Raw genomic sequence first — 72,089 nt, forward strand, 5'->3', positions numbered from 1 at the left:
TCATTCCACCATGGCTCTGACTGAAAGATCTGTAATGGATAGCTCAGCAGCGCTCTGGAATTTGCGGCTTTGTTGCATGAGGGCATTTTTTCTCTGCTTCCGAGTATTGGAGCTTTACCCTTTTCCTTAATCGCTTCCTGCACATTGCTTCATGTTGTTTCTGTTTTTCATTCCTGCAGTTCACACATGAGGAGAGCGTAATGATAATAAAAATCGACAAGAAAGCTCTGAACTCTACAAATGTACAAAAACATGCCACTTGACGTGAACTAACTCTTCGAAAAACACAAAAATGTCTTTCATTAACACTTGGCGTATCATTCATTAATTTCCATTAAAGTGTGTATCCAATTTTCTTGAATGTTGAGCCGGGAAAATCTGCGACGGACAATTTCTCCGGCTTTCATCGCAGATCGCATATCGCAGTATCGCGTGATCGCAAATCGCAGATCGCATATCGCAGTATCGCGTGATCGCAAATCGCAGATCGCAGTATCGCGCTATCGTTTTATCGCAGATTACAAATTGTTATAATCATTAAGTTTTTATGCGATATCGCATATCGGCCATCGGTGATTTTTTAAGGTTATTTCAATATGAGTGTTTCTTAATGTTGGCATTATGATACATATGTTGTACTTGATGGCAACCCACTGATCTCAGATGATAAATTATAGTGTAGAAAAGTTCACACACTTTCAGGAAGATAAAAGTTTCTTTCATGAAAAAAAAAAAGTTTCCTTCATGTAGAGAAAAGTTCACGCACTTATATGCAGAGAAAAGTTTATTTCATGTAGAGAAAAGTTCACGCACTTTTATGCAGAGAAAAGTTTATGTAGAGAAAAGTTCACGCACTTTTATACAGAGAAAAGTTCACGCACTTTTATGCAGAGAAAAGTTTATTTCATGTAGAGAAAAGTTCACGCACTTTTATGCAGAGAAAAGTTTATTTCATGTAGAGAAAAATTTCACGCACTTTCATGCAGAGAAAAGTTCCTTTCATGAAGAGAAAATTTCATGCACTTTCATGGTTGGCTCATGGTATTAGTCCGACAGTTTTTGATCCTATGGTTTTGGTCCATGTTATTGCATCCAAAAGTGTTGATCTCACGCACTTTCATGGTTGGTTCATGGTATTAGTCCTATAGTTTTTGATCCTATGGTTTTGGCTCGTGGTATTGCATCCAAAAGTGTTGATCTCACGCACTTTCATGGTTGGTTCATGGTATTAGTCCAATAGTTTTTTGATCCTATGGTTTTGGACCGTGGTATTGTGGAAGGCCTAAGACTATAAAAGAGGAAGGAGATCATTTGGCAAAGTATAATCGAATGAATTGAATATCTAATAAGTGCTAGATCTGAAACATTTGTGATTGGGTTATGGTGCAGATCTGGATCTGAATGAAGGAGGAACCTTAGCGCATAAAGAAGGATAAGTTCTTTTGATGGGTCATAATCTGTATGCTTGAATAATAGCATCTTTGCATGATTTTGATCTATTATATGAGGCGCATGCTTGATCTATAAATCTGACAATCTGGGTTAATTATTATCTGAATATTTGAAAGAAGGAATTATCCTTTATAGATTTGCACGCAGGTTTCAGGTTGTTGAAGTAGCGTATATCTTTAAATTATGATCTAGCTGCCTCTATCTATTGCTGCAATATTCTAGGTTCAGAATTTGGTGTGTGGTTACTGTTACTGTGTTCTGGGTACAACTGTCAGAGAAGTGTTTACTTGATTCAGTGCTAATTGGGAAAGAATATTGTTTGATGCAGATATACTTGATGATTGATTGATGTTCATGGATCCAGTTTGAAAATTTATGAAACGTGGTCCCTAGAAGAAAGAGAAGGTTGTAGCCTTCAGTAGGCCAGCACCTACGTACTAGTATCTTGGCTAGTACAAGAGCTAAGGGGGTTGTATCTCCCTTCCAGGAGAAGCTAGAGAACGAGAGAGGGTTGTAGCTCTCTGCAGGTTGTAGCTTGCGTACTGGTAAAGGACTGCATAATTACAAAATCATTGTAAAAGGAATTTCTAATTGAAAGAAGATAGAGACATATTGCAGCAGGTGGTTTTCACCCACATTAGGTTTCCACCTTATATCTGGTGTTCTTTTGTGTGACTATTTGCTTTACTTGTTCCTGCTCATTATTTTATGATACTGACATACAAAGTAATGATCAATATTTGAAGAATTATTCAAAGTATAAATAAGGAAGATAGATTGATAAGAACAAAGGAACAAGCCTCAAGCACCAGAACATGGAGAATAAAGGAACCACAAACAGAAAGATGTGGGATAGCATTTTATGCAGAAGCACAAGAAAATCTATGGTACATTGACAGTGGATGTTCGAAACATATGACAGGTGATAAAGAAAAACTTGAGTCATATTCTGCTTTAGAAAAGGGAAAGAAAGTCTCTTTTGGAAATGATACTCCTGCAGCTATAAAAGGAAAAGGCACTGCTCAGTTAAAAGAAAAGGTCAAAGATGGAAATGTTTTGTATGTTGATCGATTGAAGCATAACCTTCTAAGTGTCAGCCAGATGTGTGATCAAGGAATCGAAGTGATATTTAGATCAAACGGATGTCGTGTTCGTGATCTTGATACAGGTGAAATAGTGATCAAAGGTAGAAGAACTCCAAATAATCTATACATATTTGAAGAAGGACAACAACAATGGTATTTGAGCAAGGATGATGAACACTGGTTATGGCACTGGAGGTTGGGGCATCTAAGTTTTTCACAAATAAGGAAAGCATGCAAATATCAGGCAGTTCATGGTCTTCCAGATATCAAAATTCCAGACAACACCATATGCAAATCATGTCAGTTTGGAAAGCAAACCAGAACTAACTTTCCAGAGAAGGAAGGATCAGCTAGCATGCCTCTTGAGCTAGTCCATACAGATGTATGTGGTCCATTTAGGAAAAGGACACCTCGAGGAGAAGAATACTTGATATTATTCATTGACGATTTCTCCAGGTTTGTTTGGTTAGGACTTATGAAGCACAAAGACGAAGCATTCGAGAAATTCAAATCCTTCAAAGCCTTGGTTGAAAATGAATCAGGTTACAAAATTAAGTGCCTCGGGTCTGACAGAGGTGGGGAGTTTACCTCAAATGAATTTTTTTTATTTCTGTGAAGAACATGGGATAAGAAGAGAATTCTCTACAGCTAGAACTCCTCAACAAAATGGAGTGGTGGAAAGGATGAATAGAACAGTCCAATAAATGGCTCGTGCTATGCTGGATGAGTCTGGAACTCCCGCAACTTTCTGGGGTGAAGCCGCATATGCTGCGGTTTTTATTCTCAACAAAACAAATGTCCGAGTGAACATCACTCAAACTCCTCATGAGCTCTGGTATGGTGAGACTCCTTTGGTAAAGCACTTCAAAATCTTTGGGAGCAAATGCTATATTAAGAATACTGATGAGCAACTTGGCAAACTTGAACCTAGAGCAGATGAAGGTATTCTTCTTGGTTATTCTCCACACAGCAAAGCATATAAGTGCTACAATAAAAGACTTGGAAGAATTGTTGACAACATTGATGTAGTGGTTGATGAAAAGGGATACATTCCTAGGCAAGTAAATCATGAAAATATCGAAGAAGATGAAGACTACCCTCAAAGACAGAATGATGAAGAAGAAGAACCTCAAGAAGCACCAGAGGAACAGATAAGGATAGAAGAGAAGACTCCATCCTGGTACGTTCAGAAGAATCATCCAGAATCTCATATTTTGGGGCAGAAAGAAGCAGGTGTACAAATAAGAAGAACAATTGTAGAAGCTTCAAGCTATTTGGCATTACTCTCCTCCACTGAACCATAAAATGTAAAAGAGGCATGCAAAGATGAATGTTGGGTCAAATCAATGGATGAAGAACTTGAGCAGATCGAAAAAAACAACACTTGGGAGTTGGTTCCTAGACCAAAGGATAAGAATGTTATAGGGACAAAATGGGTCTTCAAAAATAAGTTGAATGAAAATGGGGAAGTAATTAGAAACAAGGCAAGACTTGTTTGTAAAGGGTATGTGCAGCAAGAAGGAATAGATTTTGAGGAAAATTTTGCTCCTGTTGTAAGATTTGAGGCCATCCGAATGTTCCTTGCTCTCTCAAGCTTTCAAAAGTTCAAAGTCTTTCAAATGGACGTGAAATCAGCCTTTCTGAATGGAGATTTAGAAGAAGAAGTATACATTGAGCAGCCAGATGGTTTCATTCTTGGAAATGATCCAAATCTTGTATGCAGACTGAAAAAGGCTCTCTATGGTCTTAAACAAGCTCCAAGGGCTTGGTACTATCGTTTGGACAAATATCTTCATCGACAAGGTTTTTCAAAAGGATCAGCAGATAGCAATCTTGATATAAAAATTGAAAATGACAAATTGCTAATACTTGTTGTGTATGTAGATGACATTATCTTTGGCAGCAATGAAGAATCTATGAGTCAAAGCTTTGCCTTGGTGATGCAGAAATAATTCGAAATGTCCTTGCTTGGAGAATTGACATATTTTCTTGGCCTGCAAATCCAACAAAAGGAAGGAGGGATCTTCTTGTCTCAAACCAAGTATCTCAAGCAGATTTTGAAGAAATATGGCATGGAAGATGAAAAACCAGTATGTACACCCATGGTCATAGGATGTAGCCTCAGTGCAAATGATGAATCAGTAGCAGTACATCAACCAACCTACAGATCTATGATTGGAAGTCTACTTTATTTGACAGGTACCCAACCAGACATCATGCATGCAGTGGGAATAGTTGGAAGATTACAGGCAAATCCAAAGGAAACTCATCTTTAGGCAGTAAAGAGAATCTTCAAATATCTTCAAGGGACTCAAACTTATGGCTTATGGTATCCTAGAGATACAGATCTCACACTTCATGCTTATACTGATGCAGATTGGGCCGGAAGCGTGGATGACAGGAAGAGCACAAGTGGTGGTGCATTCTTTATGGGTTCCAGATTAGTATCTTGGTTCAGCAAGAAACAGAGTTCGATTGCCTTGTCTACAGCTGAAGCAGAATATGTTGCTGCTGCATCTTGCTACACTCAACTCCTTTGGATGATGCAGACCTTGCAGGATTTTCAAATCACTTGTACACCACCCATCTCTATCTTATGTGATAATACAAGTGCAATCGGCATTTCAAAGAACCCAGTCATGCATTCAAAAACCAAGCACATACCAATCAAGTATCACTTTCTCTGGGAGCAAGTGCTTGAACAAAAGGTCAAGTTGGAGTATGTTCCTTCTAAGGAATAGTTTGCTGATATACTCACTAAACCATTGCCTAGGGAGACCTTTGAATACCTCAGGCAAAAGCTGGGGGTTGTTGATGCATCATCTTGTTGTTGAATCTCTTCTGATTGTTGGTTGTATGCAAGGTTCATCTGAGGTATATGCGTACATGTGCTGGGTTTCGGATTGGTCAAAGATCGAATGGCACAGGTTCAGGGGGAGCATATCATGCATTGTTGGCATTATGGAGGAAGTACAGAAGGAGATCATGGATGTTGGTCTAAATATTGCTGCAATACGTCTCTATCTCTTTCATGGTCATTTATGGTGTTTGATGGATTATGGTTCTTCTTTGCAGATTTGGTTTATAGTCAGGGGGAGCATGTTCTTAGGGGGAGCATAACCCTTTGCCCTTGATGTCAAAGGAGGAGAATGATTGGTTGTTGTTGCCATCAAGTCCAAAGGGGGAGATTGTTGGCATTATGATACATATGTTGTACTTGATGGCAACCCACTCATCTCAGATGATAAATTATAGTGCAGCAAAGTTCACGCACTTTCAGGAAGATAAAAGTTTCTTTCATGAAAAAAAAAAAAAGTTTCCTTCATGTAGAGAAAAGTTCACGCACTTATATGCAGAGAAACGTTTATTTCATGTAGAGAAAAGTTCATGCACTTTTATGCAGAGAAAAGTTTATGTAGAGAAAAGTTCACGCACTTTTATGCAGAGAAATGTTTATTTCATGTAGAGAAAAGTTCACGCACCTTTATGCAGAGAAAATTTTATTTCATGTAGAGAAAAGTTCACGCACTTTATGCAGAGAAAAGTTTATTTCATGTAGAGAAAAAGTTCACGCACTTTCATGCAGAGAAAAGTTCCTTTCATGAAGAGAAAATTTCATGCACTTTCATGGTTGGCTCATGGTATTAGTCCGACAATTTTTGATCCTATGGTTTTGGTCCGTGGTATTGCATCCAAAAGTGTTGATCTCACGCACTTTCATGGTTGGTTCATGGTATTAGTCCTATAGTTTTTGATCCTATGGTTTTGGCTCGTGGTATTGCATCCAAAAGTGTTGATCTCACACACTTTCATGGTTGGTTCATGGTATTAGTCCAACAGTCTTTTGATCCTATGGTTTTGGACCGTGGTATTGTGGAAGGCCTAAGACTATAAAAGAGGAAGGAGATCATTTGGAAAAGTATCATCGAATGAATTGAATATCTAATAAGTGCTAGATCTGAAATATTTGTGATTGGGTTATGGTGCAGATCTGGATCTGAATGAAGGAGGAACCTTAGTGCATAAAGAAGGATAAGTTCTTTTGATGGGTCATAATATTTATGCTTGAATAATAGTATCTTTGCATGATTTTGATCTGTTATATGAGGCGCATGCTTGATCTATAAATCTGACAATCTGGGTTAATTAGTGTCTGAATATTTGAAAGAAGGAATTATCCTTTATAGATCTGCACGCAAGTTTCAGGTTGTTGAAGTAGCGTATATCTTTAAATTATGATCTAGCTGCCTCTGTCTATTTCTGCAGTATTCTAGGTTCAGAATTTGGTGTGTGGTTACTGTTACTGTGTTCTGGGTACAGCTGTCAGAGAAGTGTTTACTTGATTCAGTGCTAATTGGGAAAGGAGATTGTTTGATGTAGATATACTTGATGATTGATTGATGTTCATGGATCCAGTCTAAAAATTTATGAAACGTGGTCCCTGGAAGAAAGAGAAGGTTGTAGCCTTCAGTAGGCCAACACCTACGTACTAGTATCTTGGCTAGTACAAGAGCTAAGGGGGTTGTAGCTCCCTTCCAGGAGAAGCTGGAGAACGAGAGAGGGTTGTAGCTCTCTGCAGGTTGTAGCCTGCGTACTGGTAAAGGACTGCACCAGTACAAAATCATTGTAAAAGGAATTTCTAATTGAAAGAATATAGAGACATATTGCAGCAGGTGGTTTTCACCCACATTGGGTTTCCACCTTATATCTGGTGTTCCTTTGTGTGACTATTTGCTTTTCTTGTTCCTGCTCATTATTTTATGATACTGACATACAAAGTAATGATCAATATTTGAAGAATTATACAAAGTATAAATAATGAAGATAGATTGATAAGAATTTGATAATACTGATTCACCCCCCCTCTCAGTATTATTTCCAACAATTGGTATCAGAGCAGGTCCTTTTGAAGAAGCTTGATTGCTTTAAGGAAGATCTAACATCATGAGCAACTACGAGACGGAAGCATCAATCAGGCCACTGATTTTTTATGGAACAAACTTCGTATATTGGAAGGTAAGAGTTACTGCCTATCTTCAATCTTTGGGTACAGAAGTATGGGACATTATAGAAACAGGGTATACTTTTCCATCAGCTACTCCTACAGATTCAGCTGAGAAGAAGAAATATGAAACAAATGCAAAGGCGGTTAATACTCTTCTAGGATGTCTATCTCAATCTGAATTCATGAAGGTTATGCAATATAAATCCGCAAAAGAAATATGGGACAAGATTGTTTTGAGCTACGAAGGAGATGAACAGGTAAAACGTGCAAAACTTCAAACCCTCAGGATTCAGTATGAGAATCTCAGAATGTATAATGATGAAAGTGTGGCTAACTATTTCCTTTGGGTAGATGAGATTGTTAATTATATGAAAAACTTGGGTGAAGAAATAAAAGAGGTTGTTGTGGTTGAAAAAGTCCTAAGATCATTGTCCCCTAAGTTTGAATCTAAAGTGTTTGCAATAGAAGAAAAGGAAAATCTACGAACTCTTACTATGTCTCAGCTAAACGGAATTCTAACTACTTATCAAATGAGAAAAGGAGGTCCATCAGACAGGAGAGAAGTTATTTTTAAGGCTTCAGGCAAAGGAGACTACTATGAATCAAGTCACGTGCCAGAAGAAGAAGAGGAATCAAATTTTGTCAGAAATCTTCAACGGGGTACTGTAAGGTTCAGAGGTAAGCTACCTTTTAAATGTTTTTCTTGTGGAAGAGTAGGTCATTATGCTGCCAAATGTCCTCATAAGGATAAGATTGACAAAGGAAAGGAACCTGCCAGATGGAACAAGAAACAGAATGCAAATAAGAAAAGCTACTACACTCATGAAGACAGTGATGGTCTATCAAATAGTGATGAAGATGAACGAGGTAATGACTATAAACTTTTAATGGCATTTGAAGATGATGACTACATGGATGCTATAGATGTGGATAGTTTTTATGAAGAGATTTCTAGACTTAAGACATGTATAGAAGAAAAGAATATGATCATTGATACTCTACAATTTCAAATTGATGAAAAAGAAAAATATCTTGAAAAGTTAGAAGGTGAAATTGTTGGCATTAGAAAAGAAATTGAGAAAACAAAGGCTATTAATCTTAAGTTTGTCAAAGGATCTGAAACTCTGGATGAGATCATCAATGTACAACGTTCTCTGCTAAACAAGACAGGTCTGGGGTATAATGGAGAAACATCTCAAGCATCCACCTCAAAGAGTTATCTTGATGCAGCAAGAAGGAATGAGAAAAAGCACAATGGAGATCACCAGGTAAAGCAGGGATGAATTACATCAAGAACGAACAAAGACTATCAGGTAAACCAGGGGCAATCTGTCTTAAGGATGAACAAAAGCTACAACCAGCCACAGGTAAAATCTTCTCAATTTGCTTCAAGAATGGATGACAATAGAAATTACAATCATTTGGCCGGTAGATTTGATAATCGCAGAGGTTTCTTCAATGGGCAATGTTTCTCTTTCCATAACTTTGGTCACAAAGCAGCTCAATGTGTTGGATATAAAACAATCATGACTAGAGAAGCTCAAAAACAAAGAAGTATGATCGGGGTTACAAAAAGGACATATAACAACTTTTCAGCTCTTGAAAATGAAGTTGAATGTTCTATTTGCAATAACTTTGGTCATGAAGATTCTGAATGCAGGAGCAAGTTTCAGAAGACAAAGGAACAAGCCTCAAGCACCAGAACATGGAGAATAAAGGAACCACAAACAGAAAGATGTGGGATAGCATTTTATGCAGAAGGACAAGAAAATATATGGTACATTGACAGTGGATGTTCGAAACATATGACAGGTGATAAAGAAAAACTTGAATCATATTCTGCTTTAGAAAAGGGAAAGAAAGTCTCTTTTGGAAATGATACTCCTGCAGCTATAAAAGGAAAAGGCACTGCTCAGTTAAAAGAAAAGGTCAAAGCTGGAAATGTTTTGTATGTTGATGGATTGAAGCATAATCTTCTAAGTGTCAGCCAGATATGTGATCAAGGAACCGAAGTGATATTTAGATCAAACGAATGTCGTGTTCGTGATCTTGATACAGGTGAAATAGTGATCAAAGGTAGAAGAACTCCAAATAATCTATACATATTTGAAGAAGGACAACAACAATGGTATTTGAGCAAGGATGATGAACACTGGTTATGGCACTGGAGGTTGGGGCATCTAAGTTTTTCACAAATAAGGAAAGCATGCAGATATCAGGCATTTCGTGGTCTTCCAGATATCAAAATTCCAGACAACACCATATGCAAATCATGTGAGTTTGGAAAGCAAACCAGAACTAACTTTCCAGAGAAGGAAGGATCAGCTAGCATGCCTCTTGAGCTAGTCCATACAGATGAATGTGGTCCATTTAGGAAAAGTACACCTCGAGGAGAAGAATACTTGATATTATTAATTGACGATTTCTCCATGTTTGTTTAGTTAGGACTTATGAAGCACAAAGACGAAGCATTCGAGAAATTCAAATCCTTTAAAGCCTTGGTTGAAAATGAATCAGGTTACAAAATTAAGTGCCGCAGGTCTGACAGAGGTGGGGAGTTTACCTCAAATGAATTTTTCGATTTCTGTGAAGAACATGGGATAAGAGGAGAATTCTAAAAAACCTAGTGGACCAAGATGAGGTGGCATTTTCTAAAAAGGTAAAGGATCTTGAAACGACCTTGGCACAAATGGTCGAAGGAATGGAAGGCCATGAAAGGAGATTAAGGAAATCCAAGTAGAGATTCACGAACTTAAGGAGACCATTGAGTCAGGGTTTTACTCCATTGAATTTGGAGTTGAGACTAGCCCAAGATCAAGAAGATTGAATGGAGGACTTGGAATACCAGGTGAAGTCACTTGTGGCACTCCCAAGAGACTAGGCTGATACAATTACAGTATTGTAGTACGTCGTAGGGAAGAGTTCAAGAAGTTCATATATGAAGGTGAAGCTGAATAACTAGAAATATATGATGGGAAAATAATTGCTAAGATACTTGGAAGCTTCTTTTGGGATGTGGAACAAATGTTAGAGAAAATGAAAGGTTGTTCTAAAGATGCAAAGTTCAATGCAACAACCATGTATCTCATAAGAACAACGAAACTTTGGTGGAGGACCGGAGTTGAGGACTTAGTAGCAAGTCACATCACAGACATAATTGAGACATGGATGGAGTTCAAAGAGGCTTTGTATGCATAGTTTGGGCCAAGGAATCAAGAATGGGTGGCAAGGGATCGCCTAAGGGAGTTAAAGCATACCGGTAAGATCCATATTTATATCAAAGAATTATCAAGTCTTATGTTAGAGATTAGAGATATGCAAGAGAAGGACATGTTATACCACTTTATCAATAGTCTCCAACCATGCACAAAGAAGGAAGTTATGAAACACGAAGTCCAATCTCTTACAACAACCATCACTACAACAAATAAACTTTTTAATTACCAAAAACATGGTAAGGATAAGAAGGAAATGCAATGTGATAAGAGAAAGAAGAAGAAGAAGAACTAAGAGAAATCAAAGACTTCCAAATATGGAAAACTAGCAAGCATAGCCAAAGAGACGAAGCACATATATTGTTGGATCTACAGAGATGATCAGTTGGCAAGAATTTTCCCAATCAAGCATAAGGCAGTTTCTTTGGAGTAGCAAGATGCAGTTAAGTTTGGGATGTTGCAGGTACTAGGGGTATTATCTTCCCATAAGAAGAAAATGGAAAGTAAGGGTAAGGAGAGAACCCAATTGGATTTTGTTCTATTAGAACTAGGTGGTATTTAGGTAACAACAATAATGGATAGTGGGGCTACCTGCAACTTTGTGAAGGAAGAAGTCACAATAAAACCTGGTATTAGAGTCAAGCCTAATAAGGCCTTTTTCAAGGCTATTAATCTTAAGATATGTGAGTGATTGGTTTGATAGATAATGTGCCTATCTACGTGGGAGATTAGTATGTAAAGGTGGTACCCCTACATTATGGTGATGAGATGTGTAACCTAAGTTAGAAGATGAGAGATGTCACTTTAGGAGCACATGTGCTAGAGGTTGTAGTCAATTAGATAATCTTAAGGGACTTCATCATGATGACGATATTCAATGGGAGATGATTGGAGGGTTGTAACTAGACTATTTCCACGATGGTAATAACTTTGAGTGGGGGAAGATGTTAGGAACTAGAGTTGGGTGAATATTTAAACAAGGTGTGTCCCATGGGTGACATACCCATTACCAAATTTGTGACAAAAATAACGCAATAAATGTGACAAAAGAGGATATTGGGTCAGAGTGCACCAACAAAATTTATTAAAAAACCAACAATTGTGCTTTCCATTGGGTGCATGTGGGAATCTTTGTGGCACAATGGATGTTGGTGACCAAGCACCCAACTTTACCTAATGATGGGAGAGGATTCCTAAGACGACATCATGAGGAGAAACATGGGCACCCAAAGACATGGACTAAAATACCCCTAAATGAGCAACCACGTAGTTGACGAGGTTGGCTTGAGATGAGTTGCATTGAGGAAGGGTGCTTTAGTGGAATGATCATGGATCGAGTCCCAAAGATGAGCAAAAAAAATTGTCACTTCGAAAATACAACTCAGCACAAGCCAAAATTTGGCATTGGCTAAGAAGACTTGGGTAAGACATGCCAAATACACCAAACACAAGATGAGTCAAGTGCTCCAGCCAAGAGGCAATGAGTTCAAGGTGGATAAGATGGAATGGTGTTAGCATGACCCAAGGCACCTAATACCTATGTAATCTAACCTACACGAAGGGGTGGAATATTAGAACATAACCCACATGAAGGAAGGGGCAAGCTGTATGGACTTATGACTCAAAATATGGAATGAACCAACCAAATAACGAAATGGAAAGAACCAAAGAATCTCATACAAGTTGTTTGGAGAAAGAAAGAAGTTATAGATGGAAGGGAGAGCCAAGTATAATTGTTTGGGCCCAGGGTCATGCAGGGCATTAAGGTAAAGATGAGACAATTGGAGCAACCCACCCAAGAAGGGGAGACAACCCATCTTGAAGGAGGGATGACCCACAGTAGGGGAGTAGGGTTGTTGGTGGGGTCATCAAAATTGGTATTGATTTTCTTTGTACATTCTATGTATTTTCTCTTTGATATTTGGTTGGACAGAGCCATTGTGTTGAGGAATTATTTTACATATACATTTTAATAAACAAAGGTGGTTGGAAGGTTGTTTCCACTAAAGTTGTGCATGATTATTATGATGATGTTATCTTGCATATGATGTTCATAATTTTTATTAATTGAATATTATGTTACAATGTTATTACTATTTTATGTTTTATGGATTCCACACATTAATAAAATATAGAGAACGACATGTGTAATACATTGTGAGGTGTAGTCTTGGTGAAGTAACACCATAACACTCTAGGTAGTTGTGAAACACAATAATTCCACACATTCAAGGGATCACAGTGTGCCTAAGAGGTTCCTTGTGACTCTAGGAGGCCCTAAGGTTGTGACAGGTGGCATTAGAAATGATAACCACTTTATACCAAGAAGAGGGAGAGGAGATGGAAGTGTTTCCCTCTTACCAGCCACAAGTGGTATTAGAACAAATGTATCTTCTATTTGTAGGTTATTAGGGGAAGGGGATTTTGTAATTCATTTCCAAGTGGGAAAAAGTGTTTTGGCTATTGGTTCTTGGTACAAGTTACAATTGGGAAATATGAAGCGAGCATAACAAGACTACATTCTAGAAGAAGTAGGTCACAACGATGAACATTAAGTCTAGCCTAGTGAACCAAAATGAGGTGGCATTATCTAGGAAGGTCAAGGATCTTGAAATTACCTTTGCACGGATGGTCGAACGAATGGAAGGTCATGGGAAGGAGTTTTAGGAACTCCAAGTAGAGACTTGGGATATTAAGGAGACCATTGATTTAGGGTCCTACTCCATTGAATTAGCAATGAGACAAGCCAAAGATCAAGAAGATTGGATGAAGGACTTAGACGTTTAGGTGAAGTTACTTACGACACTCACATGAAACTAGGTTCATTCCATTGTTTGATATTTTTTAAGTTTGACCAACTTCAAAAAACCAAATCCTAGAATCTCATTATCACAATGAGATAGTGAGGTTGTGTTCTAAAAAAATTTCAGTTTCAAGTTTATGTTTTGTGTTTTATGTCTTATTTTTTTGTTTTATAATGAAGAAATAAACAAAAGAAAATTTCATCAGAAAGTAAAAGGAAGATATATACATGAAATATAGATCATTTACAACTGAAATGTGGTAAATAAGTAAAGGAACGAAACTAAAAATATAAATCAAATTTAAAATAAGTAGCGAGCTAGTCAAAATTTGGGCTAAGAGGCCCTATATTATATAGAGCATAAGATGTGACCTTCAACAAAGCATAATGAGAAAATTGTTGAAAATGAATAATTAAAAAAGATATATGCAAAGAAATAAAGTTGTACTAAATAATGGTCATTTTATTAATTGATAAAGAGTACAACCAAATCCTGAAGGAAAGCTTCTATAAAATCATATGACCAATCTTATCACAAATTACTGCAATGCAAAAATAATCATATACAATAGCTTGAGGACAAGCCAGAATGACAACAAATTAAGATCCTTCACGCAAATATGAGTATGGGTAGCTTGATTTCTAAAAAATGGATAGTTGTTAGCACTGTTAAAAATAACTAGACCTTCAAGAAACAATAAATAAATAAAAAAGACTCAAGATACTTGAATATTTCCTTAGAAATAATGATGGAGTTACCTAGTCTCTCACCCCTTAGTGAAATAAAATTTCTGTCACCAACAGGATTAGCCTCTAACTTGTAAGAAATTAAAATAAGGATTAGATTTCATACTGATAGTAGCCATGCATATTTTCTATATATTGAATTTGTTGAAAAATAATAAAATTATTAAGCAGGGCAACAACAACAAGGGTGGTATTTTTCCTAGAGGAGGGTTTTCATCCAAAAATATCTTGTGTCATCTTGTGCATGTTTGTTTGGTTTTTTTTATGGTTTTCATGTGTTCATCATGGTGTAGCTACATATTCATATCTGTTATTTACTAATTTTTTTAATGCATTATATGATATGATCTACTGATGGGTTAATGTATGTTGTGATTCAGTAATTGGAAAAAAGTTCAAAAATTAATAAACATTGTCACTACTGATTCACCTCCCCATCGTAGTAGTGATCACATTTCCAACAATTGGTATCAAAGCCAGTGCCTTTGTTGCAGTGTCACCACTGGAAGGTAGATCATGGGAAATCAAGGAGATTGTGTTGTAGATAGAGTTCCTATTCTTCACGGATCAAATTATACTCTATGGAAGGTGAGATTGGAAGCATACTTCATTGATATTGATGAGAATGTTTTTCTCTCATTAGAATATAATAAGTATGATGAATCCAACAAGGAAGACAAGAAGATCATTTTGAAGACCCTATTAGATCACAATGCTCAGTCGCAGGGCCTATCTTTGATGATTTGAAGGTTATGCAGGCGTTGGAGAAGATGTGGAGTAGTTTGATGGCTTTGTTGTCAGTGCAGTTGATGGATGGTATTTAAGTCAACCTATCTTGATTTGTGATGATTATGGAGTTATGAGAGTGGTTGTTTGGAGTGTTGTAGTGGCTACAAAGGGTCCTTGAGATCTTATAGAAGGTTGTTAATCAATGGATAAAGTTTGGACAACTTCTGAGCTAAGGAAATTTCATTTTGACCATCCTCTGCCCCAAACACATGGAGATAAGCCTATGCATACAGTTGAAGGGCTCCAACTACATGGAGCTAAGCCTGTGCATATAGTTGAAGGGCTCAAACCGCATGGAAGAAGACTTATCCATGCAGTTTCAACCTAAATTTTGTATAATTATGCATGTGGTTGTATCTTGAACTAGAAATTTCTCTGCATCCCTCACGCACTTTAAAAATTTCTCTAATTTCCTTATGCACTTTACGAATTTCTCTGATTTCCTTGCATATATTGAAGTGTTAATTCATATTTTAATTGTTGTAGGTGTAAGCTAACTTCTAGAAGATGGTTAAAAAGAAGAATATTCATTGTTAAGTGAAGTTAGTGGCTAGATTAAGTCAAGGACTACTGAACCATATCACTTCCAACATATGAATAGACCTCCACTACAGAATGGTAATTATTGATTTAACATTTACAAAAAATTACTAATAGATGAAGATCATGAGGTTATTGGTTGGTTCTCTTTAGAATAAAAAGTGATGTTTGTGTGAGCTTGAAGAGTGTGAGTGAGAGAAGAGTTGTGTGTGCAAGTTGTGCAAGGAATTCTACATAAAATATTCAACTATTCATAGCGATCGAAGATGGTAGTAGAAGTATGATTCAGCTAGGATTTATGCAACAATATGGTTATGGAGAAATAAATGATTGCAAATCATTTCCTATATGCTTTCTCATTATATTTTCATCAAATTATCTTTTATGTATGTAGCCTGTATTATTGAAGGGGTTTTGTAGTGCTTGAGTGAGTTTTGTAGAATTGTTTCAGTGATATTGTTATGATTGTTTGACCCTGTTAGCACTCCATGCCCAATGGAACACTATGTAGTAGGTTTAATCTTGTTGTTTACTGGAATGGTAGTGGTCTATAGTTCTTGAAACCTCACAGGGAGGATTTCATCCCCAGAAGGAGCCAGTGTTAGCCTTGAAGTGCAGCGCTGCCATATTGGAGGCTAAAGGAGGGATATGATCTGATTTTATGTCCCGGATAGGGTCCCACATGGGCCATCACCCCACTTTCCTCACCCTTCCACTTACCTTTCATTTCCACCCATTTCCTAACCCAACACTCACATCCCCATGGGATCCTGCTTTCGCATTGAGCCTAAGTAAATTAACCCAAAAAACCCCAAAAAACCTTACTTTTCCGCCCATGCATGCCCTTCACACTTTTCCCAAGGACATCTTGTACCACTGTATCACTCCGCCGTTGATTTTCCCCGCTGATCCAATGGCCCACGTTTCACCCGATCAATGAAACATGCCCGATCATTCCCCGCCATTGCATCACCCCTGACAGATCTAACGGTCCTTATTCATATTGCACGGGTAATTAGTGAGAGGAATACCCGCCCGATAAAGGCAGTCTTTCTCTCTCTTTCGATGTGACGTGTCATCCGCTAAATGGAATCGGGCGGACTCCACCATTTACCACTTACCGCCTAATGCCCTTTTGATAGAAATCATAATCGCTAGAGTCAAACCACCCCCTGGTGTTATCATCTGTGCACCTCCTTCACCCGGTAACTGTCCAATCTGCTCACCCGCGATCTAACAGCCCGGACATGTTCTGCTCCCACGATGATCTCAAACCTCCTGCGCACGATCTCCACCATGCGTTCCCCTCGATTCAACGGCCCTCATTCACGACCACTCTCGATCGTCCTCCACCTCTTTGTCACTTCATTGTTTTTCCGATTTGGCACGTCCGTCCCCCCATGCTCTTCATACTCCACTCCCTATCTGTTATCCGAAGAAGAAGGTGGTCGACTCTGTCAGTTTGATGACAGCCAGACCTCTGAACCGAATTAGCAAAAAAGCATGGCTGAAGGAAGAAGGACACATCAGGATCCAACAAACAAAATTAAACAGTCAGGGAGCTCCACTGCCATAATCAAGCCAACCACCTAACAAGACAACACGGTACCAGAATTGATTAATTTTTTCGTGATGGAAAGGGAAATTATGTCCTGGAACGGAATCAGATAGTTAATGCTAGTAGGTGGTCGATTAAGACATTTCCAGCCCTAAACAACTAAGGGTAATTGTAAAAGTAAACTATAAATAGCCGAAAGCAAGATTTAATTGGTGTGGTTGTGGTTCATTTCAACTTATGGAGACTATAGATACTATGTTCCTTGCACCATCTCATCTTCATTTTCAGTAATACAAGCTTCTTTTGTTGTTACATGTTCAATGTCCACTACCCTTTTGTTCTAAACTCGCACCTGGATTGTTTTATTCATGTTTTCTCCTTTGTCTAATCCTTGATAACTGTCATCTTATCTCTGCATTGGTAAATGGGGTTTGCTATTGAATAGGTCATCTATGTTTATTTTATATCTAACATTAGATAACTGTCATCTTATCTCTGTTTAGATAGATTAGATTTGCAATTTCATTCACTGGCTGCAGCCAGCCATCATATGTTATGTATGCATCTTTTGGTCTGGTTAGTATTCTTCATCCATTCATTTAATCTGCAAACTATTGAGCATTAGTGGTCTGAAGCCTTGTAGGTTGAGGGTGTTCATGCCTGTTTGGAGTGAAAACAGAGTTGAAGTGGTTATCTGGCTTTAACCTAGCCATCATCCATTCCAATAGTTCCTAGAATAATATTGAAGATTATATGTTACCAGGCATCTCTGAGCTACAATCTAGGAGAGTTTCTTGGAGTGCTAATATAATTGGTGTCATTGACGGGGAGAGGAGATTGAAGCTCAACTTCCCTGGGAGATGACATAGATCCAACTTTGATGATAGACAAATTCTGGACACAATTTTGGTTGTAATCATCTATCTGGCGACTCTATTGGAGGCGGAACCTCTTGGCAACTCCACATCATAGTTCTGGCTCAGTTTGTGAGACATACTTGTAGAAATCCTCAGAAGTCACCAGCTGACCCAATACTTGACCCTGAAAATATCATCAAAGGAAGAAAGATATCACAAAAAGGAGCATCAGGATTAGGTAAACCTAAACAATCCTCTATACCTCTGGAAGAAAGGCTAATAGTAGAACAAATACATGTCGAGAGTATAGCCTCTAAAAATAGTAGTGAAGAAAAACTTTCAGAGATTCATAAAGCTCCTTATTCTTTAGGTTTTCCTCTAGCTTTTGGCCCGAAGAAAACCTCACCTCCTATCCCTCATACTCCTTTACTCGTGTCAGTCACTCCTCAGATGTCTATCGTTCAGACTGCCAATACTCTTCCATCCACCATAGCCATGGCAGGTCCACAATCACTCACAAAAATGGAAAGGATCATAGCTGCTAGGGATGGACCTCTAGTACTGCCCACTCCTTGAATGCAATGCCTACTGGTGAATATCAGAAATACATGCCTAAGTTCATTGGGACTGAAGGAGTTTCCACTGAAGAACATCTTGAGTCCTTTTATAGCTATGCTGATAATATAGACATTAGTGAAGATGATGTGTGGATGAGAGTATTTTTCCAGAGCCTAGATGGAGAGGCCAGAAAATGGTTCAGAGAATTGACCCCTAGATCCATAACATATATTGAGGCCTTAGAAGATGTTTTCCTAAAGCATTGGGGGGATAAGAAAGATATACTCTACTATCATACTGAGTTTGGGAACCTAAAAAGGGAAAATGGGGAGTCACTTTCTGATTTCAACAAAAGGTTTAACCGCATGTACAACAAGATACTAGCTGAAGTGAAACCCACCCCTACCTCTGCTAAACTCACCTATGCCAATGCCTTCGATTCTGAATTTTGTCTATTATTGAGGGAGAGGAGATGTGCTTCTTTAGCTGAGATGCAGGATGCAGCCTTGGAAGTAGAGTCCAATATCATGGTTGCAGAGAAACTCAAGGGAGATGTTGATTGAAGGAGACAGAGAGGTGAGTCTTCTTCATCTTCAGACCCCAAGATAGATAAGATGATCAAGATGATAGAGTCATTAGCCTCTGAAGTCTCTAAGCTAAAAATGGAACAACACTCTGGGAAAGGAAGAGCTCCTAATGCCTTTGCTTTTAGAAATACTAACCCATACAGAAGACCTAATGAGCAGCAACAGGTTCCTCAAAGAAACAAAGATGCAAATGAAGACCCAAGGATGAAGACCCCTTTGCAAACTGTAGTCATGGATGAAGACGAGTATGAGGAAGATGATGAGATCCATTGTCTGGAAGACAAAGGCAGTGCCACCTTTTTAACCAAAGCTGCCTATGAGAAGTCATTATTCAATGACTAGATTAGCCAAGAATGGGATGGTGAAGTTGTTCTACGAACCGAAAATCAACACCAATATAATTTGAGGTCAATGATGGATAATGTCAAGGAAACTCCTATTCATAAAGTTGTTGTCCCTATAGAACAACAAGCTAATAAGAAGAAGAAACTAGCATTTGATCCTATCATCCTCAAAGCTCCATGCATAGAGGTAAGAGGCCTTGACAAGTCCCCTTCTTTCAGTTTTCAATCAGAAACTCAGAAGCCAAGAATACCTATGCCCTTGATTGAACCAGTGAAGAATGATTCATTAAAGAACTCTATCCTTGAGGCTCTTGAGCCTAAAACCATCCAAGATTCCACTGACTATGTAAATCTGCAAGATGACCAGCCAGTTGTTATTCTCCGCCCAATGATTGAAAATTTTGAAGACAACTCCCCATCATTCTATGTTTCTCTTTCTATTCATGATGAAATCCTTCACAATTTCCCTCTAGACATTGGAGCCAGCCATACTTCAATGCCCAAGGCTTTCATGGATAAGCTCGGTCTTGACATTACCAAGCCTTATCAGTTGGCCTCTACGCAGCTTAAAAAATCAGGTTGCCAGATCACAGAGGAAGAAGGCCCACAGATTGGGGACATGTTCTTTAATGGGGCTTGCTCTGAGGAAGCTGCAGGAACAGGTGAAGTCCTTGTGTCCCCCACACGAGAATGCATTGATTCATCTTTAATATTAACTTTTCAGGTCACAAATTACACATCAACATATGAAGCAGACCTTATTATTCAACAGGGGTACAAAACCTCCCAATCAAAACATCCAAGGTTGAAAGCATACAGAGAGGAGGTGAGATATAGACCATCTCTGCCTGATAATATCAAATGCTGGAAATTTTTTTAAGTAGAGGATCAAATCAATAGACTTTTGCAATTATTTGATGAATCAGCTGATATACACATTGACCAAGAGAAAGAAACCTTTCATAGAAAGGTAAAAAGTGTCAATCAACTGTTTTCTCAAAAGGAATGCATTAAAGGAAAGAGGATATGTTTTGATGGTCTAGTAAATGGGCAACTTTTGAAACCTTATTTTGTTTAAGGCTTTAAAGCCTTGGTATTGTAAATATGTTTTTCAGTTTTATTTCATACTAGTTAGACTCCATGCCCAATGGAACACTATGTAGTAGGTTTAATCTTGTTGTTTACTCGAAAGGCAGTGGTCTACAGTCCTTGAAACCTCATAGGGAGGCTTTCATCCTTAGAAGGAGCCAGTGTTAGCCCTGAAATGTAGCGCTACCATATTGGAGGCTAAAGGAGGGAGATGACCTGCTTTTATCTCCTGGACAAGGCCCCACACGGGCCATCACCCCACTTTCCTCACCCTTCCACTTACCTTTCATTTCCACCCATTTCCTAACCCAACCCTCACATCCACATGGGATCCTCCTTTCACCTTAAGCCTAAGTAAATTAACCCAAAAATCCCCGAAAAACCTTACTTTTTCGCCCATGTGCACCCTTCGCACTTTTCCTAAGGACATTTTGTACCATCGTATCCCTCCGCCGTTGATTTTCCCCACTGATCCAATGGCCCATGTTTCACCTAATCAATGAAACATGTTCGATCATTCCTCGCCGTTGGATCACCATCGCCAGATCTAATGGCCTTCACTCATATCGTACAGGTAATTAGTGAGAGGAATACCTGCCCGATAAAGGCAATTTTTCTCTCTCTTTCATTGCGACGTGTCATCCGTTGAATGGAATCGGGCGGACTCCACCGTTTACCACTTACCACTCGATGCCCTTCCAATAGAAACCATAACCGTCTAAGTCAAACCACCCCCTGGTGTTATTGTCTATGTACCTCCTTCACTTGATAATCATTCGATCTGCTCACCCGAGATCTAACGGCCCAGACATGTTCCTCTCCCACCGTGATCTCAAACCTCCTGCACACGATCTCCACCATGCATTCCCCTTGATCCGGCGACCCTCATTCATGACCGCTCCCGATCGTCCTCCACCTCTTTCTCACTTCTCTGTCCATCCGATTTGGCATGTCCATCCCCCCATGCACTTCATACTCCACTCCCTATCTATTATCCGAAGAAGGTGGCTGACTCTATCAGTCTGATGACAATAAGACTGCTGAACTGAATTAAAAAAAAAAAAAGCATGGTCGAAGGAAGAAGGACACAACATGATCCAGCAAACAGAATTAAACAGTCATGGAGCTGTACTGCCATAATCAAGCCAACCACCTAGCAGGACAACACAATACTAGAATTGATTAATGTTTTCGTGATGGAAAGGGAAATTACATCTTGGAACGCAATTAGATAGTTAATGCCTTTAGGTGGTCGATTAAGACATCTCCAACCCTAAACGGCTAAGGATCATTATAAAAGTAAACTATAAATAGTTGAAAGCAATATGTAATCGGTGTGGTTATGGTTCAGTTCAACTTCTGGAGACTATATATACTCTGTTCCTTGCAACGTCTCATCTTCATTTTCAGTAATACAAGATTCTTTCGCTGTTACATGTTAAATGTCCACTTCCCTTCTGTTCTAAACTTGCACTTGGATTGGTTTATTCATGTTTTCTCCTATGTCTAATGCTTGATAACTGTCATCTTATCTCTGCATTGGTAAATGGGGTTTTCTATTGAATAGGTCATCTATGTTTCTTCTATATCTAACGCTAGATAACTGTCATCATATCTCCGTTTAGATAGATTAGATTTGTAGTTTCATTCACTGGCTGTAGTCGGCCATCATATGTTATGTATGCATTTGCTGGTGTGGTTAGTATTCTTCATCCATTCATTTAATCTACAAACTATTGAGCATTAGTGGTCTAAAGCCTTGTAGGCTGAGGGTGTTCATGCATGTCTGGAGTGAAAACAGAGTTGAAGTGGTTATCTAGCTTGAACCCAACCATCATCCATTACAATAGTTCCTAGAACAATATTGAAGATTATATGTTACTAGGCATCTATGAGCTACAACCTAGGAGAGTTTCCTGGAGTGCTAACAGACGCTATATTGCTAGAGGTTGTTGTGTTGTTCTAGTTGAGTAGTACATATTGACCACAGACTGAAAATGAATGAAACAAGGGTCACATAGAAGAGAGGTGACAACATATTTCTTTATGAGTCCAATCGGAGTTGGTCAAGGCTCATTGGCTGTGGTGGCTTCCAGCATATGACGATTCGTAGTGTCATGAGAAGAGGATTGTAACACGCTCCTCCCACATTTATCTAATCTAACTGGTCCACTAGGGTAAACATGTGATGAAGAGTTACTATGAAATGATTCAACACCCTCGGTATAGTTAAGGAAGTGGAATCGATAAAACAAAACCAGATTGACCTTCCTTAGGAGCTACAGAACCTTTAGGAGCCAACCAACCTATCCAGGTGTCCAACCCTTGAGACAAATTGATGTTTTTATGAACTAGATGCCCAGTCGCTCCCATGAAAATCCCTACATGCGTCTAAAACCCTCCAGTCACTCCCACAACAAGTATCCCATGTGACCGTGGCCTTTTCTAGGTAGTTCTATGCCAGCAACCCCAGATTCTGAGCCACTTTTTCAGGGCCAAGACTCAGGCCTCTACCCATAACTTTATGAAACTTCTAGAAATGATAAATAACAAGATGACAAGGCCTATAATGTGAAAATTAAACAAGGAACTGACCTGACAAAGCCTAGACATGACAAGAATTCCATCAATCACATCATGAACATGTAATATATAGGTCATAACAACAAATTTGAACATAGAGACTTCATGATTATATGATATTTGTCAAAAAGGACTAATGCCCACTCATAGTAGCTGCATTATCATCTATTAGGTCATACATTCGTTATTCATTAATTTACTAATCAAAACATGATGAGAGCCATGATTAAGATATGTCATTATACCATGCTTACAGCCAGCATATAGCTAGTAGAATAACAATGATAGAAAAACCATTAAAGCCACATAATAACAAGTACATTTACACATAAAAAATTAGAGGAAAATAACTCTTCTTAACATATGCAAAATACAACGAAGTTAGGGACTTCCATGTACCAACTGACCATATATTGGGTTGAACGAAATATTTCTTTCACCAAATCACCCTCATGCCATATTCTAGACATGAATGTGGCAATTACAACAAAAAAACTAGGGCTTCCTCGGGCTTTACCGTAATCCACCAAGAGATTCCTAGGCTCATGCCCTCATCTATACAACCAGGCGTTAACACAATCCCACCAAGGGATTCTTAGGCCAAAACAAGAAACATACACTACCAAGATTTACCATAATCCCACCACATATCAGTCCAAGGATAACTAGACCTATAAAAGCATGGATGTCTCCAAATCTCTCCACCTAAACTGTGAGGAATTTGTTTGTCTCCACCTCTAGGCTTTATCACATATCTCGCAATTCACCGGTCGAGGATTCATAGGCCTAACGAGGATCCACCCTCTAGGCTTTACCATATATCCAACCATTCATTAGTCAAGGATTTCTAGGCGCAATGAGGGTATACACAATCAGGCTTTACTACAATCCCACCTTCACTAGTCTAGAGATTCCTAGGCCTTTGGTTTCTCCCTTGAGGCCACCCCACTCAATTTCGAAACCATTCGGATATCCATGTCAACCAAATAAGGGAAACCCCATCACACCATGGCTATTCAGAAATGGAAAGACAAGGTCAAAAACCACTGCCACACCTAGACAAACCCATGCCATTAACAATAAAATAACCAAGTACACACATGTATGTACCATGCATGCCAAAAATAGCAAGGAAATCATACATGCAACTTGATAACTGCAAGTAATCTCGTTGTAGCCTCTAGATACCACTCCTCCTTGCTTGATCTTTGCTTCCCTTTGCTTTCTTTATCCTTCCTTAGATTTCCTTCCTCAATTCTCGAGTGCTCCATCAATGCTCTAAGTTTCTAAGAGTATGAGAGTGAGAGTAGAGAGAGAGCTCGAAGCTAAAATTGAAAAAAGGTTGCGAACTAATCCTCAGAAGCCTTTTTATCAATGAGGCCTCTATTTTCTTCAATTTCCATTATTTTTCCTTCATTTTCCTCCTCACATGCACCTTGTGACCTTTCACCTTCTTTTTCTCCTAATTTCCTTTATTTTCATAAATAAAATACAAATTAATGCATCTTGCCTTTTCAAAACCTTTTCCATTACCTTTTCCAATTTCCACTTATCCATTATAAACCAAATGAAGATACGCTAGGATGTTTTTCCCAACAATCAAATTGGAGTAAGTGTCCCATTACCTTGGTCTTATTTTTTCTTTATTAACTTTATTACATGTATTTTTAACCTGGGGTTGTTACAAACCCTTCCCCTTAGGGGAACACTGTCTTCAATGTTCAATGACACCTGTAACCAACAAGACCGCTGCAAAGAAAAACATACTACCCATGGAGCTTTATAAATTAGCTCGATGCAGTATTTAAAATGAACAAACTATTGAAAAGAAAACCATCTTGACAAACAGAACAACATGACACCCATACCATTTATTGGAGCTTTATAACACAATTTGTTGCATTATTTACATCCATATACATATATACATATACCAAAATTTCTTTTCCGCAACTGACAAACAAGGAAGGATACATAGCCCACATATGATCAACCATCTCCCATGTAGCTTCATTGGGCCCAAAGTGCTTCCACTGCACTTTAACCTACTCGAATGCTCGGTTTCAGATCATGAGCATCTTTCTCTGCAAAATACACTGAGGTTCCAACTAGAATTCTCCTTCTAGATCCACCTCCAATACATACCAATCAATAACATGATCAACACCCTTTGCATGTATTTTAAGCAATGAAATATGGAACATCATGGACTTTCATCATTGGAGACAGTGCAAGTCTATAGGCCACTGGTCAAATCCTCTCAAGGATCTCTAAAGGCCCAAAATATTGAGGTGCTAACTTTTCACGTGACCTGATCCTCAAGGAGATCTTCTTGGGCTTGATGTGCAAGTACACATGTTCCCCAACCTGAAACTCCTTAAACAACCTGTGTTGATTTGCATAACTTTTATGCATGTCCTATGTTGCCTTTAGATTCTTCTTGATAACTTTCAATTCGTATTCCATCTCTGCCAACATGTTTGGTCCTATCAACACCATGTTCAATGGATCACTCTGAGTAATAAGAGTATTACAACTCCACCCATAGACTGCTTCAAACAGACTCATCCTTTGTGACTACTGATACACATTATTGTAAGTAAACTGAAATAATGGAAGAAACTCTTCCCACTTCCACTGATGAAGAATCACATACATCCTCAAAATGTCCTCTAGTATTCTGTTGACCCTCTTTGTCTGTCCTTTCGTCCACGGATGATAAGCTATGCTAAAGGTGAACTATGGACCCAAACCTACAAACAACTCCTTCCAAAATTTAGAAGTGAACTTAGCATCCCTATCTAACACAATCTTCTTCAGTACACCATGTAACCCTATTATATCTTTGATGAAGACCTGTGCTACATCACTAGCTGAATAAGTATACTTTACTCGAATGAAGTGTGCTACCTTTGTCAACTTGTCCACCACAATCATGATGGAATCATGTTGTCTAGAAGTCCTTGGAAAACCTATAATGAAATCCATGGAAATGACCTCCCATTTCCACTCTGGAATCAGATTTGGCTGTAGTAGACCACGTAGATGTTTACACTCTACCTTTACCCATTGAGAATCTAAGCACCTAGCCACAAACTCTACCACTTCCATCTTCAGATTTAGCCAATAATAGAACTTCTTCACTGCTATGAATGTCTTTTGATATCTCGGGTGATTTGAATATGGTTTAACATGAAATTTCCTCAAGATAAGATTATTTAGCTCACTGTTGTTTGACACGTATACGACCCCCTAGCTTCATTCCACATCTTTCAAGAGTTGATAGATATCAACCCACTATCGCGATCTTCCTTTACATTTTTCCAATCAAAGGTGTCCCACCACTTGCACCTAAAAATAGCACATTGGAACGAAGAGAATTCCACTTGAATGATCTCTTGTATCTTTCCAACATAACCTGTCCACTACACTAGGTTTTAATCATGGTGGCCAGCACAATTAGATTGGTAAAACTCAACTTCCACTCTATATTCTTGTATCATGCCTCCATCACCGACATACTCCATGCGAAAATGATGTCTATATTTCCCCATAGATGGGAACAAATGCACCTATAAAATGGTGAAACAATCACAGTGTCATGCGTCTAATAACCTAAACACAATTAAAAATAAAAAAATATATAGATGTTACAATTCAAAGGTGCAATATGAAGTCGTTATAATTCACATTGTACAACAAAATTGTTGTCCCCAACTGAGTAGACTTTGACTTGTTGCCAAGTCTAAAGAGAGGGGTGGTAGAAGCATATTTTAGGCTTTCGAATAAGGTATAAGTGATATGAGCATCATCGCCTAGCTCATCGTTCTAGAATGCATATAACAACATTTCCTCCATGGCAGTGGTATCTCGTAATTAATCATTCATACCAACCTCCATTTGATTGCCTCGATTTCTAGCTTGTGATGAAGAACTACTATTGTTGTAGTCATTCCTAATTAGTGAATTTGGACATGGTGGGAATTGAATAGGCGGTTGATTCAACCATTCTTTGTGTGCTTCCTATATTATTCTTTCTCTTAATGTAACCTTCTCTTGAGTTGACATTACAGTGGGGTGCTCTGGAAAATGGTAGGTGGGTCACTGATCACCACTAGAATCATAATTTCAAAAAATATTGAACGTCATTAGTACAATATCAATGATATTATTAAGCACGTCAATGCAATTAGTTTGTTGAAATTACTTTATACCAAACAATTATTACCATTGTTGATCTAGGATTGTGGCTGGAAGATGTCATGTTCCAACTGGTAGGGTGAAGAGGCTGTCCATTTTCATCTACCAATTGCTTGTGATATGTTGCTCCTAATAAGAGTTTCGATGTTTTTGAAAATATGGAGTGATAATTTTTTGCATCTGAAATCGACTCTGAATCATGCTCCTGCAAATTTGGATACATTTTTATTCAAATTGACATGGATTAAAAAAACAAAAATTTAATTAAATAATCGAAATAGAAATAAAATATGAACTTATTGGAGATGGAAAGGGATAACTTTGTGAAGGAATTTGATCAACAATATGGAACGAGATGGAATTTGAAGAACTGGCCATTTGATATTATTGATATTTTGTCCCTTCATATGATAAAAATCAGAAATAAAAATTTGTGTGCATATCCAAAATTAATCTCAACAACCATATAATAACAATCTAAAGTTCAATATAGTTTTTAAATCATTTTTCAAGAATCATGTGACTTTAAGTGGAAAATGTATACTATGAACTACTCTAATTCATGTGAATGCATCCTCAAGGATAATTTGAGATTAATATGTCATTTTATGTGAAATTAAAATTCCATATAACTTTTAAACCAAAATGGTACACTTATCATATCAAAGTGCACTGATGCGTTTAAGAAATTAATAGCACCAAGGTGTTCAAATAATACCCGCACCTATTTTTGGCATTCCAAAAAACATAGGTTATCATATCGATGTTCTTCCACAAAAACACATGAACGCGTTACAAAAACGTTAGTACCGCTACACACTTGTTTCCCAATTTTAAAAAATAAAAATGAATTCAACCAACTTGGTGCTCTTATAACAAGTACAACACCAATGATTTTAAATAGAAACCGCACTGTTGTGTTAAAAAAATTAATCACACCATTTCGAGATTTTGAAAACAAAAAAATTGTATCATGTTGGTGCGTTGAAAAAATTTCCCACCTTGGCAATGTCAGTGCGTTTCTTTTAAAACACATTGGTGTGCTTCCCTATCGAATGCACCGATATGCAAAGAAATTGAAGAAAAATACACGATTTTTTTTATTTTTTTTAATTCGAATATGAGTGGCAATTGATCGTTCGAAATCTAATTTCATAAAGTCTTTTAAATAGTAAAAAGCTATTCTCCATTTCATTATTTTACCCAAAAATTCAAATGAGTGATTTGAAAGAGAGACATACCAGGAGCATTGTGGAGCAACAAAATACTTTGGAGCAACATAACTATTTAAAAGATCGGAAGTTGAAAGGTATGGTGATTCACTCAACAACCTACATAGTAAAAATTTTAAATTTTATTGTTTATTTTACTAGTAAATTTTTTTACAATTTTGGTTAGGGTTTAATTAAAAGATATATCATTTGCAAGAGAGACATACTAAGAGCACTGTGGAGCTGCAAAATATTTTGGATCATCTAAAAGATCTGAAGTTGAAAGGTATGGTAATTCACTCAAAACCCTAGATAGAAAAAATCTTAAATTTTACTATTAAAATATTTTACAGTTTCTGTTAGATTTATTCATAAGTCAAAAAAATAATTTAAAACCCTATATGATAAAAAATTTACTTAGATTTTACGAGAAAAAACATTTACGATTTGCTTTCCTATTTAAATTTAATTAAAATTCAGACAAAAAACAAAAGATGTCAATACTTACCATAAACCCTTTCTTCCTCCAAAATTTCATATTAGGGTTTAAATTATTCTACCACTTTGTAATTAGGGCTTTTCAATTTAGGGTTTTAAATTTAATGGGTTTGTGTACTTACTATATATAGGGTGTTTGACATGTAAAGTAGGAGAATAAATTATTCAATTAAATCTGAACCCTATCGACTGATCCAGGTGGATTTTGGTGGCCACTCGCCAAGTCCACTTGGACCCCCACCATTGTTTTTTTTAGCTTTTCAGTTTCCTTAATTGTAGCCGACTTTACTATTTTTAGCAGTTTTTCAGGTCCTGGACTTCTGGAGCTGTTTTGAGGCCCTAAATGACCTTTTGTGGGGAAAAATGGGAGCAACATGGGATCATGGACCGACGTTTCTCTTCTAAAAGTTGTAGTTCTCGGATAGATATTTCTAACGAGATAGTGTGCACGTCAAACAGAGAATGTATGCCAAAGTTACGACCCCAGGAAGTTGATGTACCAATTTACCCAAACGGGGCCCATAGTTTGGAGTTTCATCTTCTAGGGTTAGGTTTTTGGATGTTTAGGGTTTTCCATTGTTTTTCAACAATAAATAGGCCTTCAAGCCTCATTGTAACATAGTTCAAAGGCATGTAGCAGCCACGTCTCTTCTGCTCGCAATAGGTTTCCCACCAATCCTTGTTGTGGGAGGCGCTTTGAGAAGAGTGAAAGTAATATTTTTCCGGTTGGAAAAATCATGAACAGAAAAATACCCTTCTAGTAGATTTAACCATTTATCTATAACATCTGCATCTATCTGACCCTCAAATATGGTAATGTCAAAGTTAACTTGTACCTTAAAGGGTGTGGCGCTTCCAGAGTAGTTGTTGGAAGTAGATGTGTTGCCCATGGTAGCCACTGAAGGATCTGGGCAAAGTTGTCCATCATCACGTTCCTTTGTCTCTCGAGGGGCTCTTTGAGAGAGATTTTGATAATATCTCTTGACCCCTCATCTTTCTTTTCATCTGCCATGGGAGGCCATCGGGATTTCTGAGGCTGGTCTTGCAAAGGTTTGACCAATTCAAGCCCTAACTCCTTATATCCCAACCTCGTTGGGGACATGCAAAGAAAAACAGAGAAAGAGTAGACCGCTCTGATTCCAATGATCTGGATTTAAATAGGAAAGCAACAAATTATAGATATAACCATACATATAGAGATGCAACAGAAATAATACTTCATTTCATTACTGTAAAACACTGAAATATGCTTACAAATAGAAATGGAAATAAACTAGCTAGGGCGATGGTAGCATATCTCTGAGAAGATATGTGGTGGCTACATGCCTCTGAACTGTGTTACAATGAGGCTGGAAGGCCTATTTATTGTTGAGAAGCAATAGAAAACCCTAAACATCTAAAAACCTAACCCTATAAGATGAAACGCCAAACTGTGGGCCCTGTTTGGGTAAATTGGTACATCAACTTCCCAGGGTCGTAACTTTGGCATACGATCTCTATTTGACACGCACAATATCTCATTCGAAAGATCTATCTGAGAACTACAACTTTGGGAAGAGTAAGATCGGTTAATGGACCCATGTTGCTCCTAGGTTTCCCAAAAAAATGTCATTTAGGGCCTAAAAACAGCTTCAAAAGTTTAGGACCCGAAAAACTGCTAAAAATAGTAAATAGTGCTACAATTAAGAAAACTGAAAAGTTGAAAGAGACAATGGTGGGGGTCCAAGTGGACTTGGCGGGTGGCCACCAAAATCTACCTAGATCATCGACCCTCTCTATTATTTTTAAAAACAATTATATGTTTAGCAATGCACCCTCTATAATATAATGCATCCATGCTCCCTGTGCAATACAATGCACCGACATATTAAAACACTCTCTATTATCTCCATTCTATTAATGATTTCTCCTAGTGTACTATAACGCAATGACACACCTCTTCCAAATAACGCAATTAACTCATTTTGGTGCTTTTATCCTTACAAATCGTACAATAATAATTTAAAATTATCTTTAAAAATTAATTTTCCATGATGGTGATGAACAATTAAATGTTCAGTGCATTTAATGTTCTAAACACACTGGTGTGTTTAATGTTCTAAACACACCAGTGCATTTATTTAGATAAACGCACCGGTTACCATATCTTTTTTTCGCTAAAAATTATTTGATTTATTTGTAAAATATATTTAATGGCTTCTATATAGAATGATATAGGTTGTATATTGATAAAAAAATGTCTCACGAGGTCTCAAGTAACAAAAAATATTGATCAACACAATGATAGCACATAAAAAAATAGAGAAGGCAAGTTCTTTGTAAATTCTTTACAAAATTAATATGTTTGAGCTATATGTAAGTTTAATTAATATGTATTGATTGGTGCGTATCATGCAAAGCCTCAAAATGGACAAGGTCAATAAGATTATTTCTATTATAAGTGTAGATAGCATAAAATCCTGATAGAAAAATTGCAAAATGATGAATTAGGTGAATAAAAAAATACCATTCAATATGATTTTTTTCATTAATAATATACTTAAGAATATTATATAACATGTTCCAAACAATCTAATAATTCATATATGTTTAATTTTCTACATGGAGCGACAACGAAGGGAAATATCAATGTTGTTCTAAGAAAAGAAAAATTATAGAACATGTAAATGAAGATGAATTGGTCCTTATCTCATCTGGAATGGTGCCGGAGGTTAATGAAAGAGGGGAATTTTTTTACAAAAGTATGAGGGATCTAGTGGAATGAAGATACAGACGCACTTTCCACTTACAATACAAAAATCAATCCAATGATTCTAAGAATCAAATTATATCTAAACCACAAGAAGCGTTTCTAGAGCAATGGTCAATGAGACATGTCAGACTTGCAATAGCAAAAACATACAACAACAAAAAATAATCATTCAAAAGGTAATATTCCTAGTTGTATAAAACAATTTTCTAGAATTATATGTATATATTACTACAAACCATTGATTTATTAATATTAATTTTGTTATATTTAGTTTTCATATATCATTATAAAAATTGTTTATTACTTTTTTCGGGAAGATTATGAAAATCCGAAATGACCAATGCGTTGATATGCAAAACATGCCAGTAGGAATGTCCAAAAAAGTGTATAAGGAGATGGTCAAAGAAATGGACATAATTGCATCACAGGAGGAGTCATCTCAACAACAACATGCTTCAAATATATGTAATTATGATTGACTTTGTAGATATAAAAAAATAATTTAGCATTAAATATTAATTTTCAAGTATTTCCTTACAGAAAAGAAAACAAGATGGAACTCATTCATCACATAAAACATGACAGCAAGGAAGAAAATGGTTGATTAAATGTTTTCCCAAAACAATGCAACCAGGTGTTTTTTTACCCATATGTGGTGGATAGGAATTGGTGGTTAGTATTAAGACACGACCCTAGATCAAAACATATTTTTGAGAACAACAGTGTTATCATGCCAAGTGAGGAATATAATTAGGGTGATGACAATGGAGAGTGATATGTACTTGTGTTATTTCATCATTTATACTAATTTTATATGATTTTGTTGTCATTATTTCACTAATTAAACTATTTTTATTCGTCTTGTTGATATTTTATAATATAATTTGTAAGATTCACTTTTAGAGAGAGAAATTCTTAATTTAAATTGGTAAGAGTTGCTCTAAATATTAAATTAAATTGCTTGAAAATCTCATAACTTTAGTAATAAATTAAATTTTATAAAAATAGAATTTTTTAAATTATATTACATCTAAATTAATTGTGCCGAGAGGTGCTCTACAACTCAGTATGGGAGAGGTGTTGTCACGTAACGTTACATTTAAAAATAGTAAACTAATAATTTAAATTAACAAATTAAGAATAGTAATAACAAAAGAAATTAATATTGGCCATAATTACAATACTTCAATTTACAACTTAATCTTATATAACTTTATATAGAGATATAAAGTAACTGAAAGTATAAAAAAACAAAAATAGCTTTTATTATGAGGAAGAAATGTAATGATTAAAAAATGATAATTTACGTTTTTTTTTTAAGAAACGAGTAACAATTTCATTATATTGACTCGAAATGGGTTAGGTCCCTTATAAAATTTAGATTTATTCTTTCTGCAACTTCCATCAAATTACATTGGATAGTGAGCTTCTTGCTACCACAATTATTTACATAAATTCACATGGAAAACCTATAACTACATATTCTCCAAAAAACACCACTATATTCTATACATCAATATTGAATATATGTAAATTAAGATGGATTCAATTAGCTGCTACTAGGTTTGGCTTCTTCACCTGCAGGATCATCCACAAAAGTGGTCAATTCCTCTACATCATTCTCTTCTTCTTCCAAAGTCGACGTAGCAATTTAACAACCTCGGCATTATCAGCAGTGATGGTCGTTGAGTCCCTAGCCCCGAAAAATTCCTTTAAGACCCCCACCGTCATTGTTTCCACCTTAATTTTGATGGTGTCAACCTTCTGCTAAACACTCAAAACATCTATGCTTATGCCTTCCATGGTTTTCTGCACTGATTCTAGGTCTTTGCCCAAACCAGATAATTGGGGGTAGATAAAAATCATGTTTTCATTCAATTCCTTGACAATATACTTAATTACTTTTTTACAATAGATCTCCACCAAATTCTCAACACTTCCATACGTCGCGCCATAACCAGTCCATGAGCTACCAGGCCCTGAACCTCCTCCACTGCCATTTTGCTCAGAGGACATCTTTGTAGCTATATGCCTCTGAATAATGAAAATATTTTGATTAACTGACCAAAGCCAGCTGATATATATATAACAACCTAATCAATCCCAACATTCCTCCCAATATTTTCCATCATTAATGCATGACAATGCAAGATCTTATCAATGCCTATTCCTTCCACATTTTCCACCACTAGAAACCAAAATCGTAATATGATGGTTCCTTCATCCCTAATAGAAGTATTTATATTAAAAATTCCAGCGAGTAACCATTGCCTCAACACCCTTATGTTCTTTAACATGTGCTTTAACTCACCACCTACTAACCCTGAAACTAAGACACTGTGAAGGTACCTCGGAGAGCTGGCCTTCTTAACTACCATCTTGCAAAGGCACCTCGGGGAGTTGGCCTTCTTAACTTCCATCTTAATGATCTAACGACCCGTACCTCCACGATACAGTGTCATCCTAATGTATTCGTTCATGGGATGTGACATGAAGAATTGTGATGGTTTATGCAAATTCGACCATGTTCTAATAACACCCCCCCCCTGGCCTGACCATACACCAGATGGTTATTGTCACACAACATGTGGAACAATTGAAATTTTACAATTTTTTTTAACAAATATATAATCCTTATCATAATTGAAGAGGTTTCATCTTCTATGAGAGTGACATTCTCGAGAAGTTTAATACATTTTGGGATGATCATCATGGAATCGCCAACCATATACAAAGTTTTGATACCATTATCCAAACTTATTTTCAATCCTTGCTAGAGTGAAAAGGGCTTCCGTATGATTATTGGTTGTGATGCCAAGACCCCATACATACTTTATTTCTATTTTTTCTTCAAGGTTGATGATTACCCCTTGCGACTCCAGCCTCCCTGAAAAAATTATACTTTACTTTTTACTACAAGGAAGAAATGTAATTTTTTCACATGACAAGAAATAATATTATTGATATGACATTATGTGTAATTAATTCAATGTTCCATTTACATGTGATATTTAAAACGAAAATATATTTATAACAAATAATATTTTACTTATAAGTAAAATATTTCAATGTCCATATTAAATAACATAATTTTATAGATACTTTACATAGAGAAAAGTAAAGTAATTTAAATTGAAAATTTTCTTATATTTTCACTTTAGTTAGAAAGATTGAGATAATTTCTTATTCCATTAATAGTTTCTTTCTAATTCAATGTACGAGAGATATTTGTAATTTTTTCAATGTTTAATATGGATTTGATATGTAATATTTTATAAAATATTAACACTAAAAATAACTAAATGTGTACATACAGGAAAAAATTATGAAGGGGCATATTTTAAAATTTTAATGTGGAGAACGTGAATTATAAATAAAATATTTCAATGTCAAATACATATATATTATAATAGCCTAGATCCATCTTAACTCTGGATCTACCAAGTGCCTAGAGGGATGAAATATATTTTCACTCTAAAAGATGTTTGCATCTCAAGATCGGATTTGATCCCTCTAGACACTTGGTAGATCCAAAGTTAAGATGGATTTAGGCTACTGGTTATAAAAAATTCTGACTCGAGTTTTTTAAATTTAACAATAGATTGAATTTTATAAACCAGTATTGAATTAGTTAAATTATATTTTGAATAATTTATTATTAATAATATTTTATATTAAAAATTGAATGAGTTACACATTTTCATTTTATTAAGAACCAACTAAATTATTTTACTTTTAATTATTTTTTACTTGTCAGTATTGGAATATTTTACTAATTAAGTTAGATTGAATATCAATGAACTATCTAAACATAGAAAAATATTTATCGTAATTTTACAATCATAGTTTCAACCATACTAAACTCTGTAATTTATAAATATGTCTTTGCATTTTTTTTAAAAGTAAGTCGTTTTGCATGCAATTTCATACATAAAAGTTTGATATAAGTTCACCAATACATAATTTATAATAAATATTATTTAATAAAAATAAACATCATGATGATAACCATCTAACATTATAACCATCATCTAACATACACATTCAAATTCACTACCATCATCTAATTATATATACCTCTTGCACATATAAATTCCATTAGCTAGTACAAAAATCTAATAGTCTAATAGGACATGATCATCGTTATCACATCCAATAAAACACAAACATTGTAATATAACATCATCACCACACACATCCTCAAATGAATATAAATCTCATGTCAAATAACTGCTATCACATACACATCTATCTACAAGCACATTAAATGAGCATATCTAACATGACCTAGCAATATACACATCAACACCAACATATAAGTTAATTACATAAACATGAACAAAAAAAATGCACCATACACACACACACACACACACATGTATATATATATATATATATATATATATATATATATATATATATATATATATATATATATATATATATATATATATATATATGTATGTATGTATGTATATGCACACACACACACACATATATATACATACATGTGTGTGTGTGTGTGTGTGTGTGTGTGTGTGTGTATAAACAATTCAAATAAGTGCAATCAAATATCCGATAAAATAGACGTAGTGCTAGGCTGGTCTGCAGTAGAAAACAATGGATGGTCAACTACTGCATGATCATAATTTGTCAAACTTAGTTGAGGTAGAAGAGGAGGTGGTTGGTCTTCATGAATAGAAGATGATGGATAGTCAACTACACATGTTCCCTCAACGCGGTTTGACGAACTCTAAGGTGGAGGAGGAGGTGGTTGGTTTGCTATGTCAGGAGAAACATGGGGCACATCCTCTAGCTCTGGCATCTCATCATCGGGTGACTGAGGAGGTGTACTACCAGATGGATCATAGACACCATGAAGACCATGATCCAATGGGGTGGTACTACTAGAAGAATCATGACCGCCACCCTCGTCATCATGATCATGATCATCACCCTAACCATCATCATCACTACCCTCATCTAATGTATCTGTCCTTGCATGATGTTTTCTTTTATTCCTCATCGTTGTTAGTAACCTAATAGCTTTGATGATATGATGCATAAGAGACATCATCTCTCACGGACAGTCCATGTACAGACCCATGAAACTAGGATCTGTGGTGATATCTCAAGGCCTCACAAGGCAGACTTCTACATCAAACAAATCTTTGGCCAATCTATCGCAGTAGTCCATCCAAACTCGCAGACCAACCCTATGGTGTTAGACACCCACACTACCATGAGGATGTGCCTTACCCTCTTCGGCCTCACCTATCTCCTCATCTCCTTTGACATTCGATGGGGGAGGAGGCATGTCCCCATCGAATGTGCCAATGTCTACAAAATATATAGTACAAAAAAATAATTAGACAATTTCATTAAACAATTTAATAAACCAAGTTAAAGAATGTGTTAGAATAAACTTTATTCTAATTCATTAAAACAAGAAAATGAAATTAGATTAATTGAAAGAAAACACTAGTATTACCTCTATCATCTGGAGGCTTAGATGCTGAGAATAAGATGTTTGGAAACCCTCTCCAACCAATTCCATCATACAAAAAAGTCAATGCGAAAAATGCATGGTCATCCTCACTTCCTAGTAGCACCAGTACCTCGGGATAAATTCTGGTAGGAAACTACGGCAAGCCCCTCTTGGGCATCATCTGTCCCCACATGCCCATTTGGACTTCAGTGATTGGCCTAGGATGGCCACAATCAAATGTAGGCCTCATCTCTGGAAACCTCTCAAGAAATAAAAAAAAAATCTCATAAGTGAAATGGAAGGTCTCCCTCCCATGTCTCAATGCACGACATATATCTAAAGCCATGCAAAGATACCTCAAAAAAATGGCAGACCATCTGATGCAACATGGTCGCATCTGAATGAAAGAATCAAGATAATTTAAAAGAGGGGAACTAATGTGCTACGCATCACTACTAGAGTGTGCAATGGTTGTGACTAATAACAAGTGTCACTTAACCTCCTTTGCAAAAAATGAAGAAATATTTAGTTGTCTACCATGGACCTGAAAATCTGATGGATGGATCACATGACCTTCGACATATTTCTGAGTGTATGCAAGTTGACTCTTTGTTGCAACACTATGGGGGCCATCAAGGAACTAGGTAAAATCCTGTATAGGCTAGTGATAAATTATATATCCTCCTTAGTGGGGCTATACCATGCCCTAGGATTGACACGGAAAGCTTGCCCATGGGCACTCCATCAGCGGATCAGATGCGCTAATAAAACAAAGTGCACCTGTTGTGTTCAAACCATATCGTATGGATTTGCCTACTGCTCCTAGAACTGCTGTTGTTCCCTCTGTTGACGTATTTGCTACATGATTAACATATAAAATACAACAACCTAATACATAAAATACATATTTTTATTAAATAAAACATGTATTTATAAATATGGAAACATAACTTTCAATTAAAAAAAATCACAGGTGCGCACAAAACACAGTCATGCACTGGCGTCAGTGCACTTTCAACTATAACTGCACCGCTGTCTGTGCACACATAGGTATGACGCACCACTGTTAGATCACAAATTTAACTTTTGATAGTGGTGTGGCACACTTGTGCACTGGTGTGCACGTATGACCTTTTCGCACTGGTACAAAATATTCAGGTTATCAAACGCACCAAGCTATGACTATGTTTTTAAATAATTTTTTGTGGTGTGTTTGGTAAATATAAACACAATGGGTGTGACGCACCGATGTAAAATCTATCATATCTTTCCGAGTGTGTTTTCATTTACAAAATTTGCTGCAACAACTGCGGTGCACTCTGTAAATTTGCAGGGTGCACTGGCAATGAATTTTTTATTTTTCAAAAATAGTGGAAAAATTAACCTAAGTTTCAATTCTAATCGTATAAAAACTTAAAGTACAAATAAACGTAGAGATTAGTTGGATATTTGGTCATCGGGGAGGCATTATGAACACGTAATGGAGAAATTTTGTTTTTAACACAATTTGAAAAAATTGGAAACTCAAACAGTGAGCACGGTACAAAGAGATGGTGAGCAAGAGAAGGGCTGAAGTCAGGGCTCTTGCATGTGGCAAGAGTGGCACTAGTGCATCATAGCCCTCCCACACTGTAGATGATAAAAGTAAAAATTACAGATGGGAGGGTTTTTTTATAACCCTCCTTCACTGCGTTTATTTAACCGCACCAGTGTTGTGGTTTTACTATAGCATCACTCTATTTTTAGAAATAAAAAACACTTAGTAGTGGTCTTTAGAAGAAGCCCTGGGGAATTTTAGTACATTTACCGCACCAGAGATTCACTGGTAAATAGCACTGCATTTTTATAAAATTTAAAACTATAGTGATCCTCCTTAGTGGTATGCACCGACTCATTTTTCTACATGGAGGACACTAGTGCTATCTACTGTTAAAGCATCGTTGTGTTGCATTATTTAGTGCACTATGTTTTTCTATTTTATAAAAAAAAATCCATAGTGCACCATGTTATATGAAACATCGATGCTTGTATGTATAGTGAAGCACCAGTGCATTTTTATATTTTATATGTGCCATCCAAAAAACATCCACCTACTCACCTTTGCTACTGACCTCCACTAGAAACGAATTTTTAGGTTATTTTTATAGGCACTTCTGTAAAAACCTTTGCTAGAAGGTTTGTTCCTTGTAGTGTTAATCACATACCCACTTGTCAATTTTATGTGATCCATATCTCTAGCCCAATCCAATTCAAAAAAACCATGTATGTCAAACATTCTATCCAAACTTGATCTTCCTTGTTAGCACAATCCATAACTCGTAGTGCCATGAAAATATTTGAAAACTCTCTTTATTATTTTAAAATTCCCCTTCTCTAGTTTTGACATATACCATGTCAATACTCTCATCATATATGCAATGTTCAATTTAGTATAAACCATTGGATACATCAAACTTCCAACTGCACTAGCATAGGGAACATGAGAAATGCCTTATCTATTATCCCGTGTCTTGGAACATTAATCAGTAGATAAATTTACACCTACAAATATAGGCACCTTTATTGGTTTGCATTCCTACATATTAAATCTCTGTAATATTTTCTCGACATACTTTCTCTGATTAACTAGAGTTTAACCTATTTTCTTAATACATGATAATTTCCACGCTCAAAATAAAATTTACGGCAACAAGATCCTTCATGTCAAATTGAGAGGACAATTAAGTTTTCATTTCTTGGATGATTTTCCTATAATTTCCAATGAATAACGTATCATTGACATACAAAACCAAATAAATAATATGATCACCAAATAATTTGAAATACACAAAGTGATATTTTTTTCTCCTTGTGAAGCCAAGTACTAATATAGAGGTATCAAATTTTTGATACCACATCCTTGGTGATTGCTTTAATATACATGGACTTTTTCAGTGTACATACTAGTTGTTTCTTTCCTTTCACAACAAATCCTTCTAGCTTCTTCGTATATATTTCTTCTTCTAGATACCCATGTAGAGATGTTGTATTTAAATCCATATGTTCTACTTCATTCTATTAAGGTGTGTATGGAGTAGTCTTATGCCTTGTTATCCCACACTTCTTATAGATTTCTTTGAATTCATTCCCGCATATTCTCCACAATTATCTTTCCTCAACATCTTAGTTTTCTTCTCAGTTCGACTTTCCACAAAATACTTAAAATCTTTGACTTTGTCAGATATTTTGGATTTCTACCTAAATAAAAAAATTAAAGTAACTCACACATAAACCATGTACACAAGATTTTCCCTAGAAAATCCAAACCAATGAAAAACCATGTAACATTAGATATATTATTATTTTTTAATTAAACATAGCCAAGTCGGACAACACCTTGGCCTCAATAAGTGAGATTTTCACTCAATTCTAGAACATTGCAATGGAGAAACCCCAAACCTTTTAAGGTATTTAACTACATATAATTCCATGGGCTCAATACCACGGGCTACAATACAAAGTGCCTAAAACCACAACTTCTAACTTAACAAGCTTGACGCTTTCACCATGTCAATTTTACCTAAGAACCACCCTTTAAACTTGAGTGGCAAAATTGCTTGGATCCAATCCAAAAAAAATCTTGCATACTCTCCTCCTCTATCACCTAGTTATACATGTAGACTTTATCAATGGGGGTACACATGCCTAACTACGTCTCACAACCGTATACCCATTTACATGTAGTTACACATTTTCATTTTCAAATTAACTTTTTTGGTTATTTTCTTCCCTGCATTTATGTCGTCATTCTCTCATGTCCACACACTTGCTCACACCGAGTGCTCTCCTCATGTCTCTTCATCACAACCAATATCATGAGTTTCTTTCCATCTATGTTGGCTTTGGTATTTGCCTCTACATTTTTTTTAACTAGTGATCTCATGTCATCTCGAAGCAAGTTGTTCATGCACTACTCACGACTACTTTCATTAGGGGAATTTTGAGGTCTAAAATGGGCCTCCTAAGGAAATTATAAAATAATATTGGAAATAGTAAAATAATATTAGAATACATCATCAAATTTTAGAGGGAAAAAATATTTTTTTTTTCAACTCATATTTTCAACTTATCTCCCTATGGGTTTACTCAAATTTTGAAAGGAAACACTCATTGGATGCAAAATTTGATTCATCATCCATGGCGTACCCATGTTGGATACTTTTGATGGATCTTGCTACACGAAAAATGAGAAATATATGAAAAACGTGATTGCAATGACGTTTTTTCATGTATTTCTCATTTTTCGTGTAGCAGGGTCCATTGAAAGTATGCAACATGGGTAATTTTTGGATGAATAATTAAATTTTGTATCCAACAAGTACTCATGCTCGAAATTTGATTAAAAACTTAAGGAGATAAGTTGAAAATACGAGTTGAAAAATTAGTTTTATTATTTTATTATTTTTTAATCTTTTTACCTTTTTACTCCAAAAATGGTTAATCATCCCCCATGGTTGACATCATCATCTTGAATCCTATTGGTTCTTATAAAGTATTTTTTTGTTGTAAATTTTTCGTAGGAGGTCCATTTTAGACATCAAAATGCTCCTAATGGCGGCTTGACCAAAAAATAGCTTTATTTCTTCACCAATTCTTTTTGTGTCTTTGTTTGGTTCTCATAACAATTGTTGAAAAAAAGGAGAGACAAATAAAAAATATAATAGGCACAAAAATAAATGCACATCATGACAAATTCGTAGAAGACAAAATTTGTTTAGTTCACCCAATATGGGCTACTTGGAGGTTCTTTAGTCATTTACTAATTATTTAGTAAATAAATAGAATATGTGTATTGATTATTAATCTAGTGTTCATATAAAAATTACAAATTACCATGCACTATATATCTTAATACTTTATTGTTAAGTGTCAATAAGATTGTAATATTCTAGATATTTGTTTTAGAACAAAATATAATATCTTTTACAAGTCACTGAATAAACACATGCTTATTTATATAACTAAAGAAAAAATTAATTATTTTGTAACTATCTCCTTAATTAACTTTCTTATGTTTTAATCTATTTTAATTGTGAATAAATCAATAGAGTGACATTGTTTAGTGGATTTTGTTGCAAGTCAATGAAGCTAGTTGGGGGGAATTCCAACTCCTCTTAATGACATTACATTGTATAAAAGATTATCTAAAACAAGAATGGAAACTTCATTTTGATTAAGTTTGACTAATAAAAAACTTTAATAGAACAATCATTAAAATTTTGAAAAACTAAAACTTAAAACATAATTGCCAGCAGGTTCTTTATCTGCAATAGATTTCCCTTGGCACTCTCTTTGTTCTCGAATTTTGGCCCCTTGGCCCCCCTCAAACTCAATCATGAAGTTTCACTCTAAGGAATTCAAAGACTAAAGACCATCGCCCATGGTTGTTCTCAATCATTAAGTTTCGAGGTGTTGACAATGCTGGACCTACCAACATGTAAGGGGATCTCCCTGGTAAGAAGCCCCAACTAGACCTTAGATCATTTGGAGTAGGAGTCCTAATAGTGGATAGTACGGTATCGCCTTGACTATGTTTGTGCGCAGAGGTAAGTAAGATTTCCTTCTAGGAAGCAAGGGTGTGACCTTGTAGCAAGTCAAAGAAGGTGCATGAAAGGCTCTAACACACGGAAGGGGGAATGAGTGCGCCCCTTAGAGGCCTGTGATAACACACAGCTTGAAAGGGAACACACAAGCAGAGAGACATCACAAGATGGAAAGTAGGATAGCCGATGATCCAAAGTGATGGGTTATACCGACAACACGCTTCGATAAGATTCATACAAACACATACATAATAGTCTATACATACATGCATAAATTACAACTACATACATCATTAGAGTAACCAGGATAGCCAAACTACAATAACAACATATGCATGAAATGTGTTAGCTCTACTATATTAAAAGAGTGAAAGATGCAATCATATATACAACCATGACAACCACTAGCCCCGATTATGCAACATTACAGTCACTACCATCTGCTCCTCCAAAGATATGTACTATCTCTGCACTATGGAGAAGCCAAGGCTCGTTACAATGCACTCCAAGATTTCTCTAAGCTATACCTATAGGAAGCTTGGCTCCAAAAATCATGTACAACGAGTTATGAGGTTCTGTTTATAGCAAAGGGTGGGGTGACCCTTGACATTCCCCTTTGTGACTTCAACTTACACATGATTGTTACATTGTACTATTGACAATTGGTCTTTCACTTTACAACATGTTTACAATACAATCTGAACATGTACCCATGTGAGACAAAAATGGGCTTGAGTAAGTCATGCAGGACATCACTAAGACTCAGACATATGTGGGAATACTAACTCTTCGACAAACTCTCCATGATCGATGGTAGCGAACTAATTCCAAGCTTGGTAGTCTATTATGGTGTTCGTGTACTCTGTGGTGACATCCTTCTGAAAGCGAACTCTTGCTTCCATTGCATCCGGGTACATTGATTTGGCACCTCTATTCAACTCGTCAGATAGCATGTGCATCATGGTCTTGAGTGCAGCAGGACCAACAGCTTATTGATGCATAGCATCTGTGCTCATCTACAAGTTTACGTGGGTGGCTATGCGTATCAACTGATCAAAGTACATGTCTAGATCCAGTCAGACTTGGTTCCTTGTCTTAACCTCGGTGAGTGTGCCAATGGATGGGATCACATGCGTGCACACTGTTATCACAAAATCTGACCCTAATAGGCTACTGATCAGGTAGACTCTGAGTAGCTCTTTCAAACCAATCTTTTGGTTGAGGTTTATCCTCCTCAACCTGAGCGGGCTCTCTCAATAGGTTTAAGATTTTCTGATTAATGATTAGATGGCTAACTCTAGGAATAAAAATGGACAAATGTATAACTAGTTGACTAGCTGAATCAAAGATTAGCAAACATCTATTGCGCTATGGAGTCAAGATAGTCTTCAACAAAACAACATGATCAACAAAACGTGGAAGTCAAGGTACTTAGAGTTTAGGCTTATAAATAAAATAGTAACACAGTGAATCAACATAGTCTACAATCATGTGAAGGAAGTTAGAGAATTTTCCAATGAATTCTAAGTACCACAAGCTCATACTACTGCAAATAAGTAATTGTAAAAGGCCATAAGAACATCAAATACATAAACTCCTTGTGAATCTTGAGTAGTCAAACTAATCTCTGTATTAAGTTTGAAAAGCCACAGTTTCTTACAATAACACAACTTTCTTTTGCTAATGAAATTCCCAACCCTGAGGAATTCTATTCTCATGCTTTATATAGAGTTTTTACAACCTTGGATACTATGATCCATATTTAGGGGAATTTGAATTCTTAACATTGACACCTATCTATTCATAAAACAAACTACTTAATTACAATTTGACAGCTAGTTGTCTTTAAGAGTCCTAATGAAAATAGGAGTGAAACTCCTCAAACATGCTTTCAACAACCTTATCTATGACTTAAATACATTCTTTAATCAGTTGCTAATCCATGTCTTCAAGCTTTATGATGTCTCCAGTGTTGTTGCAAACTCTGTTGAGTCATGATCTAACTGTCCTGAAAACAAGGAGACAGAGTTCCTCCCTTTAAAGCCCTTAACCCTTTATGCTTATCTTCAAGCAGTTTTGCTGGTGTATATGTGGCATGTATTAGTAATCCATTTAAAATTCATTTGTACACCTGTGCAAGAAAGGGAATCTCAAATAGATGAAAAAGAGAATGAAACATGACTGTGCTACGAAAATAGTTTGTTTTCGTAGCACAACTTTTATATCACTTATGGAATACTTCTTGGAACTTTGCTTTCTGCATCACTGCCATCTGAAAATTCATATATGATCCCATGTCTACCAGAAACCTCAAAACTTGGAATTTATCAGACCTTACCTTCGAAATGCATCTATAAAGTGCTAAATGGCCACCTTCAGCAATTTTGTAGCGCGCTACGAAATTGCTATGTATGCTCTTTTTCAACATGGCCTTCAAAAATCTGCAGTTTGGGAATTTGCAAAATTTCATAAAGACTGATATGATCACCAAAAATAAAAACAACCTACCCTTATAAGATGTTCTTCTTCACAGATGTCCTTCTTTTTTAATGCCAAATCCGTTTTAAGATATATCCTTCACTGCCCCTTTTCATCACCCTGTTTCATTATTGTTGTAGCTTTTTCTCCAGATTTTGTTAATTGTATTTCTAGGTCTTCAATCTCTTATTAGTAGCTCTCAGCTTAGCATTAATCCTCCTTACAAATCTAGCTTCTTTGATTGCAGGAATAGTCCAGGTAAAGTACTGAGTTTCACTGTGGACTATTTCTAGTTTGGAAACTTTTTCAACTTCCCAGAGAGCCTTTATCCTTTTGAAATTTGTCCTCTCAGCAATATGCCTTCTTGCTCTCACTCTTAGTCTAGAAATTTCATTATTAGCTACTCTTAACCTTTCTTCCATTTCTTCGTAACTGGATTTTTCTACTTGAGTGGAAAAAACTCTGTTTTTGTCACCTTCAGGTCTTGGTGATGAAAAGTCTATCAACTCTTCCTGAATAGCGGAGGCTTCTTCTATTTTCCCTAACTCAATATTGGACTCTTGCATCTTTTTGGATTGCCTGGTTAAGGGCTTTCTGGGTTTGGAAACAAATGTTGTAACATCATCCTCAAATTCCAGTTTCTTGGAGGGTTTCATTTTCTTCGACTTTCCTTTATCAAATTCTATGACATCTGCCGGCACCAAAGGGGATTCTGCAATATCAATGGCTTTTAAAATATCATTTAAATCACCCTTCAAGCTTGAACCTTCTCCCGATATCATTGATTTACCCTTCTCCTTAGCAATTTGACTTCTAGTCAATCTCCTTTGAACTGGTTTGGTAGCTGACTATTCTTGTGTCCTTTCTTTAACTTCAGCTATCTTTTCTTTTGTGGGTTTAGGAGTTTCAAGAATAACTGCTGGTGTTTTTCTTGCTCTTTCACCTGCTTCCTAGGTTTCAACTTAAAAGATCTTTTTTCCCTAGACATTACAGACTTTCTGGTTTTTGCTGATGGAGTTCCTTTAACCTTAGGGTTAATAACTACATCTTGATTTTCCACTCCAAAATCACATAAAAACAAAAAAGAAGACCATTCTTTGTTGATCCTTTTGATTTCATGGAGAATTATCAGTTCAATTAGACCATGATGAAAAAGGGAAGTTTCATATCCTTGAGATTTCAAGTATACTTTATCTGCCATCTTAGCTACAATTCGATATAGGAAATAAGGCAAATCTAAAGAAATCATACCAGTAAAATGAAACAGGAGTTTAAAATGATATGAATAAACCTTTTGATATCTGCCTTCACAAGTAAAATAACGTTGAATGTTGAAGAGCAAGTTGGAATAGCTGTCCTTGATGTAGTTTCTGGGAACTGCCTTGGTTAAGTCTGTTTTTGCAAACTCTGGCTTTAGAAACACCTTACATGGTTCCATGTCGAATCTGAAGTTTTTGAACCATATATCTTGCCCCCTAGGAATCTCTGTCACCAAAGCTATGATCTCTGGAGAAATTTGCAAGTTTAGGATTCCAACCTTTGTGCTTGAGCCAATGAAATGTAGTGCAAACTCCTTTGTCACTTGAGTATGTCCTCCCTGCAATTTTTTACAAAACTTCCAACATATTGCTTTCTTGAAGGCTTCCACAATTGATTTATCTCTGGCTAAGACCTCGGTGCTTTTAGGCTCAGTTCTTAAGCAATGACCAAACCTGTGACTTTTCTTCTCCTCTATCATCTTTGCTTCTGAATTCCTGTAACAAACCAGCCTCGCTTGAAATTTTGTTGATCAGCCTCACTTGCCTATGGTGGTCAGCCTCGCTTGAATTATGGATGAAAGAAACCTTGGTGAGAAATTACCAAAAGCTTACTGTTCAAAAAACGATTATGTTTGAGGGTTTGCATGCAAACTACAATGAGAGACTAGCTAGCCCTTTCGAATTTGAAATTACCTATCATGATGAGCCCTAAATTCGAAATGATGAGTTTTGGATGGCAGCATGCTTAAGGATTGACTCTTAGCTAACACCTAATAATGAAAATTTTAACGGAATCTTAATGGATTGATGTTTAACAAGACTGTTCTACAAATCCATGCTTTCGTAGTGCACAGGGAAAAGTGCTACAAAAAGAGTAGCATTTTCATAGCGCAAAACAGACATTTTCCACTATCTGCGCTACGAAAACATGGTTTCGGGGCTAATTCAATTTTTTTTTCAAAATGGTTTAAGATATGAGTTTCTAAACCAAAGTGAGACTTACGAGACATGGAATAAGGTTGTTATATTTTATTTGGATATGAAAAAATGAGACCTTTGAGACTCCTAACCTATCACCTTACCCATTAAAACATAGGGTGACTTGACACTTATCTAAGGCCATGACTAGGAACAATGTAAACTCTTATTTTGGTGATAACACACACAATGACATCCATGCTCCTGAAAAATCTTGAATGTGAAGCTTGTAAGCTGGTGATGAGTTGTGGGAGTTACTCAGAGTTCTGGATTTGACTTCGGATGCATGCCTTCAACTCCAATGCCTTTGGCTTAATCATCTTTGGTAAGTGAAATCGAGATCCCTTGTACCTCATTTTCCATATTTTCATGTGATCGACATCAATGTGTATGTCTAATAAGACGTGTGCTCTCTTAGCACAGCACTGCTGCCAACCGTAGAGATGGACAACTAACTTATGCATGATGAAGAACTTGAAGTATAGCTTCTGCATGACTGTCTCAAGAGATGATACTTCATCAAGTATCGCTTTCCTCAACTCTACTCTGGAAGATGCTATAACATGCTCTTCTCCCTGTTTGGCTGCTTGTAGCTCCTTAGCCATGTGCTCATTCTCAGCTATCAAAAATCTAACACTCGAGTTGGTGGCTTCGGCATATGCCTTGGTAGCATCGGTCAATGCGGCTAGATTCTTGCGCACATCGGACATGATCTCTCGTTCTTCAAACTGCACAGGAGATACATGGACATTCGGAGTGGGCATTGTTAGTGCCTAAATCTATCTCAGGTTAAAGGAAGGCAGGTCTAGGGTAACATCAAACCACGCTTAACATGGTAGCTAGCCCTACTAGGTCACGAGAGGGCTCTCTCCTTGTCAATCTCAATTAGAAATATGGAAACTAGCGCTTGAGGTGACTGAAAATAAATGCTGATTTTAGGCTAGGTATATTAGGTCAGAGGATTTTATTTGATTTTGATGGTTGGTTGCTGGATCAAATGAGGAAGGCGGCTTTGGGTCCAGGAAATCAACTCAGATTTGTAGGAGTTCTGTGGGGCGAGGTAGGCAGGTGTTTTGGCACTTTGAATTGGGTGTGATGGTAAGTCTAAGACCATTGAGGAGTTGGAGAGGGCATGCAAAGTTCATGAGTCCTCTTCAAACAACAGAAAACATTAAAAACTAAATGTATCCTCAAGGCAGAGCACTGAATATCAATGGATTCCACCTATTTATCTTGATTCATTTAGTTATGAAGAAAGAAATAGATGCTGGAACATATACACATAAGAGAAACTAAATAACAAAGGAAGAAACAATGCCAAGACACATTACCACAAGAATCCCACAAAATGCTGCAAAACCCTGGTTCATTTCCTTGCCAAACTGCAGAAGTGATTTACAATAAAGCTCAATACATCCACAAGAGGCCAACCTTTACAAACAACTAATAAAGTACATAATATAGGCTTCAAAACACCTATGCTAGCCATCAAGGGTTGAATCCATGAGTCAAGGAGCTGTTTCAACAACATCTAAACTAGGAACTAGAAAATAGGCAGTGGAACAACTTGCCTCTAAAACTATGGAAACTTACTCATTCAACCTCAAACCACCTCTAACTAATGTATCTACCCCCTCAAGTCATTTTTCATCATATTTACATCATATTACATCATTAAACATCACAAATTTACCAAGGAGGAGAGAAAAAGTCAACTGATAGTCAAACTGGGCGAAATTCTAAGTTTTTAAGAAAAATTGGCAAAAATTTGCCTGATGCGTAGTGCCACTTCAAGGCTGCTTTTTGAGGCCTTCCACTTCACCAAATTAGGCCCAAGATAGCTTGTTGGAAAGCCCTACTTGTCTAGTTTCTAGGACACTTTGAATTTTCGGATTTGGAGGTCATTTCCCCCCTCAAAATTGGATTCTCCCAGGACTGCTTCCTGTGGGTCCAAAAAGTGACAGAGAGGGCATTGTTTGGGTGTTTTTTGCCCTTTTGGTGGCCCAGACCTTCTCCAAAATTGATGAAAATTTCTGGGTTTGCTTATTTTTTTATGCTGAATCCAAATCTACAAGCCATTTGTCAAGAGGATGCACCAATTCAATGTGCAGCACCACCGGAATTTCCTGTGTTTCTATTTTTAAAATTTGGAAAATGACAAAATTGTCTCAAAATTTGCCCAATTTTGGCTCAAAGCTGCATCATGGGTTACTTTGTTGGGCTAAAGTGACATCAGCCAAAATGTTGAGCTTTTCATCCTTATTTTTTCCCTTTGTTCCATTTTTCCCCTACATCCGGAATTCCTGTGGCCTCTGCAATGATAGTGGGTGAAAGAGTGAAGTTTATCCTAGCAAGATGTACCACATTATTTTCCATGTTTATGACAAATTTCCTTGCTAACTCATGGTGATATTTAACCCTCTCAACCATTTCAAAAAACTCAAAACAAGAATGATATCTGAAACATGTGGTGGCTAAAGGGCAAGCAAGGAGTTCACTCATGCTAATAGGTTCCTCCTTAATGATTTTTCCACCTTTGTGAGGCATCCTAGACTGCACATTTCTTTCCCTTGAGCTATCACTAGGAGTGTATTCTTCAAAACCATACTCACTGCTTATTTTCATGATGCTTGTCTTAATGATATAATGTGATGATGGTATAGTGAACAATGACAATGGGTGAGGACAAAGAAGATGAGTATGAAGAGATTTTGCAAATGGAACAACAGTAACGAAGTGGAGTAGGGGAATGAAGGGAAAGATTTAGGAAATTAGGGTTTTGACTTATAAGGGACTTAGGGTTTAATAAAGGGGATTAGTTTCATAGGGGAAAAAGGAAAGAGAAAATGGAATCAATGGGTAGTTTTAGGGCAATGAAGTTTGGGAAAAGAGAAAAGGGATGTTGGTTTTGTAATGAGGTGAAAATTTTGCAATGAAGTGAAAAATGTGAAGGCATGCTAGGGTTTTGGTTTTAAGAAGCAAAACTTATGAACAAAACATGAAGAAGAATAATTTCAGCTCAAGATTGATGAAAACTTACTTGTAGGAGTGAAATGCAGCATTTGGGAGAGTTTGGGATAAATTTGAGTGATTTTGGAAACTCCCTGGCCAATGCGTAGCGCCTGTGTAATTTAACACAAGGAAAAGTCCTCTGATGCGCAGCGCAAACCCTCTGATGCACAATGCCTTTTTGTAGATGACTTTTGAAGGCCTTCCTAGTGTCCCAATTAGGCTTGTGATAGCTCGTTGGAAATATTGTCGAGTCTACTTTCCAGAACATCTTGAATTTTTCAATTTGGAGTTTATTTGCCCTGTCAAAAGTCAAATCTCCCAAGATTGGTCAAAATGTGCATAATGAGGTTGCCTAAATGCAGAGTGTTGGTGCAGTCAACTTTTGAAGGTATTCCTCAACTCCAAATTGAGCTCATGATAGCTCATTGGAAATTTCTCTCTGTCTAGATATCATTTAAATTATCAAGAAAGTCATTTGAACCTCCCAGCTAGGTGAAATCATTATTTTCCCAAGGTCACACCAGAAGTGCATCAATCCTCCTGAGGCCATTATTCTCCCAAACCATGAAACCTGTGTAAAAAGGGAAAATTTTTTTTTGTCTTGGGTCAATGATGGAAAAAAAATTCTCTCACTTTTGTCAAATTCATCTTTTCTTTCTCAAAAACATAGTTTGAAGAAAGCCTATACTGATATGTGGAAGATGGGATTTGTAGAAATGAAGGGAAATGAAGGGGATGAGGGGCTTCTAAATTTTTAAGAAAATTTTTGGAAGTAGGGAGGGATGTTAGGAAGCAAGGGAAAGTGGAATTTCAAAGATTGAGTGAGGGGAAGGGGTCCAAAAGATCAAAACATTGTCCTAGCCTAGAAAATTGTCAAATTGTAGCAATAAACTAGGGTTTGTGGGAAAATGATGACTTTGAGGGATATCAGTGATGGGAATTGTTTAAGAAGGCATATTAAGGATAGGGGAAGGTGTATGAACATCAGGACATAAGTCTTGTTGATCATTTGACCATCCAAGAAAAATTACCTTCAAAGCCCTAGGAGAGGGAAATGAGGCTTACCCAAGTACAACTAAAGCACGAACAAGGTGTAAAATGACCCATTGGAACCTGAAATGATGATAACTCTTTGAATGATGGTACACTCAGCCAAGTGGTGAGACACTTGGAAAACTTTGGAAAACAAATCCTAGACCTAAGACTTGGCAATCAAATTTTACTTGAAGACTCACTGAAATGACAAAATTTGACTTTGACACCCTGAGACCACTTTGTAAGAGCATATTTGATCACTGATGGAAGGCTTCAAAGACTGACACTAACATTGGCTCCAATGGGGATGGTAGCTCCTTGCAAGTGCCAAGAACACTGTAGACCAAGCAGCCTTATCCATTCGGCATGGAGTCAAAAACACAAACTGAAATGGATGACTGAAAACTGATGACTCAAAAACACAAACTGACTTAAAACTGACTCAATACTAAGACACAACTGAAAAACTAGAAAATCTGATCAAAATGGAGCTTATTCAGTAAAATATACTCTAATTTTCCATTCATCACCTGATTAAGTGAAATGAAACAACCAATGCAACCAAGTAAGCATTCTGGATGTTGTTTGAATTTTCCTCAAGTGCTTGTTTCCGAGCAATAAGAGAGAACTACTAAAAGCCAACTCCCATGAAAACTTGTAAATAGATCTAAATTTTCCGAGATTGAATAATATGGATTCTCTATCTAACTCCAAAAATACTGCATAAGGATCTTGAAATTCATGTGCACTAGGGCTTAGCTCATCCAATAGATTACTTTCCTTCTCCTCATACCATGAATGCAAACTTTCATCTGAGCTTTGTGACAAGAATCCTGCTGAAAATGACAAAGAAACTCGTTGCCGGATCAATTTTGTATCATTACTTGTTTCAATCTCATAGTTAGCTAGTGGAGAAGGACTTTGACTGCAGACATCATCCAACACATCAGTTATTGGATTGTGAAAAAATTTAAAAGACTGTTGCAACCCATTTTCGATTAGTTCCAATGAGATGGCATGATTTTCTATAGGATGCTCATCCTTTATTGAAGATATACTTGCAAATTTCCCTTCAAAAACTGAAATGATTCGAAACAGAATGGTACAAAATCATCTTGCATCATTTGATAACATGTTCTAACTTCCAAGTATTCATCTGCAACTTGAAAATCAACGGCATTCAGTGGCTACAAATCTAGATATGAAAAGTCTTGAACAAGGATTTCATTGCCCTCAAAATGGTTCAGATAAAAAATTATCAACGATTGACTTCTGATTGCATGAAAGTTGTCTCTAATGATTTGAAATGAAGCAAAACAAAAATTCAAAGATCCTTCACTTACTTCAAAATTTGCTTCACTTTCCTCCTCACTTCCATAGCTGATATGTAATGGCTGATCACTGTATTCGAGCTGTTTAAAGTGAACTTCCTCCTTCTACAAACCAGTTGTTGATTTATCTACAAGATTAGCTTCTGTTTGGAGAACATAATCATCATCATACTAATCAAACTTAGGAAAATCGTCAGTACAAAATACATCATCAAGCATACATGTCATATCAATAGATCTCTCTTCTCCAAGATGATCTATAAAACAATCATTATCAGTTCTATGACAATTGGGATAAGAAACAAAATGTTTTGAATCAACAACTTGTTCTTCTTCAATCAGCAAGCCATGGGCTTGAACATTATACTCATTCCTTGTGGTGATCCTTTGCATCATCTCTTCCACTGCACTTACCAAAATGTCGAGTTTTACCTCTAAAGATGTTGATTCCTCTGGATCTATGTTCTTCATCTCTTCTTCCTTCAACTTTGCCCTTCTGATCAACAGATTAGCCTCTACATCTACTGCATTGTTTTGCATCTCCTCAAGTGTTGCAAGGTTCCTTTCCCTCAACTAAAATTCCATTTCTGGATCAAAGGCTTCTGGGTAGTGTAAGAGAGCAGATCCAGGAGGAGGTCTTATATTAGCAGGCATCGAACAATAAACTTGGTTAAATCTGGTAGAACATTGTTGTACTATCTCTCCTGGTTGTCTTTTCAGCTGGTTATACTCTTCTAGAATCAAGAAAGGGTTCTGTCTGACCACCCACCTGTCGAGGAAAACTTTGACGAACTGCTAGAAATCTGAGATGCTTGCATCAGTCAAGGTTTTGAACCAACTCTTGACTTTGCCTTGCAAAGAAAGAGCAAAAAGCCTAATACTGACATCTTCTTCATCAACTTCAAAAAGGTCAAGAAAGGACTCAAAATTCAATACATGTCTCTCAGTAGTGATATTGTCACATTCACCATCAAATGTTGGTAGATATAGGTCATGATTTTTAGGGAAAGCATGAGATATAGGAGGTAAAATCAGAGGTTTATATCAATATGGAATTTTACAAGGTATAGGGGTATGTACAGAAGGTGTAGAATCAATGTTGGTCTCTTGAGGCTCATAAGCTTGAAGACGATCATCATAAAATTCAGAAGAAGGGTCTTGATCAAGATCAAAGGCATGTGCATATTTTGTATCCACAATCTTCAAAGGGAAAGAATCAAATGCATGTCTTGGATCTTTTCTCGAACACAGTATACTTTGTAAAACCTTCTTGACATTCTCAGGAAAAGAGAAGAAATAATTTATAACAAAGAACATAATGTCTTGGATGAAATTCCAACTTGAATACCTGATATTTCCATATTGTTCTTTCATGTTTCTGTTGGTCATGTTCATCCTCCAATGGAGTCCTTGGATCTGATCTCGAAACTAATTTGGAGTCGCGATGTGAATGATTTCAGCCTTCTGGTGTCTGATCGTTTTCCACCATCAACAATCAGATATAATCATTATATATTTTGCTGAGGAACATAAAACTACGTTCCCCAGTATGGCCACCACTATGTTAGTGCCTAAATCTACCTCAGGCTCAAGGAAGGCAGGTCTAGGGTAACATCAAACCACGCTTAACTTGGAAGCTACCCTTACCAGGTTGGGAGAGGGCTCTCTCCTTGTCAATCTCAATTAGAAATATGGGAACTAGGGCTTGAGATGACTGAAAATAAATGTTGATTTTAGGATAGGTATATTAGGTCAGAGGATTTTATTTAATTTTGATGGTTGGTTGCTGGATCAAATGAGGAAGGCAACTTTGGGTCTGGGAAATCAACTCAGGTTTGCAAGAGTTTCTGTGGGGCGAGATAGGCAGGTGTTTTGGCACTTTGAATTGGGTGTGATGGTAAGTATAAGACCAGTAAGGAGTTGCAGAGGGCATGAAAAGTTCATGAGTCTTCTTCAAACAACAGAAAACATTAAAAACTAAATGTATCCTCAAGGCAGAGCACTAAATATCAATGGATTCCACCTATTTATCTTGATTCATTTAGTTATGAAGAAAGAAATAGATGCTGGAACATATACACATAAGAGAAACTAAATAATAGAGGAAGAAACAATGCCAAGAGACATTACCACAAGAATCCCACAAAATGCTGCAAAACCCTGGTTCATTTCCTTTCCAAACTGCAGAAGTGATTTACAATAAAGCTCAATGCATCCACAAGAGTCCAACCTTTACAAACAACTAAGAAAGTACATAATATCGACTTCAAACCACGTATGCTAGCCATCAGGGGTCGAATCCATGAGTCAAGGAGCTATTTCAACAACATCTAAACTAGGAACTAGAAAATAGGCAGTGGAACAGCTTGCCTCTAAAACTATGGAAACTGATTCATTCAACCTCAAACCACCTCTAACTGATGTATCTACCTGGTCAAGTAATTTTTCATCATATTTACATCATATTACATCATTTACCATCACAAATTTACCAAGGAGAAGAGAAAAAGTCACCTGATAGTCAAACTAGGTGAAATTATGAGTTTTTAGGCAAAATTGGCAAAACTTTGCCTGATGCGCAACGCCCTGAGCCTGATGCACAGAACCACTTCAATGCTACTTTTGGAGGCCTTCCACTTCACCAAATCAAGCCCAAGATAGCTTGTTGGACAGCCCTGTCTGTCTAGTTTCTAGAACACTTTGAATTTTCTGATTTGGAGGTCATTTTCCCCCTCAAACGTGGATTCTCCCAAGACTGCTTCCTGTGGGTCCAAAAAGTGGCAGAGAGGGCATTGTTTGGGTGTTTTTTGCCCATTTGGTGGCCCAGATCTTCTCCCAAATTGATGAAACTTTCTAGGTTTGCTTATTTTTTTATCATGAATCCAAATATACAAGCCATTTGTCAAGAGGATACACCAATTCAATGTGTAGCGCCAGTGGCGCTGCGCATTAGCTAGAATTTCCTGTGTTTCCATTTTTAAAATTTGGAAAATGACAAAATTGTTTCAAAATTTGCCCAATTTTGGCTCAAAGCTGCATCATGGGTTACTTTGTTGGGCTAAAGTGACATCAGCCAAAATGTTGAGATTTTCATCCTTCCTTTTTCCCTTTGTTCCATTTTTCCCCTACATCCGGAATTCCTGTGGCCTTTGCAATTATAGTGGGTGAAAGAGTGAAGTTTATCCTAGCAAGATGTACCACATTATTTTCCATGTTTATGACAAACTTCGTTGCTAACTCATGGTGATATTTAACCCTCTCAACCATTTCAAAAAACTCAAAACAGGACTGATATTTGAAACAAGTGGTGGCTAAAGGGCAAGCAAGGAGTTCACTCATGCTAATAGGTTCCTCCCTAATGATTTTTCCACCTTTGTGAGGCTTGCTGGACTGCACATTTCTTTCCCTTGAGCTATCACTAGGAGTGTCTTCTTCAAAATCATGCTCACTGCTTCTTTCCATGATGCTTTTCTTAATGATGTAATGTGATGATGGTATAGTGAACAATGACAATGGGTGAGGACAAAGAAGATGCGTATAAAGAGATTTTGCAAATGGAACAACAGTAATGAAGTGGAGTAGGGGAATGAAGGGAAAGATTTAGGAAATTAGGGTTTTAACTTATAAGGGACTTAGGGTTTAATAAAGGGGATTAGTTTCTTAGGGGAAAAAGGAAAGAGAAAATGTAATGAATGGGTAGTTTTAGGGCAATGAAGTTTGGCAAAAGAGAAAAGGGATGTTGGTTTTGTAATGAGGTGAAAATTTTGCAATGAAGTGAAAAGTGTGAAGGCAAGCTAGGGTTTTGGTTTTAGGAAGAAAAACTTATGAAAAAAACATGAAGAAGACTAATTTGAGCTCAAGATCGATGAAAACTTACTTGTAGGAGTGAAATGCAGCATTTGCGAGAGTTTGGGATAAATTTGAGTGATTTTGGAAACTCCCTGGCCAATGCAAGCACTAGCCTGTTGCACAGTGCCTACGTAATTTAACATAAGGAAAAGTCCCCTGATGCGCAGCGCCTATGTAATTTAACACAGGGAAAAGTCCTCTGATGTGCATCGCCGGTCTAATGCGCAGTGCCTTTTTGCAGATGATGTTTGAAGGCCTTTCTAGTGTCCAAATCAGGTGTGTGATATCTTATTGGAAATCTTGTCAAGTATACTTTCTAGAACATCTTGAATTTTTCAATTTGGAGTTCATTTTCCCTGTCAAAAGTCAAATCTCCCAAGGCTGGTCAAAATGTGCAGAATGAGGTCGCCTAAATGCAGAGTGTTGTTGCAGTCATCTTTTGAAGGTATTCCTCAACTCCAAATTGAGCTCATGATAGCTCATTAGAAAGCTCTCTCTATCTAGATATCATTTAAATCATGAATCAAGTCATTTGAACCTCCCAGCTAGGTGAAATTTCCCAAGGTCACTCCAGAAGTGCATCAATCCTCTTGAGGCCAATGATGTTTTCGACATTTCTCCCAAACCATGAAACCTGTGTAAAAATTGAAAGAGGTTTTTCTTCTTGGGTCAATGATGGACAAAAACCACTCTCACTTTTGTCAAATTCATCTTTTATTTCTCAGAAACATAGTTTGAAGAAAACCTATCCCGATATGTGGAACAGGGGATTTGTAGAAATGAAGGGAAATGAAGGGGATGAGGGGATTCTAAATTCTTGAGAACATTTAGAGAAGTAGGGAGGGATGTTAGGAAGCAAGGGAAAGTGGAATTTCAAAGATTGAGTGAGGGGAAGGGGTCCAAAAGGTCAAAACGTAGGTCTAGCCTAGAAAATTGTCTTTTTGTAGCAATAAACTAGGGTTTGTGGGAAAATGATGAATTTGAGGGATATCAGTGATGGGAATTATTTAAGAAGGAATATTAAGGATAGGGAAAGGTGTATGAACATCGGGACACAAGTCTTGCTGATCATTTGACCATCCAAGAAAAATTACCTTCAAAGACCTAGGAGAGGGAAATGAGGCTTACCCAAGTACAACTAAAGCACGAACAAGGTGTAAAATGACCCATTAGAACCTGAAATGATGATAACTCTTTGAATGATGGTACACTCAACCAAATGGTGAGACACTTGGAAAACTTTGGAAAACAAATCCTAGACCTAAGACCTAGTGATCAAATTTTACTTGAAGACTCATTGAAATGACAAAATTTGACTTTGACACCCTGAGACCACTTTGTAAGAGTATATTTGATCACTGATGGAAGGCTTCAAAGACTGACGCTAACAGGCACTCTGCACAATTTCATAACTTTGTGTTCTGACTCGTTGAAAGATATGTTGTACACATCTCCTTCCGGATTGTCCTTAAGGATTTCAGTGTCTCCTTGATCGCTTGGGACTTTCTCTACTCCCGGATATGTTGAAGCCGGTGGGGTGACGTCTTGGTTCTGAGGCATGAGGTCAATATCCTGATCTAACTCTGGATGAACCACATATGTGTTCATTTTCTCTAGCATCTGTTCAATCTCCTGAGAAAATCCTTGCTCCTGTGACAACTCACCCTGTCTACTATGTGCCAACTGCTCGGATGAATCAATAAATTGTATGGCCGCAATTTCATCAATGTGTGCATGTTGCACCTCTTGCTATTCATGTTCTTGCTGTGATTCCTTCTCTCTTCTACACAGCTCTTGTTCTTCCCTTAACTGTTGCTTCAACTCCTGCAAATCCTTTTCTGCTTCCTCCAACTTCTTCTTCTCCCTCTTTCTTTGCGCGATCCTCCTGTCGCGTTGTTGGGCATGGAATCCTCCCACAATAGGTTTTGGGGTTCAAAGCCCAAGTTTTGGTCAAAGATGGTGTAGAAATCTGTGAATTGTGGGCGCGGAGTGCGAAGTGAGAAATTGATTCATAGGGTTGTCCGCCCTAAGCATTGTATTGTAAATTAGTGTAAAGTCAGCCTACCCATGGCCTGCAGACCATGGGATTGTATAAATAGAGCGAGGCTGTAAGTTGTAAAGTCAGTTGATGATAGGAAGAGTAGTGAAGGAATGGTTCGAACTTAGAGTAGAAGTCTAAGTGTCTTGGGTTGTAGTAGTAGGAAGAGGCTCTGCAGCTGAGCGAGCAGAGGTCTAGTAGAGTTCGTAGCTGAGTGCACGGACCCCTGCAGCTAGGTGTGCAGGGTGGAGTCGAGTCTGTAATCGGGACAGAAAGCTAATAAAGAAAAGTTGATTCCTAATTTTGAGTAATTATTTTGCTTATCTTCTTTATGTTTATGTTCATTTATGTATCGCGCGCATTGATATAAATGTTGGATATGCTTTAATAACCATAAATCTTACGCACATAAGCTAAGTAATCAGTTAATAAGCAAGGAATTTGGGTATTATATGGGTCACGCCTTGAGCAGGGCTGCGTAGAAGCCGCACCGCAGGTTGCAGAGGGATCGCAAGTGCACACAGCGATAGGTTAGACTGCGAACCTCCAGAAGCCCATCAAACATACCAAGGGTGTGGTAACCTGGTTCTAGCACCCTCCCATACTACTTAGGGTGACACCTCAGTCTGCGCTCCACAGACTGTTGCCGAAAGGGCCAGTAGTACTGGGATTTGCTTAGCTAAATCACCTCTAAACCTAGGTTAGGCCCCACTAAGCCAACAAATGGTTCCGTTGCCTGGACAGGGATCTGCATAAAGGATGTCTGATGTTGTGCCACAGGAACCCTACAGAGAAAGAAATTGAAGAGTGGTTGGAAGAGAAGATTCACGAGTTCGCGGCGCAGGGAAATAGAAGTCCGAGAGTATCTGAGTAGTTTTTGGATCGCTACTTGTACACTAAAATCCACGAAATATTCTTTGCATCTTTTCCATTTGAACTGTATGAGTAGATCGAAAAATTGGCAGACAGCCAGGGAAGGTGTAGGATTGATAAACCAATAATGTGGACATTGGAACTAGTGTGTAGACTAGAAGTCTTGGAAGAGAAGATAGCGCGAGCTGTGGACCACTAGCTTGACCGAATAATAGGAGGATTTATCATTGAGTTCGCGGTAGACACGACTGTCAGATATAGTGAGGCAGAGCGACGTTTTCTCAAGGGACCGCGAGGTAAGTATGTTAAATCTTTGAACACTTGGATTAAGATGATATTGTGTGAAAAGTGGTTTATGCAAATAAATTAATGTTTGGGACTATGCAGAACAAAAAGATCTATAGAAGCGAAAGTAGTGAAGAGTTAGAAAATAGTCCCTTAATTTCACCCTCGCAGGAGAGAGAGGATGAGCTCACGAAGGTTTCTTCGAGAAGTGGGGTCAGTTTGATAAGGCAGTGAATTCTGTGTTTACCACCTCCACCCACACTACGACCCACTTCACCCCCCTCACCTCCATCTCCACCCACTCCACCTCTGCCACCTCCATAGTTCAGTATGGTGAGCGCGATCAAACTACCAGTATTCAGAGGAGTAGGGAATGAAGATCCGGACCAATTCTGGTTCGTAGTAAGAGCAGTATAGGAAGCATAGGGTGTCATGGATGATAATATAAAAATGGCTATGCTAGTGAGCATGCTACAGGATCGCGCATTAACGTGGTATATCAATCATTCTAAAGACTACCCGAACACAGGAATTACATAGATCCAAAATGCGTTGAACAGGGAATTTACCAGGCCAAAATCAGAGACGCAGTCAATCATTAGGTTTAAAGAGATCATGATGCTCCCAGGTGAGACCCCCTGGGATCTAGACCAAAGGTTGAAAAGTATGATCTGCGAAGCCAATATGACATTAACGGATGTGCAACATCACACATGGTTTGTGGCCTCCCTTATGCCACACTTAAGGATGCCTATGTCACAGCAAAAACTTTCCACCCAGGCTGAAGCATTGGAGATGGCAATGAGGTTGCATGAGACCCCTATAAGAGACCCTGGATTGGAAGTCCAACAGATTCACGTGCAGCTATAGAATATGTGTCTAGAAATGTAGAGTTTGAAACAGGATAGGGCACCTTGGCTGTGGGCGCACGAGGAAGTATGGTTCATAAAATGCAAGGGCCAGGGCCACAACAAATATCACTGTCTAGTATTCGCAAACCACTTGGCAGGAGGAGGGCCAATGCCATTAAGACCGGAGGCACAGGCGGGACCGAGCACGATGTCTGCATTATAGTGCACGATCTGCCAGATAGGAGGGAAACTGATCTGAAAATGGGTCTCCAAAGCTTAAATATTCCAAAGATATTATGATTAACCAATGTGGAATTAATAATGTGCTTGAAAATAAGGTGTATCTTGTGTTATTTTTTATTGTTTATGTGCTTTAATTTTTTTTTGTTTATGCTAATATAACATGCATATAATAGTAAAACAGTGTAGCAAATAACAAACACATATGACAACAATTTAATTAGGATTTCACCCAAAAATCTTGGGCTACGTCTTTGTGAGCTCTAGTCAACTCGACTAGGCTCTCTGGGATTATGGCAAGGTATTTTTACAAGCTCCACGCTCAACTCCACTGTATTACACAGAAACAATGGGATTAGAACACCATCTCGTCCCTGGCTCTGAAGCTCTCAGGCTTTCTGGCTCTGGCTCTGGCTCTAGCTCTTAGCTTTGGCTCTGGCTCTGGCTCTAGCTCTTGGCTCTGGCTCATGGCTCTAGCTCTTAGCTCTGGCTCTAGCTCTGGCTCTAGCTCTAGCTCTTCGGCTCTGGCTTCTCTGAGCTCTCTCTCGGCCTCTGTGTGCATCAATGGATCGCTTGACCTCCAAGCGACTCCCTCAGCTTCTCTACTCATTAGCTTTCACTCTCTCTACTCTCTCTTTTCTCAATTGAGCTCTCTACCTCCTTTGAGATACTTTTCCGGATTTTCAACTACCCCAGCCATTTCTCTACGTATCATCATCTCTCTGTGCCTCTGCGGCTTCCCTACTCTTTGTCAGTCCGACTGGCCATCTGGCTCTGTGGATTCAAAATGCATCATTACCTATAAAAATTCTCGCTTGTAGTGTGGCATGATGATCTAGAGCAGTTACAGAGGTTACAGAGCTTTTCCTTAGGCAAAACCTGAAATTAGAGAAAATCCATTACACAGAGGTTTTCTTGGAAAAACACTATCAAGCGTGAATTCCGGATGTGAAATTCCATTAAATCACCCCTAAAAACCCTATCAGGTCTACCATTAGGTAGCATATCGCATCACGTAGGAATATTGGGAAAAATCCCAAATACACAGTAAATACATTGAAAAACCCGTCAAAATGCCTTCTATCAGACTTCAAATATTATCGCATTCGCCCTAATATCATATTTGGTACGCGTTTGGCCGCTATCAAAATCCCCACTGTTGATCTGCGGGATCTCCGATCCAATGGTCGATATCCATTTTCGGGCGGCTTAGGAGTACAAACGTTACCTGCTCGAAAAGGTAGTTTTCCTCTCTCCTCCGCCAGCCACATGTCGACCAGTGTGTGGAATCGAGCGGAGCCAGCCCAATACCGCTTTTCGTCTAAGGCCCACCTGAAATATCACCTTTATGGAACTCAAATAATATAGGGCCGCTTCTAAAATTCCTTTCAGGTCTGGCTTTATCACTTCAAGGCATTTTCCTTTGTATTTCGACTTTTCTATCAAAATATGCTAATACACAGAAAACCCGACAAATACCCTTTTATTGGAACTCAAAATTTATAAACTGCACTTATAAAGTCCTTCGAGTCTGGTGATCACAAGTCAACGATTTAATTTGGACCATTGATCTGATCCCCGATCACACGGTCCAGATCGCATTGCATATTGCTATTGCATCGACCCTTTGTGTCAGGGATCGCCAATCTCCCAATCACCGATTTAATCCTAGCCGTCCATTCCTTTCCTGATCCAATGGCTGAGATTGCATGTCGCGATCATGATCACATATCGCATTTGGAATGGACTGGGGGTTCTTCCCTTTGAATATGGATTGCGTCGACCTTATCCGCCGATCCGATCATTGGAGATCGCATGTCGCATAACCTGGGTACTGATATCACATGAGGGCCTGTCTTTGACCCGAGACATCGGACATTGGCAATCGGGGGCCTCCCGCCTTCAGCATAAGTCCTTCCCTTTTGCCTTTTTCTAATGCGATTTCCCATATAAGGCCGTTTAGGCCATTTTTAGAATATTTTGCCTCTTTTTTCAAAGAACAAAGGGTAGCTTCTTCCTGTGATAACTTTTGCATCCTAAGTCCATTTTAGCCCATTCAAGTTGCAGTAGATTCAAAAGGAAAAGATCTCTGCAATGAGGCTATTTCCAAGAGCATCCTTGGACTTTCATTTTCCTCTGTGAGGAACACTTAGACTTAGAAGTCTATCCAAAATCCATTTTGGGTCATGCCTTCCCATTAAAAGAACTTTTGGTCTCCAAAAGACTGATATACTGATCTGGATAGTAAATGAGAGTAAAAAAACCCTCTTCTTTTAACCTCCACACACTTGCCTTGCATAGTGCCTCTGGACCAAAGCCTTTGACCACTTTCCTTCTTGGATGTGCTAGTCCTCTTGGGGAAGAACTGTTTTCCTCCTTGCCTTCCTGCAGAACTCCTACTAAGATGGTCATAGAAGGTAATTTGAACTTCTCAGCCTTGATCATTGCTCCAAGGTGGCTCAAACAAATTGAAGTACATCTGCTCCACAAAACTTTCATTTGTACCTATTTGAAAAGTTCTCAACAACAACTGTTAACAACAACAAAAATATGGACAACAACTAGATGGCCTAAATTTCTGCTTCAAAAAAGGAAACAGATTTCACATCTTGTGAACACCTCCATGTCTTACATCTGCATACAAATGATGGAATATATAACAAGCCCACAAAACATGCCTTTAAAACAAATGACCCTTCAAGTCAAGCATATAGAAAAAGACCATTAGGAATCTTTTTCAAAAGATGAAACACTTCATCATTATCTCCATCTTGGAGACCAAGTTAACTTCTCTCAAGTCAACATTACATCACATGCATGTCAAAGCAATCAACCCTACAAGTTAATTACACATACATGTTAACATACAAGGAAATCATCAGCATCCCTGTGTTCATGCACATCAAGCTCATGCATGCATTCCATTTTCAAATTTCGCCTAAGCACACTATACTTTTGAAGCTGAAATGAAATATAATGTTGTAGCAACAAAGTGAGTCTCCTACTCAACCCTTTTCCATTCACCATCTTGGTAAAATCCTGCAACTTGCATTCCATTAACAAAGAAATGCAAATAGATGCATCAATATACATGCAATATTAATTAGATAAGAACTCTAACCGTTTCTTACGAATCCCTTTCAAAGGTACTACCTTTGTCTGCACATCAACATCAACATGTGAATCATCCTGAAACACATCATCCATGGAATCTTCCTTTCCATTTCTGCCATCTTCTCTTTCCACTTTCTTCAGCTTTTGTGGAAGCATTGTTGGATTCAGAGGCAATGCTTTTTAGCAAGATGCCCTTGCTTATGGCAGTAAGTGCGTTGCATGTGCATCCTCTTGACAGCATGACTTGCCTTGTCCAATGGACCTTTGGCTTCTTGCTTCCTTTGCTTCAAAAGTTTCCTGTATGTGGCCATTGTCTTCCAACATCTAGAAACATTATGGTTATCCAAACTACAAAAGGAACATGCAATTATTTTCCCACACCTGTATGGAAATTTATCATGCTTTACACAATCAAAAGGAAAATGTTTAGAACCAGATTTTAACCTTTCTCTTTCACATTTATTGCCTTCATGAGGAGGTGAAGCAAATGAAGAAGTGGCTTCCTTTGGAACACCATCAATCTCTTCAAGGTTGTTAGAGTCTCCACAACTCTCTGGTTCAAGTGTGTGCTTCTGAACACCTGCATCTTTCAAATGATGTTTCAATCTATTGCATTCCTCTTGAATACCATCTTCACACTCTTGAGGTAGAGGACCTGAAATGAAACTCCTTCTTGGGACTATTTCAATGGCCTTCATGGAAGCTTTGGAACTTTCTCCATAAGGTTATCCATAGCTAAGACCCAAATACTTAGGCCTTTCCTCAATCATTATTGGCTCAACAATACCTTGTGCATGTTTACCCAAGCCTTTTCCCTCATAGCCCATTTATGACATTAGCTTGAAACCTATGCCTCTGGTATATTTTTCAAAAGAACCAATATAAGCATTCTTAGAAGAATTTGAAGACAAACTGGAATGGTTTACCTCTTCTTCAAGCTAATACTTGACCAAGGCTTCTTTGGTAAAAAAGAGTTGTGACTCCAACTCATGCATCCTTCTCAGATTCATATTCGAAATATGAAGTTGTTCTCCATTCCCTGCAATTTGTCAAAAAGAAACGGCTTCTCTTCCTCCATGGAATTCAACTCCTTTCTAAGTATGTTGCTCTTCCTTCCATCCTCATACATTTCTCTCACCATGTCCATCATGGTGGACAAGTCTTGCTTCATGTCTTCATCAAAGATTCTTGTGATGAAGAAAGAAGAATTTGAGGACTCACTTGTAGAAGTTGTCATTATGCCAATGAACAAAAAAAATTTCAAACAAGATTAACAAGGAGCTTATTCAGCAACCTTTTGCAACAAACCTCTTGTGCTTAAAGGATTGCCTTGAGGTCCTTTGGGATAGAAGAATTCCTTCAGTGCTTCGTCCTTCTTGTCCTTCCTGGACTGAGCTATCAATAACTTTCCATTCACCTCTGCAAACTCAAACAATAGTCAGTCTGCAAACAAGCATACAATCAACCTATGACTGTTTAAACACTTTTCAAACAAGAAATCTTTGCTCTGTTAATCAAGAATTCTGATGTAACCTTGTTTGAAGGTGTTGTTAATCAATCTCAAGCTCTGATACCAGCTGATTTGAAAATGGGTCTCCAAAGCTTAAATATTCCCAAGATATTATGATTAACCAATGCGGAATTAATAATGTGCTTGAAAATAAGGTGTATGTTGGTGTTTATTTTTGACTGTTTATGTGATTTAAAATTTTGTTGTTTATGCTGTTATAACATGCATATAATAGTAAAATAGTGTAGCAAATAACAAACACATAAGACAGAAATTTAATTAGGAGTTCACCCAAAAATCTTGGGCTACATCTCCGTGAGCTCTAGTCAACTCGACTAGGCTCTCTAGGATTATGGCAAGGTCCTTTTACAAGCTCCACACTCAACACCACTATATTACACAGAAACAATGGGCTTAGAACACCATCTCATCCTTGGCTCTGAAGCTCTCAGGCTTTCTGGCTCAAGCTTTGGCTCTAGCTCTAGCTCTGGCTCTTGGCTCTGGCTCATGGCTCTGGCTTGTGGCTCTCGCTTTGGCCTTGGCTCTAGCTCTGGCTCTTTGGCTCTGGCTTCTCTGAGCTCTCTCTTGGCCTCTACGTGCATCAATGGATTGCTTGACCTCCAAGAAACTCCCTCAGCTGCTCTACTCATTAGCTTTTGCTCTCTCTACTCTCTGTTTTCTCAATTGAGTTCTCTGCCTCCTTTGAGGTACTTTTCCAGCTTTTCGGCTACCCCAGCCATTTCTCTGCGTATCATCATCTCTCTCTGCCACTGCGGCTTCCTTGCTACTTGTCAGTTTGATTGGCCATTTGGATCTGTGGCTTTGTGGCTTCAAAATGCATCATTTCCTGTAAAAACGCCCACCTGCAGCGTGGCATGATGATCTAGAGTGGTTATAGAGCTTTTAGAGCTTTTCCTTAGGCAAAACCCAAAATTAGAGAAAATCCATTACACAAAGGTTTTCCTGGAAAATACACTATCGGGCGGGAATTCCGGATTTGAAATTCCATTAAATCGCCCCTAAAAACCCTATAGGGTCTGCCATTAGGCAACATATCGCATCGCGTAGGCATATTGGGCAAAATCCCAAATACACGGGAAATACATTGAAAAACCTGTCAAAATGCCTTCTATCAGACTTCAAATATTATCACATCTACCCTAATATTGCATCGGGTCCGCCTTTGGCCATCGAAATCCCCACCATTGACTTGCAGGATATCCGATCCAACAGTCGATATCCATTTTCGGGTGGCTTAGGAGTACAGAGGTTACCCGCCTGAAAAGGCGGTTTTCCTCTCTCCTTTGCCAGCCACATGTCGAACAATGTGTGGGATCGGGCAGAGCCAGCCCAATAGTGCTTTCCACCTAAGGCTCGACCGAAATCCCGCCTTTAGGGAACTCAAATAATATAGGGCCCTTCTAAAATTCCTTTTGGGTCCGACTTTATCGCTTTGGGACATTTTCCTTTGTATTTCGGTTTTTCTATCGAAATCCGCTAATACAGACCCTTTTATCAAAACTAAAAATTTATAGACTGCGCTTATAAAATTCATTGGGTTTGGAAATCGCAAGTCACCGATTTAATCTAGACCGTTGATCTAATCCCCAAATGGATGGTCCAGATCGCATCGCATATCGCTATCGCATCGACCCTCTGTGTCGGGGATCGTCGATGTCACGACCGCCGATTTGATCTTGGCAGTCCATTCCTTTCCTGATCCAATGGCTGAGATTGTATGTCACGATCGCTATTGCATATTGCATTTGGAATGGCCCGGGGGTTCTTCCCTTTGAATATGGACTGCGCTGACCCAATCCACCAATCCAATCATTGGCGCTTGCATGTCGCATAGCCTGGGTCCCGATATCGCATGCGGGCCTGTCTTTGACCCAATACATCAGAGATCGCTGATCGGGGGCCTCTCACCTTCGGCCTAAGTCCTTCCCTTTTGCCTTTTCCCGATGCGATTTCCCATGTAATGCCTTTTAGGCCATTTTTAGAAGATTTTGCCTCTTTTCACAAGGAACAAAGGGAAACTTCTTTCTGCAATAACTTTTGCATCCTAAGTCCATTTTAGCCCATTCAAGTTGCAGTAGATTCAGAAGGAAAATATCTCTGCAATGGGGCTATTTCTAGGAGCATCCTTGGACTTTAATTTTCCTATGTGAGGAACACTTAGGCTTAGAAGTCTATCCAAAATCCATTTTGGATCCGAAACATACCATGGATAATTGTCATCTTTTGCAGAAGTATACGTAGACGTCCCAACAGTTGTCTTGTAATTTCAGCAGGTCGGTAGGCCATGATGAATGCACCTACTAAAGCTATGAACTAATGATGGATCAGACCCCTACCTATAGGGTGTAGTCCAAAAAGTGAGCCCTCGACCCAAATGCAAGGATGGTGTGCTCTAGGTTTTAGGGGCATAGTCGAGGTCAAGGTGGAATGGGACCAGGAAGGGGTCGCGGTCAGGTAATTTGCTACAATTGCGGAGGGCCAGGGCATTATGCCCATGATTGTATGAACCATACTAGGATATCATGCTGGTATTGTAGTTAGTTTGATCATGAGGCAGAAGATTTCCCTTTACTGATAGCAAAGATGCATGAAAAGGGGGTACTCCAGCCCCCTCCGTCCCAGAATTTACAGATGATGAGGTTTGAACCGCACGAAGAAGACCCAAATATAAACATGATCCTCAGGAGCAGTGTGACAACGAGAGATGATAAAGGGAAGCAGCTAGAAGAAAGCGCGTGGGTTCGCAAGGCTCCTACAAAGGAACCCGAGTTTGATTTAGAACATGCGAAGGAGACATTCATGGAAGCTAAGAAGAGCTTCACGGAGGCCTCCACTTCAGGTAGTAAGGATCAACTAGAACTAGGGATGGATCCTTCCATTCTCACTACCTTTTTGTAGATATGCATGGAACTATTGTGCGACAGCAAGGTAGTCAAAGGGCTACAGGAACTGATCACTGTTGAAAATGGCAACAAGAAATGCTAAAAATAGAAGTTCTAAAAATAGCACTGCTATAAATAGAAGTTTGGGTACTAGTGCTGGATTGAGAAACAAGGAATGAAAAATGGAAGTGCTAAAGATAGCATTCCTATTTTTAGCAGTTCGGGATGGATTCCAATTTTAGTCAATCCTTGGACTAAAATAGGAAGTAAAATTCGAATTTGAACTTAACAGCTGTTTGAAAATAAATTAATTAATTCACCATGAGTTAATTAGTTGTGAAAAATCAAACATGAAGTCTATGTGAGGACATGCAACAGTTTCTCTATTAATTGAGGAATTTATCCATCAGTTAAAGAGATAATGATGAATTGTAATTTGAGTAGTAATTAGTTGGCTCAATTAACTGAGTCAAGTCCAGTTAGATTGATTTAAACAGTTTGTCAGTTCAGATAGAGACCCAGTTGAGATCAGAGGAGGGACAATGTACTATTAGTTGGATGGATTTTTCCTATAAAGGAAGCTCATCCATGGAGAAGGATTTATCTCCTTCAGGATTGCGCAGTTCGATCAGAGGTTAGTGAGTGTGTGAAGAGGCCAATTCACACAAGTGGCTGCACTGGACCCCAAGGAAAATTGCGCAAAGAAATAGGAGGGTTGGAGGGCATAGGAGAAGGTTTATGAGAGGCCTTTGACTGTCTATGAGCAGTAGAGGGAGTATACTGAGAGTTGGTTGGCTTCCAAGCTAAGGCTTTCTATAATTCGTGACTATTTTCCACTTGTATGATAATACAGAGTTGGGGTTTTAGTCTGAGGTGTTCCCCTGGTTATTTCTTCTGTGTTATGTGTAATTGATTTCTTCTTATCAATTTGTCAGTTCAGATAGAGACCCAGTTGAGATCAGAGGAGGGACAATGTACTATTACTTGGATGGATTTTTCCTATAAAGGAATCTCATCCATGGAGAAGGATTTATCTCCTTCAGGATCGCGCAATTGGATCAGAGGTTAGTGAGTGTGTGAAGAGACCAATTCACACAAGTGGCTGCACTGGACCCCAAGGAAAATTGCACAAAGAAATAGGAGGTTTGGAGGGCAGAGGAGATGGTTTGTGAGATGACTTTGACTGTCTATGAGTAGTAGATGGATTATACTGAGAGCTAGTTGGCTTCCAAGCTAAGGCTTTGTGTACTTTGTGACTATTTTCCACTTGTATGATAATACAGAGTTGGGGTTTTAGTCTGAGGCTTTCCCCTGGTTATTTCTTTTGTGTTATGTGTAATTGATTTCTTCTTATCAGTTATATGTGTTCAATTGATCTTGCTCATATTCAATTAAGCTTCTGCATAATTATTTGTAGAAGTAGATCAAGTATTTTGCTTTAGTATATTGCATTATCAGGTGATCTACAGGTGGGAATTTCTACATGGTATCAAAGCAAAGATGATCAAGGCGAAGAAAAATATACAAGAAGGAGAAGTTTGAAGTTTGGTTCCTGAATATAGAAATAGAGTTCTTATCACACCTCTATTTCACCTATGGCGTTCAGTGGTTTAATACTTGAGTATGGCCTTGATGGCAGCTCGAATTATATAGCCTGGAAGGATCGCATGGAGGCATTATTAGAGGATAATGGTCTAAAGGACTTCATTGATAAAGAAGTCCCCACGCTGAATGATGCTACTCAATTGGCGGAATGGAAGAAATGTGTGGCTAGAGCAAGGATAATCCTTCTGGAGGGAGTTTGAGACCACATAGTGTCAAGTCTCCATGGGAAGGAGACACTCTTCTGAATGTGGAAAACATTGAAAGATCTATATCAAAATAGCAACGATCAGAGGAAGCTAGCGCTGAAGGACAAGATTTGGAAGATCAAGTGTGAAAAGGGCGACATGATCTCTACATATATAAACAAGCTCACCACATGTAGGGATGAGCTTGGAAGTGTAGGGATCGCGACAGCTGATGATGACATGGTGAGTCTTGCTCCTCGGTCTTCCTAAGAGTTGGCATAGCTACCAAGACTCGGTTAATGGAAGAGAGAAACTGCTAGATTGGGAATGACTTTGGTTGTATCTAATGTAGGAGGAGATAAGAAGAATCACTAGAGATTATTCTTCGTCCATGGATGATGAAGAAAACTGTGCCTTAGCAAGTAAGGTGAAGAAGGAGAAGGAGAAGGATTCTCATTCCCAATCCATTTCTTCCCATGGTGGGAAGAAGTTTGACAAAATGAAAGTGTGATGCTTTCGTTGTCATGAGGTGGGCCATTTAGCTACAAATTTTCCACTGAGGAAATCTAAGAAGGGATCCGTGGAAGGATCAGAAGGTGAGGAACTGACCTGACAGTTCGAGCTGGATTTCACACTGTTGGCATGCATGGTTTCATCCATGGTGGGAAGTGGTTGGTTTCTTGACAGTGGAGCTTCTTTCCACATGATGAGTGACAAGAGTTTGTTCAGTACTTTGGAGGAGAAAGATCTCCAGATACTCATAGAAATGGGTAATGATGAAAAGTATAGTGTCTCAGGTGTAGGCACGGTTATTTTTTAGAGGGAGCATGGAGCTCACATTACCTTGACCAATTTCAAGTATGTACCAGGACTGAAGATAAATTTGGTGTCTATCACGATGCTGGAAGACAGAGGCGATGATGTAATCTTCAGTAAGGGAAAGGTTTTCCTTAGACACATCATCACTAGACAGGTGAAGCAGATCGGTTCATGGGTCAAGAACCTGTATGCTCTTGAGGTTCAAGAGGAATGGAAAGCTTTGAGGAGAAAGGCAAATGATGGTGACTTGGTGGTTGAGAGGGAGAGTACATTACCTCTCAAAATGTAGCACCAGACAAAGTCTCAAACAATTGTGGATTAGCCATGATTGGTGAAGTAGCTTCAGAAGGTTGCGGAGCAACCACAACTGGGGAAGCCAAGAGGATACATAGTGGAGGTATCCACTCATGCAGAGACCTCCAGTAGGGGGAAATTTTGAGCCAGGTGGGTAAAGGGATCACATGAATCCATACCTCCAAGTAGGAGGTGGGGCGATGTGGAGTGATTATCCCAAGAAGGCTGGAAAAGGGGCAGGATCCTTGAGGTACCCAACCTCTTTGATTTGACTTTGCTACAGGAGCCTCGACAAGGAGTAGTAGGACTGATTGATTGGGTAGAGACAGATGCATATGGAGAGGCAGAGAGAGCTACAGTGCAGGAATCCCAAGACAGTGTAGAGCTAGCAGGCTGCAACAATTCGAGAGGCATAGGAGTGTTGCACCAGTGCAGGATGGTACAGAGAGGTGTGCAACAGTGCAAGATGCATGGAGTTTTGTAGTAG

This window comes from Pinus tabuliformis, chromosome 7, assembly GCF_031772625.1.
Source record: "Pinus tabuliformis cultivar Carrire ecotype Pingquan chromosome 7, CPIR1, whole genome shotgun sequence".
NCBI lineage: Eukaryota > Viridiplantae > Streptophyta > Pinopsida > Pinales > Pinaceae > Pinus > Pinus tabuliformis.